The following is a 64,019-nucleotide window of genomic DNA, read 5'->3' as shown; positions in this document are numbered from 1 at the left end:
AGAATTGACTTCATCCAATCTTTGGATTGATTGACAGGGTCAATTGACCTTAATATTTGTGTAGCATATAAATGTCATCTTCATTGACCGATTAAATTTGTTGGGAACAGGGCTATTGTTTTTAATATAAATTGAGCTGGTAGAATTTATCTAATTTTGGTATAATGTAAAACTACTATATTCTTTTGAACAACAAGTTGAGGCTTAGAGGTGTATATAAATGATGAATGGGAAACTTGAGTGCCTTTCCATAATGCCTGTAAAGTATTTCTGAAATAAGTTGGAAATGATGCTTCAGAGCATGTGTAATCATGAATATAGCTTATTCCTGCAACACCTTAAAGCAGTGGTTCCCAAAGTGGGCAGTACTGCCCCCTGGGGGGGGATGCCTTAGGGGGGCGCTGAGAGGCAAGGTGGCTGGAAGGGGGCGCTAAGAGGCGGCAGGGGGGTGCTGGAGGTGAGCGGCAGGGCACAATTCAGGGGTGAGAAAAAATCCTGTCGCGTTCGAGGCGAGGCCCTGCAGGATCATCCCATTGACTTGCATGCTCTTGTGCAAGGATCTCAATGGGCTGATCCTGCAGGGCCTTGCCCTGAATGCAGTGTTGGGAAAGGAGAGCAAAGCCAACATCCCCCTGGCACTGTGTACAGGGCGGCGGGGCCTGTGGGGCCTCACCCCGAACGCAGCGTGGCTTTGCTCTCCTTTTCAAACATCCTGCCACTGCTGCGTTCGGGGCAAGGCCCTGCAGGTCCACCCCATTGAGCCCCTTGCACCAGAGGCACCTGCCCAAGCAAGTCCGAATGGAGTGGTGCATGAAGTCAATGGGGTAAGCCTGAGAGAAGAAAGAGAAAGAGAGAAGAAAGAAGAGAAAGAAAAGGGACAGAAAGAAAAAGGGACAAAGAAAAGGGGGATGGAAAGAAGGGACAGAAAGAAAATGAAATAAAAAAGGAGGGAGGGAGGGAGGAGAAAGATAATGAGATATCTATTCTAGTCCAGTCACCTGCTCCAGCAGTGTTAGAAGGGAGTGTGTGTGTGTGTGTGTGTGTGTGTGTGCTCGTAATTTACCAATACATTTTGGTTTTGCCTTCTTCAGAATTGGCACTATAATTCATTGGGGAAAAGTAATTTTTTAGGGTGGAGATCTGATCAAATGGATCCTGTTTGAAGCCTCAACAAAATGTGAGAGCTTCCTGATAGTCTTGACCATGTTTCGTCCACAAAACCTTTAATTAATAGAAGCCAAAGATGTTTCAATGTGGAAAAGGGCCTCTAAACTAGGCCTCATTTCAATCTGATGCATCAGGTCTCTCTCTCTCCCTCTCTCCCACTCCATCCCCCCTTTCTTTGTCCTTTTTTCTTTCTTTCCCTTTTTCTTCAATCTCTCTTTCTTTTCTCTCTTTCTCTTTCCCTCTCCCAGGCTCACCCCATTGATTTTGTGCACTGCACTGCTCGGACTTGCTTGGACAGGTCCCTCCAGTGCAGTGGGCTTAATGGGGTGGACCTGCGGGGCCGGCACCTAGAACGCAGCAGTGGCGGCACGTTTGAAAAGTAGAGCAAAGCCAGAGGTCGGTAATCACAAAGAATCACAAAAGCTTCTGTGCTGTGCACAAGAAGGGATATACATGTCAATGCAATTCAGCAACATAAAATAAAGAGATACAAATAAAACAAATCAACAAGAACCGGCAAAGCATCTCTGATTAGATTTTATTCACTACTACTTTGCCGATTCTAGTCCAATGACCAACTCCAGCAGGGTTGGAAGGAAGTATGTGTATATATGTGTGTGCATGGCTGTCAAAACTCCAAAAGCAAGTCAAGTAGTTCTGGGGAGGCCAGTCATAAATTAGAACACTTGCTAAGCAACCGGCCATTAAGTGAGGACCACTTGTATTTGGTTTGCCAGTCATCAAACCACGCCCACCCAGTCACATGACCAGCAAGCCATGCCCACCCAGTCATGTGTCCAGCAAACCACACCCTCAGATTAGGTCATGCCCACAGAAATTTGAATCCTGCCCCTGGGTGGGGGGCATTGAAGATGAGTTTGTAGCACCAAGGGGGCGGTGGACTGAAAAAGTTTTGGGAACCACTGCCTTAAAGCAACCATAGAACCCTGGGAATAGAAGTGATTGTTTTGAGTCATTGATAGGTGCTATGATGAAGTGTTGCATAGCTCTGATACACATTTCCTGTAATTTATAATCATTAGGTAATTTGTATTCAGAATGACGTAAAATAGCATTCATGTGCACATAATTAAAAGTTCAGTTTAAGCAACACAAAAGGAAAGACATGCATTCTGTATTGTCTAACCGATGTCTTGTTACTTCGTACTTCCTTAATTTTTTTATTCAGAATGGATGTTATCCTGGCAATTTGACTATATATTAATATGATTCATTGTTCCCAAATTTGATAATTGCCACTTGAAACCATGATGATCAGTGGTTTTCTATGTAAAATATGTAAAATCATAACACTAGAAGGGACCTTGAAGGAAATCTATTTTATTTAATTTATATTTATATCCTGCCTTTATTTTTATAAATAACTCAAGGCAATAAACATACATTACTCCTTCCTCCTCCTGTTTTCTTCACAATAACATCTCTATGAGGTGAGTTGGGCCAAGTGTGAGTTACTGACCCAAATCAGGATCCTTAATCTTTAGTGTGGTTCTATAATCATCTCTGCTTGTTCGAGTATTCCGGGACATAGTCCAAGTGACTCTGGAGATTCACATTAATGATGACCAAATAAGTTTAATCATTTTTTTAACCTTATAAAGGAGGGCAGAAGCACAATAGAAATTACTAAGCTCTACTTTTTTTTTTCTCCCATTACCAACATCATATCTTGCAAGCTTCAGTACTTTTTGAACTTTAGCTTTTCTAAAAGGGTCCTGCAGCTTTTGGATACTATCTTGTATTCGAGTTGTTTTCTTCCTCCTGTTAACCTCTAAATATCCTTTTCAGTGTTTTTGAGAGCTCTGCATAGATCTAGGCTGGTCTCTTAAAGTTCCTTCCCTTTTCCTTGTGAAGATTGTGGTTGCGTTCAGTATAGTACAGTATCTTGTTTCACATTCCATTCAAAACGAGTTCATCAAAATATGCTTTTCTGCAATCCATTATGCAAGCCTGACTCTTCTCCAAAACTCCTCTGGATATCACAAATTCAAGGACAATGTGTTCACTTTCCTCCAAGGTACCATTTCCTTCAGTTCAACCATTTCCTATTACTGGAGGCTGGGGTACAAGATACTAGACTCCCTTGTTCTTTTTAATACTTTCTGGCAAATGATCAGGTTGCAAACTGGGAAGCACCCATCAGTTTGATATAACTTCTTTTTTAAAGCAGTTCTGAGGTTTCTTCATCCCATGAGGGCCCCAAGTGTTTTTTTAGGATGTTCATGTTTTTTTAACATTTGTGTCAGAAGCACATTCAAATTAAAAACCTATAACATTCAACACTGAGCAAGTAAAATATAATATAGGTCATAGAAATATAGCATGTGTAAAAAGTATGTGAAATAAGATTAAAAGTAAATGATATTTACCCAATATTGGGCTACATCAACAGCACTTTCTCTCACTAGTATGAGGTCTTCCTTATGCGTTCAGTTATATCATTTGCTCAGGTGACTATTAATATTCCTCTAGGACAGCTTGGGACCAGTGATTTTTAAAAATTTTTTATCACATTCTTCTGTGTCCTTGCTTGTACCAGAGAGGTCCTCTCCTTCACTGATTGGTATTCCAATAAATTCCTTTTGGAGATTTCTATTTAGTCAAGAAACTTCTATTATTTTTGATCCATTCCAGAATTACAACTTTCTTCTTCAGCCTCCCGCCCCAAAAAACATAAGGGACTACATCTGCAGGAATGCAATCTGGGTATTTGTAGGCAGGAAGAGATAGGGCATTGGTACTTACCTAATACGCCCATTCTCTATGAGCTGTGAAGAGCATTCAGTGATGGGAAGGTGCTTCAGTCCCTTCTAGGAAGGCTGGGCTTAAACTTGAGGACACTTCTCCTCCACGAGACAACTCCTTAGCATCCCCAGTTTTGCGAAGCTGAGGTATTGATACCCTATATGCTTAAGCCTATGTAATAAGCCTGGCCAGAACAGGCCCCCTACCAGACGGAATAAAAGGGAAGGGCTGGATGCTCTTCACAGCTCACAGAGAATGGGTGTATCAGGTAAGTACTAACACCCTTTCTCTCATGAGCTGTTCAGAGCATCCAGTGATGGGACATACCAAAGCTTGGCACTGTCCTAAGGAAGGGACTCTGTCTGGGTTACAGACCTAACCCTCTCTGAAATAACTTGCTGCAAAACTCGCCTACCAAATGAAGCCTCAGCAGAAGCAAATACGTCAATTTTATAATTTCTAATAAATGGAGATGGAGAAGCCCAGGTTGCAGCTCGGCAAATCTCTATTGTAGCTTGGGTCACCCATGCTGCTATGGTGGCTGCATTCCTGGTGGAGTGAGCGGTAATGCCTTGGGGCACTGGAATCGAGTGAGAGTCATACGACTTAGCGATGGTGGCCCTGAGCCATCTACTTATGGTAGAGGGTGAAACCTTGCGCCCCAGGATGTTAGGCTGAAAGGACAAGAAGAGGGCTTCTGTCTTTCTGGAGGGTGCCATGCGCTCTATGTAGATGCATAAGGCCCTTCTTACGTCCAAGCAGTGCCATTGGTGTTCGAGCCTGTGTGATGGACGTGAGCAAAAATTTGGGAGAACCAGCTCTTGAGCTCTATGGAATGCTGAATTAACTTTTGGAATGAAGGAGGGATCTAGTCTGAGAACCACTCTATTAGAATGGAAAATACAGAAATCTTTGCGCACTGATAATGCAGCTAGTTCGGAGATTCTTCGGGCAGATGTAATTGCTATCAGGAAAACTACTTTGTAGGTTAGAAATTGAAGCGTTGTGGTCCTTAGTGGCTTGAAGGGTCCTGTAATAAGGGCCAATAGTACCTTATTTAAGTCCCAAGTTGGATATCGGTGCACTATGGGGGGCCTCAAGTTCTTGGCACCGCACAGAAAACTGCGAATACAAGGTTGATGAGATATGGAGGTAAGATCATCCCAAGATATGACCGAAGCCAGGGCCGCCACCTGTCTCCGCAGAGTATTGGGTGATAACCCTTTGTTTAGGCCCTCCTGTAAAAATTCTAATAACTGCACTACTAATGGGGAAGTGGGGTCAATCTGAATCCTCTGACCCCAACGGCAGAAGCTAGACCAGGTGGCTTCATAGATTCGGTTCGTCGAAGATGTCGAGCCGACTGAATAGTGTGAATATCTTGAGTAGAAAGGTGTTCATCTCTCAGACGTCGCCGTTCAACTTCCATACGGCTAAGTTTAGCCATTGGGGGTCCGGGTGTAGCACTGGGCCTTGAGACAGCGCTATGACCGATGATGGGATCCTCCACAGTGGTACCCTCGAGAGGTCCTTCAGGTCCACGAACCATGCTCGGCTTGGCTAATAAGGAGCCACTAATAGCAGGTCTGCTTTTTCTTCCAGAAACTTCTGAATCAATTTGGGGATCACGGGGAGGGGAGGAAAGGCGTACAGCAGTCCAGTGGGCCAGTGACATCTGAGGGCGTTCATGTCCTCCGCTCCCTGCGATGGGTAACGAGAAATGAATTGGGGAAGCTGTACATTGAGTGGAGAGGCAAACATGTCAACTACCGGTTGGCCCAACCTCTGAGTAGCCTCCAGAAAGATCTTGGGGTCCAAACGCCACTCTGATTGGTCTAACGTGGCTCTGCTGAGCCAATCCGCTTGTACATTCGCTACTCCAGATATGCGCTCTGCCTTTAGAGAGAGAAGATGGATTTCGACCTACAGGAATAGTCTTTCTGCTTCCCTCATTAGTAGATTGGAATGAGTGCCCCCTTGTTTGTTGATATGGGCCTTTGTAGTTATGTTGTCAAGCATGTGTTTGCAATGGAGATGCGGGAGGAATTGTTGGAGTGCCAAGTACGTCACTCTCAGTTCTAGCCAGTTGATATTATGTACCTTCTCTGAATCCATCCAAAGGCCTTGCGCTGTATGTGATTGGAAGTGGGACCCACATCCCACTAGACTGGTGTCTGTTGTAACAATCAACCTGTGTGGATCCTTGAAAGGGCACTCCTTGTTGATTTCGGGTCATGTCCACCATCGTAGAGACCTGAGAACGGTTGATGGAACTTTTACGCAAGTCCTGGCATTGTCTCTCCCAGTGTGTTGGTATGGCAACAGGAACCATTGCAGGGTTCTTGCATGGAACCGGGCCCAAGGGATAATAGAAATACAAGAAATCATTTTTCCGAGCAATTTAGAAAGGAGACATAGTTGTACTTTCTTAAGAGTTCTGATCTGTTGAGCCAAATCTTTAATGCTTTCTTGTCTGTCAGGGGAGAGGAAAACTTTGCCTTCCAGGGTGTCAATGATAGCACCCAGGTGAATGAGTCTAGTAGAGGGTGTTAAATTACTTTTTGACCAATTGATTGAGAACCCATGTTATTGTAGGGTTACAAGTGTAGTTTGAGTGTTCGAATTTGCTTGATTGATGGAAAATGCCAGAATAAGAATGTCATCCAAGTAGCATTGAAGTTGGATGGACCTATCTCTGACTGATGCTGCCAAGACCTTTGTAAAAGTTTTGGGAGCTGAAGCTAGGCCAAATGGGAGAGCAATATATTTGTAATGAACATTGTTATAACAGAGATGAAGGAATTTGAAATGTGAGGGCCAAATTGGGATATGTAAGTAAGCTTCCGTGAGGTCTATGGAGGTAAAGACATCGTTTTTTCTGATGCTGAGTAAGATGGCTTGGAGAGTGGTCATTTTAAATTTTCGGTAAACTAAATAATGGTTTAGACATTTTAAGTCCAGGATTGCCCTCCATCCCCCCAAACTTTTAGGGACCACGAAGAGGTGTGAATAAAAACCAAAACCTTTTTGATTAGGAGGGGCAGGTTGTATGGCCTGGATCTCTAGTAGATGTGCTATGGCTGTGTCCACAAGAAACCCTTTTTCCTGCGTCCCTGGAAATTGGGGACTTCATAAAAAAAATCCGGGGGTGGTGGTAGAGCTGAGCTCCAGTGCCAGACCAAATCGTACTGTGTTCCTGACCCATGCGCCAGTGGTAGAGGAGTCCCATTGGTCAGCAAACATTTTTAGGTGACTGCCAATGGGAATCTCATTGTGGTCGTTACTTGGACCTGCAGAAGGCTTAGATCCTGTTCCTCGAAATTGTCTCCTTGGATGGAGTCCCTTCAATATCTGTCCCCAGGTTCAATTCTGTCTGTTGTCTGAATACAGGCTGTCTTTGAAATCTTGGATAGTAGGGTTGGTAGAAGGGGCGAAAGGAACCCCTACGAAAGGGCTGTGGTGATCTGGACTCTGATCAACGAAAAAGGGAAGAATTTTCTTTTTGGTTCTGGTTTCAATTAGGAGGGGTTCAAGCGCACTGCCAAATAGTTTGTTCTCCAAGATGGGAGCTGAGGCAAGCTGCCACTTGTGCTTGACGTCTGCCTGCCAATGCCTGAGCCAAAGTAACCTTCTAGCCACAATTTGGGAAGCGATGGCCCTAGAGGAAAATTTAACTACATTGAAGGTAGCATCTGCCAAAAACTCTGCAGCGGCAATTAATTTAGCCACATGTTGATGTGCCCTAATGTTTGAGGCTGGAATGGTATCCCTCAGGTGGCGGAGCCATCTGAGAGATGATCTGGTGAAAAAGGAGGTGGCTGTGGCCACTCTGATGGCCCATGCATCTGACACGTGTGCCCAGCGGAAGGCTAGTTCTGCCCTCTTTTCCTCAGGCTTGAGAGCCTCTTCAGCTTCACTTGAGATGGCTTAGGAAGATGCAAGCGCAATGATAAGCTCCGGAGTGTTTAGAAAAGATAAGAACTCGGGTGCCAAATTATAGTATTTTTTATCATGTCCTGGGGGAGTGGGATATGAGGCTGCTGCAGCCCATTGTTTTTGCACTAAATTGGAAAACATGTGGCACAGGGATAACCTCTGCCTCAGTGACTGGTTGAGAGAATATGAGATCCTCTGCTTCCCCTGGAATATTTGGTGGGGGAGGGGTACCCGTATTATCCAGCCGTGCGATGTTCTTGGCTTTAAACCGCAGGGATTTAAATAATTGTGGACGGAATAATCCTGTAAATACGGAGAGGTCAGGTGAGAGGCCTTCATCATCAGACATCCCCCTTTCTTGCGGATCCACCTCTGACAATACCTGGTCAATGGTGTGTACCGACCCCTCCTCCATTTGATCCATTTGATCCCCTTGATCTCCCATATCCTGTGTGTACTGAGGGTCTCTGACAGTGGGCAAAAAATAGTTCTGCAGGGGAGGGTAGTACCTGATGAAGATGTAGATCTGTGATGCCCAGATATCGTTCAGAAAGAAATCCACAAACCGAAGCTGAGGGTGTTCGACCTGCCTGAATAGCTTGTTGGACGCCTGCTGATATGTCCTTCTAGATAGCTAGCTCCATCCACGCCCTCATGTTGGCAGGGATTTCCACTGGAAGTTCCTCCTTCTGTCTGAGGCGGTTGGCATGAATGTTGCCTCTGGGGCCCTCCTTGGGAAGAGAATGTTAGAAAGAGCCTCCTGGGGAGGTTGTATCGATATGCTGCTCCTTCTGGATAAATCCAGAGGGGGGTTGGAGGGTTCTGGGCCTGTGAGGTAGAGGGTATGATGTGTGGTGAAGAGGTGGGCTGTGCAGCTGCTCGTGTACGTTTTTCCACCTGCCTTTCTAATGCCTGATGGCGTCTGCGTGCATCTTTCTCTGCTGCCTTAGAGGTGTTTTTGGCCTCCGTGGACTTATCTCTATTTTTAGCAGTTAGTCTAGATCTGGAGTTGTAGTTGCTGGCCATGGTAATGCCTTTGATAGATTAGCAATGGAAAGAGGCTATGAAATTAGGTGCCTGGAACACCTAGAGGCCTGCTCCTTTAAGGGGCAGGGGATCCTGGAATAAATAGTTCCCCGATGCCTTTAGCAAATGTTGTCTCCTTGTTCTGTTTTGCTTTGTTATCTATCTATCTATCTATCTATCTATCTATCTATCTATCTATCTATCTATCTATCTATCATCTATCATCTATCTATCTATCATCACTTAAAGATTTGTAGAATTTAAGTCAATCAAGTCAATTTTTGAATAAAGTACTTGTAATATCAAATATGGAGACCAGAACACCCCACTCCAGACCCGGCACCTATATGAGGGCACAGAGGTCTGTAAATGATAATTAGATCAGTTTAGCTGCACTTATTGCTTGTGGAATCCAGCAGTTCAAGTCCTCTATCATCCAGTGGACTGGTGGTAGGGACCCCCCCTTCTTGGTCCCCAAGAAGGGAAACCTTGTTGGGTAACTTGCCTCACAGACAGCAACAATTACTCAGCAAATTTAACCATGCAGCCTTTAAAATGGCCGCCTCATAGCAGAATGAACACGAAAGCAGCTATCACCACCCGGCCTGCTGAAAGCAAAACCATTCAGCGGGAAGGTGCAGGGGCTAATTCCCTGCCCTGAGGTGTTCTGCGGGGAAAGCCTGGTAATAAAAAGGGAAAAAGGCTGCACTTTTAAATTGAAGCTTCAAACCGTGAAGGGACAGAGCATTTACTCAGCCGGCTGGGAGATCGGAGAGATAAGCCTCCTTGTTTAGAAGTTTAAGGCAGCGTCTCAGAAATGAGAGGCTTTTAGCCTCAGGGCAGATTGGAAAGATAACCCTCCGCGTTTATGAGGCTTTAGCTTCGGGAGGCTGGAACGTAAAAAAAAAACCCTGAGCGAAATGACTTTTGAAGGTTCCCAGGGGTGGTGGTGGTAGGTAGTGACAGAAATTATGCTTTTACCTGAACTGAGAAATAAATCAGCTAAATCGCCAGTGTTCTGTTCCGACCAGGAAAATAACACAACCTGTCTGAAGAAGGGCTGAGCTAAAACTGGGGACGCTAAGGAGGAGTCTCGTGGAGGAGAAGGAGTGTCCTCAAGTTTAAGCCCAGCCTTCCTAGAAGGGACTGAAGCACCTTCCTATCACTGGATGCTCTGAACAGCTCATGGGAGAAAGGCTACATATCCTTTACAAGTTACAATGATGCTTCCCTCACTTGTTGCTTGGAGCCTTCCCTATCAACTTCCTTAGCTGAACACATGCAAAGTTCTCAAAAGTTATCTTTCTAGCTAAAGATTACCTACTTCTAAGGAAAAGAGAGAGAAAAGAAAGAGCATTTCCCTGTGTCTTCCTCTTGACTTGTTCTGCTCAAATTCCTTTTTCCTTGCTTGTTGAACTTGTTTTTCTGGAACTGGGTTGTTACATATCCCCTGGAGCTGCAGCAGGTAGGTTAGCAAGAACAGGACTCTTAACAAGGCATAGTGGTCATTCACTCTGGAAATGAGCGGCAATCGCTCAGCCAATACTTGGGAAATCATCTGCAGCAGCAAACGGTCCAACACTCTCCCACTCCTGTCTCATTCAACTCCCTTTACTCTCCTTCCATTTCAATAAGGAAACCATTAAACTATGAATATTAACTAATACTATAATAACTGTATTAACTATGCTCTGTTTCAGTATGGTCCTACCCCCAAAACAATCGTGTTTGATGTATGCCTCAGGTATTCTGTTGGTTTTTAGTAGGACAGTTTATCTTCTAGGATGAGACTTAATTGGTTCCTGGAGCAATCTACATTTTCCAAATAGCACCGCACTTAAGCATCATTGTTCTGTGACTTATACTCTTATTTTGCCAGATGTAGAAAGAAAGAGGAGCAAAGCAAGCAAGACAAGGTCCAAGCTCTTGCATATATTGGGTTGGAGAAGGGAAGGAAGGAAGAAAATTTTCCTTTAAAAAAAAAGTTTACCCAATTCAAGTATTTCTATGGTGTTACAAATCTATGGATCGCATACAATATACCCACTCAAATTCCAGTTGATAGGTTACATTGCAAATCATCATAATCTTTTACCCACCCCATAATCCCTTGTGGGGTGGAGTCTGAGCAACTGAATAGAGCTGGCAGAGTATTAAATGGCCAGATGTCCTTCAGGTCACCAATGCGGAACTTTGATCAGCAGGTATATTCTCATTGTGCCGAAAGAGAAAAATATCTGCCTCTACCAAGGATCAAACTCACAGCCTGACTGTGAGGCGAGAACTCCACCTCTAGGCCACCACACCACTCCCATAGATTACATTGCAAATAGTAAACTATATTCATCCTGGATTTGGCTTGTTAGGTAAGTCAACCAAGTTGCAAAAAACAGCCAAAGCTTGCTATTTTTAATACTATGAATTTCATCTAGAAACCTACTTTACAAAGTAACTCCAATTTAGAACAAAGAAAACATTTTATTTTAAAAATATTTAACTGTCTAATACATTACACTTCAACAATATTTATAGTAAAGGATCTTACAAGAAACAGCTTTGATATATTAGTATAAGAAATATTCCTTATCCACATAGGGACTTTCTCTGTAGTGTAAAAACACCATATAGCTGAAATGACATTTGCATATAAAAGCTACCAGTGATGCTAGTGCTTAATTTGCACAGTGATTTTTTTTTTAAAAAAGTCAACACAAAAAAAAAACAATACCCAAAATATACAACTAATGCAAGCTATACACAGCTAACAAAAATGATAGGAACACCATTGCAAATTCATCTCCACTTGGTCAGAAAGTACACACGGGAGAAGTATGACTGTTCTCTGATATGGCTTATCAACTTAAAACACCAAAACAATTCAGCAAGCTTCACAGATTGGAGAACTCCACCTATAATGCACTTTGATATATTCCGTTGTCAAAGCTTATGGGCAGCATCTATAAGGGCCATGGTAAGTCACTAAAATCAACTGGGCCACCAAGCCCGGCGTCTGCTTCCAAAAGGCTCATGATAACTGCCATCGCTGCCTCATCATTGCTGGGGCTGCTGGATCCTTGGTCATTGTCTATCATATCAATGCCTATATGTGAGTTTTCCCCTGAAAAGAGAACAGAAAAATTAAATGTTACCATTAATTCTATTTCTAAGCTAATGATCATACTTTGAAAAGTATACAGTGTGGTTGAGAGCAATGTTAAGAGTAACTGCATATATTATGAACTCTCTTATTTGATAGCTGACTTTATCTCTGTCAAATGTACAATAAAATGAAACGTCCATATAGTATTATGTAATCGATCACATTATTGTATAAATAATTAAAATTGGGATAAAATACTGCTAGCTAATGTTTAGACTGTCTTAAGAATTTTTCTGGAAGATGAGATAGATTGAAATTGAAAAAAAAATTAACCTATTTTTATTAAATATCATTATAAAATATCAATATAAAATATTCTAAATAGGAATATTTAAGATATTAATCTTATGTTTTTCAACAGTAACTTGGAAAATGACTAGTATGCTACCAAAGTTGTAGGATTTCTTTTAAGAAATAATGTTGGAGCTAAACTAAAAAGATCTTTGAACAAAATGATCCTCCAAAACTCCAGGGCTTTATTAAATACAACATCACATTTTACAATATGCTCATATTTTAATTTTATATATCTTTCCTTAGAAATTCTATTCATTCCATGGCAGGATTCACCCTTAAGGATTTCGCCCAGCTATACATTTTAATCTTCTGTCTTTCATGAATTGGCCTACCAAGAATGGCGTTGTTGTCAGAATATGGATAGACCGGATTGTCTTGTATCTGGCCAGGCAATATACTGGCAGGAGGAATGTCTTGTGTTCCACCATTCAAAATCTGAAAAAAAAAAAATGAAAACAAAATAAAAGGCTTTATATTCAGCCTATTTTACACATTTGATCTTGCTGGAAGCTATAAAAGTCTAGCATAAACTTAACTCCAACGAAATCTATAAATGGTAATGTCAGTATATTTCTATACATAAAATTTAATCTACATTATATAGCCATGCAACTTCCTCAATAATTTGCTTTGTACGTTTACCCCGTCAACTTAGTGACAAAGAAATCCTTCTCAGACACAATACGTATCTTCCTATGTTACTTTCATTACTGCTATAATTATAATCATTCTAGAGATTTTTAACTTGGGAACCAAATGTTGGTGAATCTTAGCTACACCCTGTGCTTCCCAGTAAGAACCATTTCATGTGAAAAATCCCATGTGATTATTTTCCTTATCAAAAACTGTCATTAATAACCTGCATGACTAAGACACACAGTTTGGCAGTTTGAATCTCACCAACTCAAGGTGGACTTAGTCTTCCATCCCTCCGAGGTGGGTAAAATGGGGACCCAGATTGTTGGGGGCAAGAGGCTGACTCTATAAACTGCTTAGAGAGGGCTGTAAAGCACTGTGAAGCTGTGTATCAGTCTAAGTACTATTGCTATTTAATATCTAATATCCCTTCCCCTTTTGAAATAATTCAAGAAATTCAGGTTAAAAAAAATCTACATCTACATTGAGTGATATCGATGTCATGAGACATGCCAGTTGCTGCTCTCAAGGCACAAAATAAAAAGTAACAAAATAGCAGTATGCTGAAAAAGCTTGGTCTCTGTTTTAGAACTGCATGGATATGTATTAAGATATTGTTTTAATCACAATATTAAAAGACTGTCATTTAATAATATTAATGTTTTTTAAATTATTATTTATTTTTCATATTACTGCAGGTAGCCCTTGACTTTAAACCATTCATGTAGTGACCGAAGTTACAACGGCACTGAAAAAAGTGACTTATGAGCATTTTTCACACTTAACGACTGTTGCAGCATCTCCATAGTCATGGGATCAAAATTCAGACACTTGGCAACTGACTCATTTATGAAGGTTGCAGTGTCCTGGGGTCTTGTGATTACCTTTTGTGACCTGCCAAGCAAAATCAACAGGGAAGCCAGATTCAGCCATGTTACTAATTTAACAACTGCAGTGATTCACTTTACAACTGTGGCAAGAAAAGTCGTAAAATGGAGCAAAACTCACTTCTTAACAACTGTCATGCTTAGCAACAGAAATGTTGGGCTCAGTTGTGGTCATAAGTAGAGGGACTACCTATATTTTATAGTTTTGGGTTTTTTTTATTGTATACTGCCCAGAGTCACATTTGGTGAAATGGGTGATCATAGAAATAAAAAATAAATAAAATGCAATTAGGTGATGGAAAGTGGTACACTTTGCTATATTTTGCCCTTCCTTTTTTTTTACTTTAGATTTCATTTAATGCAGGGATACATTGAAATATATTAGTAAATTTTCGATGATAAAATACAAGTAGCTTTATAGTCACACATAATCACACAGCAGTGAGCAATAACTGAAAAACTTATTTTTACAATGTTAGGCACTCTAGTTCATAGGCATCTTGTACACTATAAATATCTATATCTGGTTCCATTGAACATTTAATAAGAAATTGATAGATCCACAGCTCCAGTTTTCTGGATCTCTGCCACAGAGATCTTTAATGATACCTACAAAGAAAATATTGTAAGATGATCAATAATTACACATTGTTTCTACTCAGAGCCAGGATACCATTAACCAAAATGTACTTAGGATCCTACCTCAAGTGTATTTAATAAGCTCTTCAAATTTGTGCATGAGTACTTGTCATTATAAATCAGTTTAATGGTTCTTAAATTTGTATTATTGAAGCATTGGTCAATAAGGAAACATTATTTCTATAGTAAGCATTTATCAGTACAGGTAATTTTATAATATGAAAGCAGTTTTGATTCTTTTGAATGATGATCAAATTTCTGCTATAGGTTGAATTCTGAAGCTTTCAGTGTTTAAACTTAATAGATCGATTTATATAGATATATATGGGTTCATATTTTGTGTATTTAAAAATCCTTTAAACAACTTTTTAAAATGGCACTTAGAATTATTATATTATCATGCCAATCTATCATCTATTTCAGGGGCTGTCAAACTTGTGGCCCATGGGCCAGATGTGTCATGCGCTAGCCACACCCACACCCGGTTTAGCAAAGGAGAAAAAGTCGTGATACGTCACGTGACGCTGTCATGACAATGCCAGTTTGACACCCCTGATCTATTTCAACAGATCGTAAATGCCGCAATACATTCACTTTACAGATTTGTTACAACAGTTTGAATTAATTTATATGGTGAAGTCTGACAACATAGCTTTAAAAAAAAACTCTTTAAAATTTTCCCATCTCACCTTTTTTCCTCCTGGCGATGACGTGTCAGGGGGAGGTGTGCTGGTCATGTTCAATGGGCTAGAGCCACAACTTGAAGGGGAAGATCCACGTATCCTGTTACACAAATGACAGCCAAATTACAAAAGGTATAAAAAAAGAAAGTCATTTTTTTTAGGAGGACATATTATCAACCACCTCAACATTATAATCTGAAACCCTGTATGTGTGCTAAGTTTTGGAGTTTAAACACATTTAAGAAATTCTTTTTAGTAAATTATATTTATAAAATATTCCAGTAAATCCTAATCTCAGTTCCTAGGCTGCATGGTCCTTCCTCACATTCATAGTCACAGCATTCTTGTCAGGTTTTAGGATTAAGTTTTTGATTTTTATCTCCTAAGGAATATGGCTCCAATTTGCTATTGTACTGTATATGCCTAGATATGGCAAAAGGGAAATAAAATTGGCAAAGAAACTACATTTCCACAAGTTCAGTCTATTTTGCTTATCTGCGATTACTATGACTATGAGCCACAGTGGCGCACTGATTAGAATGCAGTACTGCAGGCTACTTCTGTGGCCTGCCAGCTGCCTGCGATTTGGCAGTTCAAATCTCACCAGGCTCAAGGTTGATTCATCCTTCATCCGAGATTTGTAAAACGAGGACTTGGATTGTTTGGAGCAATATGCTGACCCTGTAAACCGCTTAGGGAGGGCTGTAAAGCACTGTGAAGCAGTATATAAGTCTAAGTGCTATGGCTATTTGGAAGACTATATGCTGACTATTGTTCATTGTAATCTTGGGAACTAAGTTAGGTTATTTTATTAAACTTCTTTCACAATTACCATGTACTTATTGTGGATAAACCATGCTAAAATACTTCACTATACAAAGAAACATACAAACAGTTATGCCTTGAAAGAAAACAACTGACCAGCCTATTTAAAAATCAATTTATTGGATTTATAACCCATGTTTCTGTGAAAAGAAGATATTAAAAATAGGAATGAAATAGAACTTTCCCTAACAAATTGAGAAACATATACTTAATAATCTTAAAATATGAGCTTTTCCTTACCTATGGATCTCCATTATTTCTTCAGCAATCATTCTTCCAATTTTACCAGCACCAGCTCTTGTTCCACCTGGAATACCAGGAACTGTGGGAAGGGCCCTTTTTGGACCACCTTAAAAAGATGTAAATGCAATTAAATAAAAGGGAAAGAAAAAAGACACACAAATTAATATATACCTGCAATTTACACATTTATTCTGAATCTAGGTAGTCCTTGACTTACGTCCATAATCAAGTTCAAAATTTCCACTGCTAAACAAGATGTCAGGTGAATTTTGCCCCATTTTACGAACTTTCTTGCCACAGTTAATTGTTAAGTGAATTTGGGTTCCCCATTGACTTTGTCGGATCACAAAAGATGATCAAATGACCCCAGGACATGGCAGCCATCATAAATGCATGCCAGTTGCCAAGCGTTTGAATTTTGATCACATAACCACCGGGATGCAGCAATGGTTATAAATGTGAAAAACAATCATAAATCACTCTTCTCAATGCTATTGTAACTTTGAACAGTCACTAAACAAATAGTTGTAAGTTGAGGATTACCTGCACTTGCACCTCTACACTTCACATACCCTTTGCAATTGTAGTAATTCTATTATAATTTCTTTTTTGTTTCCTTTGCTTCCAGTCTCATCTTAACTAAACATTAATTTCAATGCAGTAAAGTTGCTCTAACATTACACAAAGAGCAAGGCACTGTATGCTTTAATGCCTAAAATGTGATTTTAATATATTTCACGGTCACTGGCATGATCCTATCAATCTTGATTCTTGAGAGCTGTTGAATGCATTTTTATGTATGATCTTTTTCATCATAGGAGAAATCTCTTTCAAAACTCAGATTATGTTTTTCCAGGGATAAAAGTCCTTCTACCTGTTGAAAAGAAGTAATTCTTTACTTCCTGCTGCAACTCTTAGGTTAACGGTATTCAATTTTCATTAAATGGCAAAGAAATGAAATATTTCTTTTTTTTTAAGCTACCACTTTTTGTAGGTAACCCCTGGTGTACTTATGAGAGGTTAAGTGCCCATTAAAAAAGTAGCCCTGCTACATGGGATTTAAAAGACTGCCCTGGGATATAAAGTCATTTAATGGGCTTTTTTAGCCATTTACTGCATTTCACAATATGTTTATATGGTATTGCAAGCCTCTCATAGGAGGAAATCACTGAAGATGGAGAACTTTCAGCAGCTCTGTTATCAAGATAGATACATTGTATGAGAAATGCAAGCTTATTGACCACAATTACGTTCAAAAATCTCCTTCAAAACACAATTTTCTTGGCTATCTTCTCATATACCTACATACTAGGTACACTCTTTAAATTCTTCAGCAACTCCAAATAGCTCGGTTACATTTGGGAAAAATGTCTGCTCCTCTTTCAATATGATGTTGTAGAGGCTACTTCACTTGATTCGAAATCATCATATAACCCAACATATATATTTAAACACGCCCAGCCATTTTATATAAGCAAGTACAAAATGGGCAATGTTAAGTTTTGGAATACTATGATTCAGTTGCCTGAAACAGCAGATAATCCATAATTACTAGTAAAAACGTGCTTTGAATCTCAAGTTTTTGTTACTGTATCAACAAGCTGCTAACTTAAGACAGTACTTCCTGGGAGGCTACAGAACTGAACTCTTGGGTCAGATTGAGAAACCATTTTTGGAAATAATCTGAATCACTATGTATTAGACTTAACCAATAACACAGGAATATAGAATATAACTATTAACAATATTAATACAAAGGCAGCCACTTGGACAGATGCTTAAAACATCTCTAGGTTCCTAGCTAACTTCTTACACTGAAGCTTCCTTGGTTATTAAAGAAACAATAGTTATCGGTCCACTAAAGGATCTTAGCATAGAAAGGGAAAAAGAGAGAACTATTTCCACTATCTGCTGTTAGTATACTGTTGAAGGTTACTGTTAGAACGAAATCTCCTACAATAGGTTTTTGCATATTCACAAACGATTCTGGGCCAGGGAGATGTTTCAAGTTCTTTTTCCAGAGAATCTAGAATATTGCTGAATCCAGAGAGAGAAAATCTGCTAATCTATATCTCTGTTTATGTGTAGGCAAGAACAGCATGTATGTTTTTCCTTCTGTCAAAAGTCTGTAGCGAAGTTTGGTCTAGTGGTTAAGGCACCACCCTAAAAACTGGGAGACTAAGTTCTCATTCTGCCTTAGACATGAAAACCAGCTGGCGGCTTTGGGCCAATCATTGTCTCTCAGACCAGCCCACCACATAACGCTGTTGGTGTGGGGAAAATAGGAGGAGGAGGAAGTCTTATGTATGTTCATCTCCTTGAGTTATTTATTAAAAATAATAAAACTAGAATGTAAATATGGAGCCTAAATAATGGTTCTATCCATCATGCATTTAATTTCATTATGTGCTAAAGAAAAAGGATACTTGTATAATATAAGACATGAGCATGAGGATTCTGTATAATATAAGATAGCATGAGGATTTTGTATAAGTTAGCATGGAGATTTTGGTGGAAAACACTCATAACCCTGACATTATACTCCAAATAATTTGTTATGTTTATTTTTAGATTAGGGATTAATTTGGACTGTCATCCTCATTGATCGATGTTCTTGACATTTCTTTGCTCTTTAAATTTTCACCTCCTTGACATTTCTTCAGCTTGAATGTGATGTAGAAGGAACATGCAGTTACAGACTTGAAACACATACCAAGTGCATTTCAAATTGCACTGAATTCAATGAAACAAATCCAAAGAAGTTTGTTACAGTTTTCCAGTTACCTTCCCCTGCTTGGAGTACGCTATCCATGCTGTGAGGTGAAGCTGCTAGTTGTGGAAAAGACGTATCTTCACCATCAAGCATATTAGCACTGGGAATTCAGAAGAAACATAAATGTATCATTTTATGTTACTAATTATTTAGCATAGCAAAATACTTATTTTTTTCTGTCAACTTCATTACCTTGCAACATATCAATTGTTGCAATTCTTATCAAATTTAACTAACACTTGATGTATCCCTTCCTCGATACATGGAAAGCAGAGTCAATTGTATTTTTTTCCACAAGAAAAGAAAAATACTTACGAAACCACTGTGTTCGTTGAGACAATATATTCTACTTCTTTGGTCCAAGGGTTCATGAAACTGAACCAACAACTCCTCAGTGTAATAAAAGATCCATCTTTGACTTTAAACTTGTAACAATTAGTACTAATTTTCTCTCTTGACTGTAAAACTGAAAAAAAGACAAAAAGGATCAGGCTTGTACAATTTTCTTGTGTGTAGTATGTGCATGTACAATGATAATGTTAATTTTTTTCCAAGGTCCCTAGATCATTTTTCTTGATCTAGGGAAAAAATCTGAACCATTTGGCTACTTCACAGATAACATTTTACCTTGTCGATGACATTCTGCAAGATGTCCTATATCATCTTGATGAAAATATTCGTAACACGATGTGCCTAGAAGCTCCTGTGGTAAATATGCCAAAATTGCAGTTGCCCTAAAACAGACAAATGCTTCAGTGTTTCTAATTAATTACGTAGAAATTAGTGTAAAAGTAGAAAGAAAACCAATTTTCTATTTTCTGGTATTTTTAAGAGACACATAATTACAGAAATCAGGATGCGACTTCTTCAAAACTTGATATGTTAGACAATGTTGATAAATTAGGCTGTTACTGTTATGCTATCGTCCAAAGGTCCCCAAACGTGGCAACTTTAAGACTTGTGGCAACTTTAAGACTTAAAGTCCACAAGTCTTAAAGTTGCCACGTTTGGAGACCTCTGCTATAGTCCACAAGGAAATCAACAATTCTTTAATATACCCAATTTGTTATGACCCAACATGAAGTCATACATTATTATGAGTTATCCCTGAAGAAAATCAAACTGCAAGTAGAAGATAAAAATCCAAATACAACTAACTTCTCACTATTTTTGAAATGAAAACTCAAAATTGGGAGTTCAATTATATAGAACTCAAAGTCTTCTCTATAAACAAATACAAATGATGGTGCTTACAGCTCAAAATGAGAACCATTTCAGACAACACAAAAAACAGTTAAAAACTGAGCTACACAAACACATACACAAGCATAAAATGTGCCCTCACACAGATGTGATGGAATATATACACAACTTAAAATATATTGAAATATGTAACTGTGGATTGGGGTTTGGTTATTGATAAATTTAAAATTATCAAGATAATCCATGCAACATAATATAAAAGTGTGTGTGTGTGTGTGTGTGTGTGTATAAAATACATGTGTGTGTATTACTAAGTATTATATACTTAATAGTGCTTTGTACATATGCCTGAAATGTGTTTCCCCATCTTTAATTTGCATGCTATATTTTGCTATTAGTAATAATGCCTTCTTTGTTGCCATTATATTGGACATTTTTATAAGCAAATATTATTTTGGCAAGAATATTCTATGACTAAAACTTTAGATACCAATTTTTAGCAACTATATTTCAGAACATTCCAATAAATGTTACCAAGTATTTTTAACCTGTCATCCTAAAAAAAGAGAATTACTTATACAATTATATAAATTTTAAATAAACATTTGTCTGCCATTAAACTTGCACAATATTGGTGGTATAATATACCACCACCCAATATACATATGAACACTATGATAAATGTCGATATATTTCTTTTTTTAAAAAAAAATCACATATAAGATTTATATAGTTGAAAATATTAATAACCTAAAGTTCACCCAATTCTGCAGTATACATAAATTTTAAAATATAAAATAGAATAGAATACCTTTATTGTCATTGCATTCCACAAATACAATGAAATTTGAAAGCTACTCCAGCACAGTGCCCCAAACACATCACAATCACACTACAGAGTTTTAAAATAACAACAACAACAACAACAACAACAACAATAATAATAATAATAATAATAATAATAAATGCACTGTTTGATTCAAGACAATTACTGCCTTGGAAAAGAAACCGTTTCTCAATCTATTAGTCCTCATTTTAAGACATCTATAACGCCTCCCTGATGGTAACAGACTGAAATATGAATGTCCAGGATGGGAATGGTCTGTGGGGATTTTTAGTGTTCTAGAGAGGAGTCTGGTCTTCACAATCTCTTCCAAAGAAGAAAGAGAGCAACCAATGATTTTTTGTGCTGTGTTTATAACTCTCTGGAGCATCTTCTTATCCACTGCAGAGCATGCAGCATACCACACCGTTACACAGTATGCCAAAATGCTCTTGATGGTAGACCGGTAAAAAGTAACTAGCAACTTCTCACCCAAGCCACTTTTTTTCAGCAACCTCAGAAAGTGCAGGTGCTGTTGGGCCTTCTTTCCAGTGGCCATAGTGTGGACTGACCAAGTAAGGTTGTCGGAAATATGAGTTCCTAGAAATTTAAAACTATGAACTCTTTCCACACAGTCTCCATTGATATATAGTGAGAGAGGCTCTGCTTTGCATCATAGTACAATGCAACATAGTACAAGGAATTCCTACACAACACATGAGTTATGAGAGGAAGGGCTCCAAAATGAACCAACATTCATGTTTATGTCATTTCATGGTAAAAGCAAGAATTTTATGACAACATTTAAAAGAGTTTTAAACTTAAACTAGTATTTTATACACAGAAATTTATCCTAAGATGTATCTTTATTATGTTATGACAATACACCAAAATCATTCATAGCAAAGACATAAAACAGTTATATCCCATTATACAACTATAGATGTGGAAATGCCAGCATGAAAAAAGCATATGCCTAGAGCACTTGTAATTGGATCCCATCTTGAAAAACCTGACTAAGAAAAATTGGCTTTTCATTTCCTCACACATAACCAATCACTATAATCTGGTAGAATTAATCTGCCACTTTATCATTCAACAAGGAGTCATTAGGAAGATTTTCTAATTTGCTGATTTGATCTAGGAGCATTTTGCTTGACTGGAGAAAGCTAAGCATGGCTTCTACTTGCCCTCCATATTCTAAAAGCTGAGAAAAGTTCAAAAAGTATTAGGGTAGAAAGGTCTGTCTAGCAACAACTAAGCAGAAAATACCAATAATCTGTAAGCATTCTCTGAGCAGTGAATTGTGCACATATGCCAAAACCCAAGTAACTGGTTTAGCTAGGCTGACTACACTGATTTTAACTGGAATTCCTTGGTTATGAGAATGTTACTTTCATTTGTTCTCCTTTACCTCAATAAAACTTTTATTTATTTTGGATTGGTTTAAACACTGGAATTTCATTGATTTAATAAAAAATGCTCATTAAAAGCTTCCTCATGAGAAATGCAAAGTAGTTACTCATAGCTATCCCTTGTGTTTTGTATTTTCTGGATTTTGGGTGGGACAATCCAAAGCATCTTTCTCTCTACTTTTGCATTGGAAAGAGAAGTTCTTAGAGAAAGAGCCCAGAATTTCAGCCTGACTGATGACAACCTACTGTAATTAATTATTGGAGACCTTTGAAATAAGTGTTCTTGTCAATGAGATTTTAAATCACCTTCCCTCCCAATATATATACACACACCTTTCTTCAAAATAACCTCAGCTTCTGCCAATCTAGAGTTAGGTTGCATATACTGACATACAATATTTTTTATTTTGCTTTTTATTAACATATACATAAAATACCAGTTCCATTGCTCTCAGCAATACATCTGGCATTGGCTTAATACAACTATTAGTTGGCTTAATACAACTGTTGAAAAATAATTATAGCTGATGCAATAAATTCAGTATCCCCCTGCATTTTGATTAATTTCCTTTGCTTTTCCCTTTAGAAAAGTAAAATAAGCTCATTAATAGAACCTTTTACTCTTTCCTACATAATTATAGAGCAACAGATATCAAAGGAAGCATTTTTAAAAATCTATCAAGAGTATTTTTACAATCTAATTGAGGACTGTGTACTTGTATCTCTAGGCAGAGACCTCTCATGATTCCTGTGATTAGGCCTGTGTCAGCTGATGCTGAACTGTGAAATGATATCCTCACATTTGCTTCTTGTACTATGTTGAGAGTTGGGCAGGGGAAGGTAATTCAAAGTTCACTTCAGCACAGAAAGGAAATAATGTGAATTGTGCCAGTATTTCCATTCAGACGTTACCACTGTCATCATTCAACCAATTGTCAATATTCTTAAGCATTTTTTTTCAAGTTTGCATTTTATCTTACAAAGAGTGAACAAATTAGGATACTCAATTCATATATATTTATAAGTGCTGAACTGTTTTACAATTTGCTCATCATCATACAAACATTACTGTTTCTTCAAACAAGCCACCTACGGACGTCTCAAAAGGATAAGAACTGTTATCTTCAAAGCAAGACTTAAATGCTGTTCTTACCTCTGATCTACAAATACAAATTTGCCATCAATTGCATGTCGAGAAACATATTCTGTTGGTTTAACCCTGATTTCTCCATTTAATGGTTGAGGAACTACGTGAGGATGCAAACGTCCAATTGCAACAAGACAACTTAAGTTACAGCCTTCATTATCAGGCTCGTTGTCTTCATCTAGTCCCATCTTTGTTGGTGGCCAGCTTTTTAAATATCCTGTGCTGTGGATAGTACAAAAGCTTTTGCGATCTGCTACAAAACAAAATAAGGTTAAATAAATGAGGAAACAAATACACTCACAGATTGGAATCAAGAGAAACTGCATGTTGTAAACCAATAACTGGAGGCAGAGATAGGGGTCTATAGGAAGAGAGCAATGGTAAAACTAGTTCAGATAGTTGCCAAAAGCCAACACTAACTCGAAGAAAGAAAGATACAAACAAAATAAAATTTAATCAGCACTGCCCTTACATTTGATTTGGTGGCCACAGACGTGCTATATTGTTCTGAAGCCAGGAATAAACCATGATAGTTGACAGATTGCCCTAGGAAATCAATTGCTAAAATTGAACGGGGAGGACTTCTTGACTGTGTCCAGAATCACAGTGTCATATACTGTTATCAGGCATTCTCAGCATACTGCCTTCACTTTGGAATGCCTTCTCTACATGATTTGTGAGCTACCAACAGCAATATTTTTAGATGCCTGTTGAAAACCTATCTCTTCATCATTCTCTATAATGAAGATGTAGCAAATGGGTTTTGTAGTCCACATATTTTTAAATTGAATCCTATTTTTATATCATTTTCACCTGCTTTGCATTTTGTGTTTTAAATGACATTTTACTTAAAAAACAAACTACAAGTTATATCTATTCTTTAATTCAGTATGTGAGTTTAAACTGAGATAACTTTAAGTTTTATTCATAAACCTAATGTTTTTTAAACCATATCAGCAAGGAAAACTTGTTATCCTGCCATTCAAATAAACATTACAGAGTTATATTCTATTTTTTAATTTTTAGTAAGTTGGTATTTTATTCTTAATACATATCATTTGAAAGATGTTTTCCTAGGACACTAAAGAAAACATTTTTCCCCAACAGCTTTTCTTCATTCAATATGCAGGCTTGCATAAACCACAACAAGAAGTTTATTCCCATTTTTATATAACGCCAAATAATTTTGATTTTACTGGATTCAGTGGTCTGAAGATTAGTTGTCTGAGACTGTAAAAAAATAGCTTTTTATCCTACTTTATATACAACTTTCATCACCTAATGCTACTTAAATCTTTATAATACCTTTCTTTTTAGAGCAGGTAGAAGGAAAGTCTTTGTCTTCTACTTTCACTGAGGGTCTGTTGCATTTCATCCTACAAAAGAATGATCGTCTTGCTCCAGAACAGAGCCGTGATGGTCCAGGTGTAATATCCGTTTTGACTGGAAGTCCAGCTACATGAAGAGAAAAAGCATTAATTCCAAACTGTTGAGTATGTCTGATCCAAGCTTTGTTTTTCAAGTCTACAAACTTTTCTTATGTTTAGTCTGAGTTAGGTGTTACATTTTAATGGGAAACAAAAACAAAAAAATCCCAACAACCTATTGATCCCTGTCCTAGCCCGATTGATCTTCAACATAGTACCAATAAATGCAGTGACTAGATGAAGAGGTTCATTCTCCAATTTACAGAGGAGATAATTGGAAAGACCAAGGAGAAAAGAAAAAAGTAGATTTGAAATTCAGAAATGGAATTCATTAGAAAGAAAATTAAGGTTATGTATAAATAAAGAGTACCAGAATAAGTATCTAGGTCAGTGGTTCCCAAAGTGGGCGGTACCGCCACCTGGGGGCGGTGGGATGCCTTAGGGGGGCGCTAAGAGGCAAGGGGGCTGGCAGGGGGACGCTAAGAGTCAAGGGGGGGTGTTCAAGGGCACAGTTCAATGCAATATGCTTTCAGGTGAATGACAAATAGAGATGGCAACAAAAATTATCAATATTATGGAAAAGTCATCTGCTGATTGAATGAAAATGAAAGTGAGTGGATATGCTAAGATTGAATAAGCATATCTTTGAAACTTTCTTGAAATATCTGAATGGCTGTCAGTTTTAATACATTAAATTATAAGTAAATCTAAAGTACTGTCATCTTGTAGGACCTATAAAATGTTCCTTGTCTGCAGCTGGGCTACTCTATGGAACAGTGTACTCAAATCCACATGGTCTCACCTGGTCAAACTTTTGAACTATGAAAAAACTTGAAATCTCTTTCAGCAGGTCCTGATGTAGGATAAAGCCACCCACTTCCTAGTGCTTTTTTGTCTGTTTCCTTTTTTTTATCCTTGGGAATTTGTTACCTTCCCCCTGTATGGAATGTATTCTAGTTCTTAGTTTGTTGTCTCTATTGTTTTTAATTGCTGTTTTTAACTTCAATGTTTAAGCAACCTGGGGGGAGGGGCATGGCCAGTTCGTCGTTTATGTCAGGGAGCACCTGTGGTGGCCCAAGCGCTCTTTCAGTGAAAATGGGCTCCCGAGCTCTGTTTTCGGCTGCAACGGCCTCCTGCAACACTCTGCCAGTGACAATGGAGCTCGGGAGGGCCTCCTGCAGCTCTCCTGAGCTCCGTTTCTGCTGGCAGAGGCACTGTGGGCTGGTCTTTGCTGTTTCCAGGATAGCCTTGCAGGCCAGATCTAAGCGCCCACAGGCCTCAGGTTTGATACCCCTGAGCTATATCAACTTTACATCTGATAACTAATAACAACTTTAAAACTATAGGTATCATAATATAATATTGATATATTAAATGACCATCTACAGTCTTTTAAAATTAGAAAACAAAACCTTTTTTTTTAAAAAAAAAGCTATTTACTGTTATAAAGCATTTTATTCTGTGCTATTCCCAAATAAAATAAAAATGAAATAAACATTGGATAAACTCCCCAAGTACTCACTTTTTGCATCTATGAGCCTTTCCCGTGGGGCAGTATCTGAAGAAGAGAGTTGCTCCTTAACTTTGGCAATATCTTTAGGATGTAGGTAATCAAACAGGCTTTGGCCAATCAGATCATTCTATCAATAGAAAATACATACAACTAGCAAAGTCATTATAATTGCCTATGATGTTTTCAGCAAAGAAAAGCATTGGTTTCATTAAGTTTATTGATATTCAAAGTGGTGGGAAAATAAAATAGGATTGCTTAGTATTTCCAAGAATAGGCTGATTTATTTACCTGATTTTTATTCTTTCAATTTTGAGGGCCATAGTGATGAAAAGAAACAAAATATATCAAGAAGAAAAGACAGCTGACCAAAAACAGTTATCAACAAAAAAAACCCCAAAGCCAACAAACTAATAACCAACCACAGGGAATCATCTGGAAGAATAACCCTGTCTTATGTTTGCTAAAAGTCTTTTCAACCATAAAATAGAGACAATTGTGATTCTTTAAGCACACAGTTGATTATATGCATCATTAGAGTGATATTCCAGATGTTGCTAAACTGTAAGTTTCAACATTTCTCCAGATAGATAGATAGATAGATAGATAGATAGATAGATAGGCAGGTGATATAGAACCTTCCATCTCACTCATAGAGTAACTAGTTCAACAGTATTTTCGATTTCCAATTTTTTCAAATATTTTATTTCTGCTTCGTCTATTTTGTTTCTCCCAAATCATTCAATAGGCAAAAATAATAATAATACCTGACTATAATTGAGGATTTTGAAGACCGATTCTGAAACAAAGAGGATCTTCCCTCTGTCACAACCCACAACGAAGAGAAAGCCATCTGCTGCCTAACGGTATGCAAAAAATAATTGTTATGTCTTATTTACATATTTTTGAAATTAATTATAACTGTGCAACTCAATTACACTGTGTTTTCTCTGAAGAGAACAAGATTAACGCATAATAAAATGCTAAAGTAGATCATCGCACTTTTTTACTGTCTCAGCAGCGCTAAAAACAAAAAAGCAGTATCACATGTCATAGCTAAATATCTAATTAAAAATGTATAATCCAGTGACCTTTAAATATATTGATTTAAAAATGAAAGAGCAAAAATAGTTTTTCTGTCTTTTTTAAGGCTCCCATGGGGAAATATTTTTGTTATTGTCTTTATAAGAAGAAGATTAAGCAATTCATTCTTTCTGCTCTTTCTGTTATAAAGCTTTGCAGATTAGAAGCTGCCAGAAGTAGTTCCAATGTGTGTTTGGAAAAGCCACAGAAACACAGAAGGCAAAATGCCTGATTTTAATTGCTGGCAGGATCTGTTTACAGAGAGGGGGAAAAAGTATGTTTTAGAAGGTGGTTACTTTAATTCACATTACTTTTGTGAACTGTCAATTCTCCATGTTTTGGAACACATTATATACCAGGATCACAGAATGAAAGCACAACAATGCAACTATGCTTCAAATAAACCTAAAGTCTGTTCTCTGTGGACCTGCTAAGGGATTTACTGATTTTTTTCCAACCTAGCCCTTTCCATATTTGTTATATGTTAGTGGCCCATCAATACCAGTCATCAAAGTTGTTGAGCTCGCTGGCTAAAGAATATGGTAGTTCAACAGATCACCTTTAACTGATATCTTATTAGGAAGATCTGATCAAGCTTCCATTACAGAATAAAAGGTGCTTACCCCTTTAGAAAGCAAAGACAGCAATATTGATCATATGAAAACAAAATTACAAGTTTATATATTATGACTGTAAATTAAGCCTGGAATTAGGGTTGCAAGTTATACTGGCCGTTAAGTGAATCACCACGATGACAGCCTGATTTATGACTTTTGCTGCAGCTGTTGAATGAATCATCACGGTCATTATGCAAATATGTTGTCCACAATGGCTGTTTTTTGCTGGAAATTGGAGATAAATACCAGTTTCCAGTTTAAAAAAAAACATTATAAATCATGGTCACATGACAAGATCCTGCAAACATCGATAAATGCAGGCTAGCTGCCAAGTGCCCAAAATACGATCATATGACTGCGGGGGTGGGAGCATGGCCATCAGAACTTTGAATCCAGTTTGTTTCTGGAGAAATCCACCGTAACTTCGAACAGTCACTAAACAACTGATCATAAGTAAAGGATTACCTATAAAATGCAATCAATGCATTATTGCTGTTAGGCAAATTCAAAGGTCCAAAATGATCTCTGTGTGTTTGGCTGCCTTAACCTTTGAGGATGGCTGCTGTGCACCTCTGTTTATGATGTTTTTTTAAAAAAGCAAACTGTATTAACACTAACATGCTAAAACAAGAGCATTATAGATGTTACAGTAATGTGGGACTTTAAATTAGTAGCCAATAAAGTAAATGGGAAACAGAACATTGACACAGACTTTGAAAAAGGTTTCAAAGAGGTCTTTTGGAACTAGGGCAAGTGCAGCATCCATTCTACTACTCACCAAAATAATTAGATTGCTTGTTAATGAGGAGAGGAGAGGAGAGGTACTGCATCTATTCTAAAGCACTCATTTCAAATAATTTGAAAATGTGTATAGCACAGCAGGGATTAAAAAGTATCATATAATTCAGAATCTGTTAAATTTAACTGACACGACACTTCAAGTAGGATTGCTTTGCTTGCCCCACATCCTTTGAAAACAAACTCTAAATAATTTGCCCTGAAAAGACAACCAATAAAAAGGGGACCAAAGTTTTTGCTTAGAACATCCACCTGTTACTTTGAAAGAAACTGCAGTTAGTGTGTCTGATAAAAGAAAACCTTCTCTTTCACCGCCCCTTACACACATTCATGTATCTGAAGCTTATACATACCCTAAGAATTAAATGCTTCAATTCATCATCTGAAAGAAAAGTAGGTTTGTAGTTTGCCTCAGTGTATGGATTTGTAGCACCTTAAGACAAAAGAAAAATAGTTTAAGTAAACAATCTATTGTATTATGTGGAACATGTGTTAAATACCCATGTGTGCAGCTATTTTCAGTATCTTAACTATTTTCAGTATCCTTTGTTTGAAATTCTAAAATAAATTTGATGTTTACTTCAGAAATCACCAAGCTACATTTTAATGTTTATTTTGAAATCAGTGCATACAATACTACTATGATCAACTGTCATATTTATTTTGTACCTTTCAGCAATAGGAAACTATTACAAGCTAATCTGAAACTAAAAAAAAAAACCCAGCAGCTAAGAATGTTTTCTCAGTCACATACTCTTGCTATCTTCAGGCATACCACCATTCTCCCACTAGATTTTTACAAGAGGGAAAACTAATGCTGACTCTCCTTACTGTTGTCTGCACGATCAATCCGCATACAGACAGGAATACAACTTGCCTCGTGGAGTAACTCTGGACCAATCTGGAACTGAACACACTCAAAACCGTAGAAATGGTGGTAGACTTTAGAAGAAACCCTCCCATACTACCACCTCTTACAATACTAGACAACACAGTATCAACAGTAGAGACCTTCAAATTTCTAGGTTCTACTATATAACATGACCTAAAATGGACACCTAACATCAAAAACATCAAAAAAGCACATCAAAGAATGTTCTTTCTGCGCCAGCTCAGAAAGCTCAAACTGCCCAAGGAGCTGCTGATACAGTTCTACAGAGGAATTACTGAGTCTATCATCTGCACCTCTGTAACTGTCTGGTTTGGTTCTGCAACCCAACAGGACAGACACAGATTTCAGAGAGTAATTAGGACTGCAGAAAAAACAATTACTACCAACCTGCTGTCAATCAAGGGCCTGTATACTGCACGAGTCAAAAAGAGGGCTGTGAAAATATTTACAGACCCCTCACATCCTGGACATAAACTGTGTCAACTCCTTCCCTCAAAACGACGCTATAGAGCACTGCACACCAGAACTAGACACAAAAACATTTTTTCCCCGAAAGCCATCACTCTGCTAAACAAATAATTCCCTCAACACTGTTCAGCTATTTACAAAGTGTGCACTACTATTACTGTTAATCTTCTCATCACTCCTCATCACCCATCCCCTCCCACTTGTGATTGTAGGACTATAACTTTGTCGCCTGTATCCTTACGATTTATATTGACTGTTTCCTAGTATGATTTGATTGTTGATTGTACCCTATGACTATCATTAAGTGTTGTATGTTATGACTCTTGATTCTTAACAAATGTATCTTTTCTTTATACTGAGTATTTACACCAAGACAAATTCCTTGTGTGTCCAACCACACTTGGCCAATAAAGTATTCTATTCTACTCTACTCTACTCTACTCTACTCTACTCTACTCTACTCTACTCTACTCTACTCTACTCTATTCTATTCTATTTTATTCTATAAGTGTTCCTGAAATACCATCCAAAGTGCCTTGATTACACAAAAGCACTAAAAAAATTTTCAATACTAAAACCCATATATGGAATCATTCTATGCAAACATTTAATTCAAACTTACCTCGTAAAGTCTTCATGTGCTGAACCGCCATTCTCAGAACAGTAAGTTTATCTAGCTTTCTGGACATAGCGTTGCATGTTGGCACTAAGGAAGCCAATTCATCAATAAAGCTGTTCATCTTATCACGTCGCCGTTTTTCAATCTGACTGTGAGCCTCTCTAAGAACCATGAAATAAAAATCATGACATTTTCAGTACTCAGTGTTATAATTCAAGTCTTATCTACAGTATTTGTAGGACATGGTTATGAATATTTGCAGTTTTTTATACATAAATATTTAATTTATCTGGAGTTGAGCAGCTAATACACAGTTAATAAACACATAAATTGCATTGGACTCAAAAGTTTCATCAAGTCTGAAACAAATTATGTAGTGAAAAATAAGCCTTGGATAACTCTGGTTTCCCACAGCATTCTCAACTAATCATGAGCAGATATTATATACTGCAAGAGGAACATTAATGTCTAATTGTGACCACGATTATTTCTATAAATCACATTTTAAACTATGACTTATTTTCCATGATTAATTTAGATCTTTTTTTTTAGATTAGAAAAATTCTTTTAAAACTGCTGTCTAATGATTGGACATAATTAAGGGGGCTATTTTTAAAATAGATTTCCAATGAAAGCTATTTTAAGAGCTGATGATTGAAGACTGTTGTGCCCAATAAATAAATGCAAATAGAGTGTTTTCTTTTCAAACATAGTAATATAATCTCATATTGTCTACAAATATAAATTAGTACCAATAAATGTAAAAACTTTGTAAAAAAGAACAAGCATGAAACTCCATTTAGGAATGCATCTAAAAGATCTGCATTTATCATAACTGATAACTATAAAATTGTTATTACCTTACCTTGCATTTTTTATTCTGCCCTGTTGGTCTGTATATTCCAACCTAGTGGAAAGCAAAGTGACAGAAGTTAATTTGACAGCAGCTCTCTATTTATAATGCAGCAGAAGAAAGAAGGCATCAAATAAAGTGATACCCAAAGCCTCACTGAATACGTAGCACTAGATGCAATGTCACTGATATTATTTCAGATTCAGAAGGATGTAAAGTCCTACACTTAGGCAAGAAAAACCAAAAGTACACATACAGACTGGGTGAAACCAGGCTCAATAGCAGTAACCATGAGAGGGATCTTGGAGTCTTAGTGGACAACCAGCTAAATATGAGACAGCAATGTGCAGCAGCAGCCAAAAAAACTAATGCAATCCTAAATTGTATTAACAGAGGAATACAATCAAGATCAAGGGAGGTACTATAAAGCCTTAGTAAGACCACACCTAGAGCTACTGCATCCAGCTTTCTTCACCACATTACAAAAAAGATGTTGAGACTCTAGAAAAAGTACAGAGAAGAGCAACCAGGATGATTAGGGGACTGGAGACTAAAACATATGAAGAACAGTTACAGGAACTGGGCTTGGCTAGTCTAGTAAAGAGAAGGACCAGGGGAGACATGATAGCGGTCTTCCAATATCTGAGGGGCTGCCACAGAGAGGAAGGGGTCAAGCTATTTTCTAAAGCGCCTGTAGGCCAGACAAGGAATAATGGATGGAAACTGAACAAGGAGAGATTCAACCTGGAAATAAGGAGAAACTTTCTGACAGTGAGAACAATCAACCAATGAAACAGCTTGCCCTCGGAAGTTGTGGGAGCACTATCACTTGAGACTTTCAAGAAGAGATTGGACTGCCATTTGTCAGAAATGGTGTAGGGTCTCCTGTTTGGGCGGGGGTTTGGACTAGATGACCCACAAGGTCCCTTCCAACTCTGATTATCTGTTATCTGTTATATTTTTTTCACCAACATTACCATCTCTTTCTCACTGGGTATTCTATTAGAATCTGACACTCTAGTAATATTAATCTGGTCCTTTGAACATTCCTAGATTCCCAGAGATCCTAACTATAATCCACATGGAGCAAAACCATCCTTTTATCTCCTACTTCAGAATAACTAAAACATTATACTTTCGGAAAAGGTCTTTTTTTTGGGGGGGGGGGAAGCTTTTCCAAAATTCAATCAATTTGTTAATGGTGAACAAACAAATACCTTCCGTGTTGATCATCCTTATCTGTATCCATGCCTTCGCTATAAAATCAAAACAAAAGAAAAATGAACATGACACTAAATGAAGTTAAAAATTGTAACTTTTTATACCATGTTGGTAAAACACAAACATTCATATCATTGGAATCAAATGTTATGATACTGTGAATATATAAATTGTACTGGGAAATAAACTGTTGGGATGCCATGTATAGCCTTTTATTCCCAAAATAGCTAAACTTGTCCATACAGTTTAATACTCTGATGCATTCTTTTTATTAATTAAAACAAGGGAAAGCCAAGTTTAGCAATACCAGAGGAAATATATGGTTTTTTGTTTGTTTGAATAGTAAATTTTATAGATGTTTATCTTTCTCTCTTGTCAATATTCAGGCACCGGGATATTAAGCAGCACAAATAACAAGCTTTTGGACTCGTGCTGGAGCCCATCTCAGGGAACTTCTCTCACACCAGAAATGTATGCTTTAGGCTATTCTATGCATAGTATCTATATAGTGCCTGGCTGTATGCGGCTTTTCATTAGTTGATTGAGGTGTTGATGCATGTTGATTTTATCATTTATTATAATAGTCATTTTAATATAAAAATTGTTTGGAAATGCTGAATTGTTTATTCTTTTCAATTCATTGCTGCTCACCAACCCCCCAAGATTCCAACAACATAAAAATGATTTTTATAAACTTGCTTCTTTGAAATACCTTATTAAATTATATTTCCTCTGCAACACTTCAAAGTATCATTTGGAATATGGCTTTAAAGACTAAATATAGTCCTCAGTCTAGCCCAAGTATTAGAAAATTGGGGGAGGGGGAAGCTAAAAAGCCCAATAATTCTTTTTTTGTTTTTGTTTTAAATAGCATGACTTTGGAAAATAGAATGGGGGGGTCAAATGGATGAAAGGAAGTTAGAACAGAAATTAAATACATGGATAAATGTTCTGCTCTCAACAGTGTCTACCCACAATAATTTATTATAATTTATTAACCTCTTTTGTTTAATACTAAGTCTTTTAAAAAACAATTCAGAACATAAGAAAAACAGAAAAACCTGTTTCCTAGAGATTTCCTAGATATTGATAGAACAAATGTGAATGAAACACTGGAGGTTACATTAAAACTTACAGGGATGTGTGCAATTCCCCAAGTTACAGGTCCAGCATTTTTTAAGCTAGGAAAGGATTTAGAAACTATTAGGAGCACAAAGCTAACAATTGAACTACAATCTACATTTGCTTAAACTGAAACTTTTTCTTTTCTTTGCACATGCTCCCAAGAGTTCACTTTTTTAAAGTATTGCATCAGGATTATAAAATTTAGTGTACTGAATCTATTTCATATTGTTATTATTTGAAGCACTTTTAAATAGTCAATTCTATAACAAGATTCCCCCATTTAAATATATATAATATATTTAATATATACACATTTTTTATACTTACTCAAAAGAAAACCCATCGAGCCTGAAAAGAGATAAATTGTACACTGTATTATTAATAAAAATGACTATCTGCATACTGTCCATTTATTTTAATTTCCACTGTTAGCTGAGAAACTGCACCCTGAAGACATTTATTAAGAAATCCTACTGGATCCATGTGCATACCTAATGTGTGTGTGTGTGTGTGTGTGTGTGTGTGTGTGTGTGTGTGTGTGTGTTATATATATATATATATATATATATATATATATATATATATATATATATATGAATGCAATGCCCCTTGTAGTCATTGCATTATGAAAATACTAATTTTTGCTACATTTGTTTCAACTGTGAAAAGAGTACAATTGGAATTGTGATGATACCTTCAATGTTACTTTTAACAGTCTTCACCTGTCCAGACAAGTCTCCAAGAATCAGACGTGGCTGAATGTTATATTTATTATTATATAATGAATGCATATATAAAATAAAGTATCTGATATATTTTCATATTTTTTGTTCTTTAATAAAGGCATTTGAGATTGGGACCTCTTATACAAGGTCTGCAAAGCAAACTACTTATACATGACCAGTGGTGGAATTCAATTTTTTTACTACTGGTTCTGTAGGCGTGGCTTATTTGGTGGGTGTGGCTTGGTGGTCATGTGACCGGGTGGGCATGGCTTGGTGGTCATGTGACTGGGTGGGTGTGGCCAACTCAATGTCACTCACATCAAGGGGTGCCTCACCTGGCCCCTCCCCTCCCAGCCATTCCTTGTCACCCAGCCTCAACTTATCTATAATTCTGTAAAAATGTTGTTCACCTTTTTTGACTTATTATCTGCATACTACAGATGTACTTTCATGGACCACTGAAAGGAGGAAATGGCTCACATCTTTACTCAAGAGTGTGATAGGCAACAGGCTTTTAAGGGGCTGCCACAAAGAAGGGAGGGCAATATATTTTCAAAGAAGCAGAATGCAAACAAGAATCAATGGATGGAAACTAAACAGAGAGAAGCAACCTAAAACTAAGGAGAAACTTCCTGTGAGTGAGAACAATTAACCAGTGGAACTGATTGTCTCCAAAAGTTCTGGGTGCTCAATCACTAGAAGTTTTTAAGAAAAGACTGGACAGCCATTTCTCTGAAATGGTATAGGGTTCTCTCCAAGGTCCCTTCTAAGTATTACTCTGACACCTTTCCCAGGATTCCTCCTCAGTTTGGCATCCTCAGTTTTCTTGCCTGAGCTGGGGGTTGGACTAGAAGACCTCCAAGGTCCCTTTCAACTCTTGTTAACACATGTGTATTTTATGCTCTGGACTATTGACCTTGAATGCATGTGAACCCTGAAAAATATGTGGTAGCCCTGGGCAAAAAAAAGGCAGAAAAATCACTCTAAGTGTAGGGACAGTGTAAAATATTAACACATGATAAATAATGGAACAATTAAAAATAATAGCACAGTTTTATCTCTTTCTCTCTTCCTATTTTTCTTTCTTTCTTTCTTTCTTTATCTCCCTTCCTCTTTCCTTCCTTCCTTCCTTCCTTCCTTCCTTCCTTCCTTCCTTCCTCCCCCTCCCTCCCTCCCTCCCTCCCTCCCTCCCTCCCTATCTCTCATCACACACACACACACACACACACACACACACACACACAGAGCACTTAACAGACAAGGCTGGAGTAGATTCCCCCACCCCCTCTGTCAGCCAGTACTCCTTCTCACTCCAGCACTTTAACTCACAAGGGAAAAGCGATACTTGCAGCGTCCATGGGGAATCCTTGGAGAAGTTTTTAAAAAGGACCTGCTTCCAAAATGCATTTCTTTTACATTGCAAAAGTGCTCCAAGGTTCGATTCACCCCCACACCCTCTGTCAAACTGCACTCCTTCCCACTCCAGACACTTTAACTCACATGGGGAAAGTGATACTTTCAGGGTCCATGCCTTTCTTCCTTCCCCCGGGAAGAAAGAGGACGTGGGGAACGGAAAGCTAGGAGAGTGATTGCAAGTGAGTGACTGGGCGACCGGATTGAGGGTGTGGCCAGCCAGGGATCGCCACCGGTTCAGCGACCCATGCCAAATAACCGCTACTGGTTCACCCGAGGTGCGAACCGGTTGAATACCACCTCTGTACATGACCATATATTTACTTTGTATATTTTGGATTATGCTAGCACTTTGTACAGCTTGAAGAAGACCTTTGCTGAAAGTAAGGTGCAAATTTCTGAAACAGAAGTGCAGTACCAAGCCAAGGCATAGCTGAAGTGTGATATGGGTTGGAAACACTTACTGGTAATCAGTAGAACTTCCTTTCCTTTTTCTATTACAATCCATTCCTGAAGAGTTAAGAGAACTAGAGATCAAATCAGTGGGACCAGGTGACATAAAATCACTGATCGTAGAGGTAATGTCCATCCTTTGGTCAGCCATTGGATTGCCTGGAATTATAAAGAGGGAAAACACTGAAGGATTACATTAAAATGTCAGTTGTTTGTATAGTTATATATGCTCAGTTGATTTATTACTTCATCCTTTAGTATTCCTGGGCATCAAACAGGAAAGTAACCTGCTTCCCAAACCTGGGTAAATTACCCAAAATGGGGTAAAAGTGTTTTTTCTTTGGGTAATGACACACAAAAACATTACCCAATCAAAACAGGGACATATAAATTGATTTGAAGTGTTTTACCTATATTGTGTAAAAAGGTCTCTCTGATAAGCAGTTTGGGGTAACAAAGGAAAAAAATGGGGAAGCTCCGTACTAGAAGGAACAGTTAAGAAAAAGTCCCATGCTATATCATGCTCTCCTATTTGCTTTTGGAGGGACTCACAAACAAGAGACTATTTATGTCTCAAAGGTTCTAACTATGGACATTTGATTATATCTGCTAATGATCTCTTTTTTAACACTGTAATGGCTGATCCAGGGGCCATTCATAATTCGAAACAGACCTTGGGAAGCACATATATCAGTTAAGTCAAAATCAAATTCTCATGCCCTTGGGACAAATGCTAAATACTGGTGTACTTTATAAAAAAACAACAACAGGTGAATCTGGTAAGTGCTGCGTTATTCTTTCGATGCAATATTTTAGCTGTCACAAAATTATTTGCTAATGTTATTCCTATCATAATACAGTATTATGTGATCCAGGATGGAGACAAGGCTAAAGGTTACAGACTAGAAATCAACTGATTGTGCGTTCTAATTCTGCTTTAGTCACGGAAGCCAGCTGGATGACATTGGGCCGGTCCTTTTCTCTAACCCTAGGAAGAATCCTACAAAAGAAAGATTTTTGAAAAATGTTGCCAAGAAAATGATTTTGTCTATGGAGCTGCCAAGAGTTAAATCTGACTGAAACATAAATATAAATAATTAGGTAAACAAAAATATCTGTTGATAAACTGAAGCTAGGGTAACAATATTATGGTATGAAACAGTTCAGGATTTTAGTGCCTTATGAATTTACCGCAGTTGAAGTAGCATAACATGCTCATATACCTAAGAAGTGTGCCTAAAGCTCTTGGGTTACTCACTGAGTAATTATTTGATGTCTCTAATTAAGAAAGAAAAGACAAAACAACAACACACACAAAAAAACTTTTAAAGTTCTAAATAAATTTAAATGGAGAAAAAGTGGGGCAATACAATTAATTTAAATTAGTTTCAGCTAACATCTTAAAATGGGGACATTTAGAATTCTCCTTTTTGTGAAAGAAAAGATGATTACATAGCAGCGGTTAAGTTTGTGGCTTTGCTTACCTGTAAGCTTGATCTCTTTAATCCTAGAATCACTTTGCAAAGATGTGCTGTTCTACCGTTGCCAACGGCAAAGCAACCCAGTTACCTTAACTGTCCTTTCATTTCCTCCAGTCTTGCTCGTCAACACTTTCAAGGTGCCTCTGTCCTAAGAAAACAAATACCATGCTGTCAATTTACTACCACCATATCACTGGATACAATCTTTGACCTTTAAACAAACTAACAAACTAGAATTTTTCTCCATAAATTAAAGCAATCCATATGATCAAAAGTACAACAAGACTTTGGTCCAATTAAACGAAGCCTCAGTTAAGACTCCCATTGCATGTGAGTTTCACAGATCCATGTTAAATTAGAGTTACTTACATATTGGTTGCTTTTGCTGACTTGAAACTATGCCAATAAATCTACTAGCTCACTACTAATCTCTAGCTGGGCACTTTCCACAGCCAGAAAAAGAAAGAAAAGAAATAGAACTATCACGCTTACAAAACCTGTTCACGAAGGAGATTTTATTTTGCAATACAGAGGAGAGCCTGGGCATAGGACAACCTTTCTCAAATTTAGATTGGCATTTGTAGGCTCTTTTCTGCTGGTATTGGGCTCACATGACATAACTCACTGCATGGAATTAAAGGTGTAATATACAGAGCTGAGGTCTTTTCTATTAATACAAAGAGGTTTTCCTCTCTATTGCTTCCCACACTTAATCTGCCCCAAGGAAAAGACTATTCTTCTGGACAGACTGCAGAAGAAATTCCCTTCTTCCTGACCATCGACAGAGGAAAATAATCCAAGATAACCAAGTGTTTCATAAAGTAGATGCATATATTCAAACAATCAGATATATATGCTTAGACTCATACTGAAAAGCAACAAACCCAGGACTTTTTCCTAAAAGATGCTTTCAAGAGCTGGTTTTTTTTTTCATATCCTAGTGTGTTTAGTGTGTTTGATATGCATCGTGTATCTTGATGACACACAATCAATAAATATATTTGATATACATACAAACTATATGAAATGCTGACTGCATCTTACTGTAGAACAAAATTGCACAGTGTCAGATGAACTTATTTTTATTATCTTAGATCTGTACAAACATGGGATATTTATATACTTGTATATTTAATGGATTTATAAGTCCACCCAAATGAAACAACATGACTCCAGGTGGCCCACAACAAAAATAAACAATAAACAGAAGATATAGTAAAATCTTTGCTAGGAAATCCCTGTTTTTCCTTCCTCCAGTTTTGTTGAGAACGGTTTTAAAAAGATAAAGGCATGATTACTAAAATTTCCAAATTAAATGTTTCCCATTACTACCTGGGAAATGCCAAAAACACTTACATGAATAATTTTTAGAGGTAACCTTGGGCATCATTTTTAAAGAGATTAGCATTCCGTGCCTTGCATAATGCATATTTTAAAGGCATACACCCAGGCAGCTCAGTAACTTCATATGAATATTGCAAACCTGCAATGCTAACTGCATTCCATATTTACATACTGATACAAAATCTAAAGAACATTCCATTAAAATATGATCTAGCCTTGCGGCCAACACTATTTTCCACTACTTATACTACATTTAAACATCAGTTAATTCTAACCCTTCATTAGATTTTATCATATTGGATTTTAAAATAAGTATGATTGCTGCCAAGAAATACAAATTGAGCCTGTAAGCCTGACATTCTTACTTAAGCTTTACCACTTGTTTACTTGATACACCAATAAAGTAATGTATATATGCTGAATTGAATCCAATTTTTTTGTTCCGGGAAAGAAAAAAAAGGGCTCCAATCTGCTTAAATAAGCCTAACCCAGAAGAACTTTTAAACCATTATTTTCAAATATTGAACAGGAAGAACAATTTATTCCTATTTCCTTTTCCCCTTCAGGACCCTTAAATGTATTATTCTATCAAGTTGCTCAGTACAGGTAGTCAGAGTTAATGAACCCTTATTCACTACCAGTTCAAAATTATGACAGCATTGAACGAATGGTAGTTATGTGCAGGCTCCAAAGTTATAGCAATTGTAGCATCCCCACGGTTATGATCCAAAGTCAAGCTCTTGGCAACATGCCCCCACCTACGACCATACAGGCACTTGGATTCTCCCCACTTGTTTATCTCTCCCTCCGATCTTTGCCCTTTTGGCCGCCCTGGACTCTGCCAACTTTGCTGGCCCAGCTACCCTGCACGCCACTGGCCCTGCTCACGGGAAGAAGGTTAGCCATGGGAAGAAGAAGCAAAGAATGGTTAGGGGCAGCAAGGTTGGCAGAATCACTGGAGTGTAGGGCGGCAGGGAGTAGAGCACACGGCCAGCCATATGGCAGAGCAAACAGAGTGCAGGGCAGTCAAAGGGACAGATATGGGGAGGAGATAGGCAGGTTGAAGGGTTGAAAGAGGCAATTTCTACTGAGGAGGAAACATTTGAAGTGGAAGCAGTTCCTACTGAGGCTTGAAGTTGGGAGGGAATCAAGCCAGAAATAGCTTGGACTGGGATGGGTTCTCTCCTAATGGTGGAGTGGGATTCAGTTAATGAGACCAACTAGGACTGCTGGGATTGCAGCCACTAAGCAACATGAACACTTGATGTCATATTTTACGGCCACATTACTTAGCGAAAAAAATTCTGGTCCCAATTACTGATGTTAAAGAAGGATTACCTATACTCTCAAATAGAGTTCATGTGTAAGGCTGGCTGCAGAAGAAAGATTGCATCAATGAAAATCACCCTCCTTCATCCCCACTGTGTAAGAATGTCCAGCCTGCAGAGCTTACAGGCTCACATTTTTATTATTTAACAAATTTAACTCAAATATCAACTCACATAATCTCATTTTCCCTCTAAAAATTCCTTACAAACCTCAAGTATGCATAATGGATCTTAGCTACAATTTCAACATTTCATGTAAATTCTCACACAGCACATTCTCACAGTTCCAAGGTTCCACAGTTCCTTCTTTCCACCATTGTGCTAAAGTGATCCATGACATATATTGAGTGCATTGAGCTTTGGCCAAGGCCACACCACAAATGATCAGAGATTTGAATCTTTTTTCCTACAACTCCCAGAATTCCTAGTCATCACTGCAGGGAAAAACTATACCAACATTTAACTATTTTATTGCCACTCAAACTGAAATACCATATTTTTCAAAATCCAGTTTCAGGTAATCTCAAAATGTATTCTTTTCATGATTTGTAACTCGATAAGTTGTTTATAATCTCTGCTGTGGTTTATTTTAAATGAGGCAACAGCTGTCCGTTTTATTGTACTGTAATGAGATGAGATGCTGTGAATAGATTTATTCCCCTTGTTTACTGAAGCAGTATAAAAATACTCTAAAAATGAGGCAACATTTGCCTGCTGTAACAGATTGCAAAAATATCCTTAACTTTCCTCATGTTGTGACCAATGCTTGTTGCCAAGATACTTCCAAGGACATTCTCACACAAGAACACTGTTATTCTCTCCTTAAGTGCTTCTTCTTAAATGTTACCTTTTTTTGAGAGAGAAATAGATAAATAAAAGGCCAAGGCATATATATGCTGTCTTCCTCCTCCTTCCTTCCCCACATAGAAGGCAGTCAGTGGTTTGATTTGAAGCTTCTCCTTAGAGACGGCCTCTTTTCACAGAATCAGCTTAATCATGCAGCAAATCAGATCATAAGCGCCACAAGCATCAAAACTAGAGCCGCCCAGGGTTCAATTCAAGATGGGTGGCTATGTAAATGTGTTAAATAAATGAATAAAATAAACATCCCACTGGGCAAATCAAGGTCAGAACCACAACCATAGAAAGCCTGCCAAGACCTCTTCTGAGTAGTAGAATTTCAACAGGCGACATGTAGACCTCCCCTTCTGCCTACGAGAACATTCATTGTTGGCATCCAACAAGACCAAATTCTCAAGCCCCACTAACCATGAAAACAGTTATTTGTTAAATACTGTACCAGCAATGTCTGCGGGACAGCCTTTCAGAGAAGTAATTCAGCAGCAATGCTGAATTTCACTGTACGTACTGACATGAAGATGAAAAGTTGCATATATACAATGCAGATTTTTGTTTTCAACATGTTTGAAAATGTTGCCTAAGTGGAAAATGGTTAAGAAAAAATTTCCCAGGTCAGAGACCAGATACATGATGGACTGTCATGTATCATATTGTAAAGGCAGTTCTCACATAACCACAGTAATTGGGACTAAAATTTTTGTCGCTAAGCGATGTGGACATCAAGCATAGTCACATGATCTTAGTGACAGCAATCCTGGAGCAGTCACCCCTTGCCATCAACTTTAAGTGAAAATTGTGGATCATTAACTGAAGACCTCACTGACTATGACTTGCAACTTCCTGCTGTCTTCCCATAAGCAAAGTCAAAGGGGAAACAGCTGGAAGATTTAAATCCTGGGCAGCACCTGGGTGTGTTGTGGTACAATGCAAGTGTATAAAGGTTAGGTGCTACTATACCAGCATGCACTACAAAGATCCTTACTAGAACCCTGCAAACTCAAGGAGGATTCCTTGGGGGGGGGGGGAAGCAGCAGGAGTAACTTGCAAGCTTCCTTCTGGCTTCCTCATTGACTCTGCTTATGGGAAGCTGTCAGGGAATGTTGCAAATCGCAACCCCAGGATTGTGGGATGTTGCAATCATCATGTGGGAGCCAGATGCCAAGTGCCCAGATTGCAGTCACATGACTGCGAGGGAGGTGTGATGGATAGAACTTTAAGGACTTATCGTAGGTACCACTCATTCAGCACAATCGCAATTCTGAACAGTCACTGAATGAATGGCTATTAATTGAGGGCTACCTGTATAGGAAACAGCAAGTAGGACTGAAAGATAATGGTCTCTCCTACTAATTTCCAATTTACTATTCAAATGTGTAGCCAGAATCAAAGGCTTTTGTCAAAATAAGGAAAGCAGCAGCCACAGGGGCTTCAACCCTCCTGGACGTGTGTGCAACATTATGAAAAACATACAAAAAAGGAAGAACATTTGCATTGTGATGCCATTTTTGTCACAAATGCCCTCTCCTCGCTTCTGTATATATAGCATTTGGCCACCATGAATAACAGATATTCCACTACTATTGTTTAGGGAGGTACTATACAAACAGACTGCTATTATTTTCACTTCAAAACGGTTTTTGAAATGATATTTTCCCCTCCAATATGGCTGTTTTAAAACAATTCAATTCAAACGAAAGACACTAAGCAGGGTGGAAAGAAATATGTTCTTCCACAGTGAGGGTAAAACTAGTAGAAATCATTGGAGCAAGCCTGTATACAATGAGAAATTATCATGTAATTTCTACCTTCTATGAAAAAATTCCCATATCGTACAGAAACTTTGAAGAAAAATCATATTATGATCTAACATATGCAAACTTCCAGCCATAGATGATAGATGGATGGATGCAAGCAAAACATTTGGAAGAAAATTAGTAAATGTCAGCCTTATTGGCTGCAAGTCATTTCTTAACATTTTTCCTGCATTAAATTTAACACATATATACTTAAATTTTTTCGAGAAGGTAAAATTATTGAAGTATCCAAATAAAATAAGAAAAAGAAAAGGAATGAAAATAGAAATAAAAACATATAATTATGCCTGCCACTCTTCTATTGGATAATTATCTTATTCTTTTCCCCATCCTCTTTGGCCCTTTTTAATCTCCAAATCCAGAAACCATCAATTCAGTCTTTTCTTCTTTGGAAAAAAAAATCTCCATATAGGGTTTCCAGATTTTCTAAAAAGCCTCTTTTTCCCCCCGACCAGACTGGTCAGTTTCTCCATTTCTGCAGGTTTAGTTAATTTTATAATCCTCCACTGTAGAAATTTGATTACCTTTCTATCTTTTGGCATACAATGATTTTGCCCACATTATTTGGAATATTTTGTATTTTATTAATTATATTTCAACATGTAAGAATTGACAGTAATACTTTTTACTTAAAATATTTTACTGACATTTCTGACTCTTCTTCTTGTGCTTCATTCTGGTTATCTTTATTTCTTTGTGCAGCAGTACAGATTTATGGAGGCTATCTAAAACCCAGTCAAGAAACAGGGAACACAAGCTGATACATTCAGTCCAAATTTGGAAGAACAGAAATATTTGAAGCAGACAATACCACTTATTTAGTGGCCAAGGATGATTACATGCTCTATTAATCCCAAAAGAAGACAGTTCTGAATTTAAGTCAATCCTCTCTCCAAAGGAAGATTAAGGGTTTAAAATACATACAAAAATCCCGTGTACTGTCTAGTTTTACTTCTTTGCCATCTAAAACTACCAATCTCCACTGAAACCAATTCTAGAGTCCCCCAACCCCTAAATAATAAATGGATAGATGATGGGTAGATGACTGATTGATAGACATACTCTAACAAGTCCATGGACTGGACCACAGTATATATTCTGGTAAATATATAATGCTGTTGGGAATAGTTATTTAGCCTAGTTTTCTCCAGATAACTGGTAAGAACTGAGGGAAAATTTTTGTAGCACTAAGTTGTTTCTGTTTTCAACAAGGAAAAGTTGTTGGAGACTTCTGCGTTAGACTGCAACACAAGAAACTTGTGTAATCTGTGTAATTTAATAAGTCTTATTCTAATTTTAGAAACTCTTACTCTGAGGTAAATATGTTCAACGCTTCTAATTCAGTTCAGACAATGTGCTAAGCTTATTTTCTTCTCCTTTTCCTTTTGAGAGAAAGAAACACAGTGGCTTTTCTCTCTTCTTCCATCTCAACTTCATCTGTTTATTTGCATCTCCAACCCTTTTGCTGGCTCTCAACAGCATTTTCCAGCAGAAGTAGGAAAATAGCCCATCTCCCAATTTACAAAACTGGGGAAAACTCCATCTTCCTTGTAGGGAAACAGAATGGTAACCCTGGTTCAGTATTTCCCAGTTTTAGATTTCCAAATATTGTTGAATTATAGTAGTTGTGTTCACTAGGAAAACACTATTACCTGAATAAACTGGGAATGACAGATTAAGTCCTGTATATTCTAAGGTGTGTTCATCAAGAGCATTCCTCAAATGGCCAAAATTCTTCAACTAACAGATTTAATTCTAACTGAAAGTCTTCAAACTATTCTGACTTCTTGTCACATTTAATTGAGAACTGGCACATTAAAAACTGGTATATTAAAATGATATACCACACTTTGGGAAAGATATGAACAAGACTAAATGTATGTTGGTGTGGTTAAAGGACACAATCATGAAATGTATGCAAGTCAAGAAGTCTATACTCATATTTGTTTCAGAATTATGAATTATGAACCCAGCACATGCTTATAGCAAAATGTCAAGCTATTATTATTTAATGATCAATTCTAGTTGTACTTTCACAGTTATAGTACAGTATAGCAGCATGATTTGGATGATTTGTTTTCATTCTACCTTACCTATGCAAACCAATACGGAAGTTGGTAGGAGGATTGCTGTTGCCTCTTTCTTAGGCTAGCACATTTATCAATAGCAATAGCACTTGGACTTACGTATCGCTTCAAAGTGCTTTACAGCCCTCTCTAAGCTGTAGTTAACAGAGTTAGCATATTGCCCCCAACAATCTGGGTCCTCATTTTATTGACCTCAGAAGGATGGAAGGCTGAGTCAACCTTGAGCTGCTCAGAATTAAACTGGCAGTGGGCAGAGTCAGCTTGTAATATTGTATTCTAACCACTGCGCCACCACGGCTCATTTAAGAATTCAGAAAAGGTGTAGAAAAGGTGGACTTGTAAAATCAGAAACATATATATCCAATTGCCTTAAATAATGAGTAGATTAAACTATTTTTCTGCTTGACTGTGTTCTTAAGTAAGCAAGGCACATCAGTACCTTCTATGAAAAAAAAATCAGATTGTTCTGTTTCAATCAGTAAATCTTTGCTTGATTGCCCATGGTAAAGAATTCTGCTGTTCAACTAAGACAGCAGTTATTTACAAATTTGTGGCAATGCTACAGATACAGATTGAAGGCATGGCAAACATGCCATTTGATTGCTTTTCCATACATACAAAAATTAATCAATGCTGAACTTCTTCATTTAAACAAGAGAAAAGCCTTCTTTCAGTGGTGCTTGCAGTTATTTTAATGGACGTATCACCTAAATGATAAAGAAACTTCCATGAATGTTAATAAGTTTTCTTTTGAGATAGCCAATACAGTAGGACTGCCTCATGGAATGCTGTCCTGTGAAATACACCTCATGTGATTGATAAGATAAATACTTTGTGCCAGCTTTTGTCACATAAAAATTAGTGAGGAACAAGGTCTAAGACAGAAAGGTCAACAACCCCTATTTAAAGCAGGGGTTCCGAATCCCTGATCCGTGAACCGGAACCAGTCCTCAGCATGCCAGCAATCAGGCCGTGCAAACAAGCAAAGCCCCATCCATGGGATGCAGACAGCATGTGAAACCATGCCCCTTCCAGACCACGGAAAAGTCTCTCTCCACAGAACCGGTCCCTAGTGCCCAAAAGGTTGAAGCCCAATGGTTTAAAGAATATCAATGAAAATGCTCCTATTTACATATTTGTAAGAAGATACTTCAACAACTGCCCCCGTTTAGTAAATATGTTTTCTAAAGTATAGAAAATATTTTTATCTATTGTGTAATTTCTCTTCTGAACATTTGTTCCTAAAACTCAAACATATCAAGGTGAATATCCATAATGAATATGCACCATGTAGATAACAATCAACATTTTTTTCTTTAGATAATATTTCATCAACAAAAAATGTTACATTTAATTTGGCTTGATAAATGAGCAAATGCAAAAAAAACAAAAAAACAACAACAAACCATGCAAATTCCCTCTATTTCTTCTTTTAAACGCTTAACAAAACTAGAGCTTAAAAAGCATAAAGATTTTTACTTCATTCCAGATTATTTATAGTTTTCCTAATTAGAACATGGACTTGTTGCATTAAGTAAACTGGGCGTTGGTAGAAGTTACCCTGAATGTCCTTTCTATCTATGCTGCGAGAGAGCCCAGGGTGGGTTGACTCCTTTTTATGACGTCATTTAGCTGAGTCTGTACTAAGATATAAAAGCCAGCCCCCAGAAGAGACCCCAGCTTTGGTGAAGATACTTGACAGACTGAAAGGTGTCTCTGAAAGCACAAAATAAATACAGAAATATGACTTACCCTCTCTGGACGAATCAAGGGAGGGGCTGGGCTCTCTCGCAGCACAGATAGAAAGGGCGTTCAGGGTAACTTCCACCAACGCCCATTCTCCTCCATGCTGCATCGAGAGCCCAGGATGGGACATACCAAAGCTTGCATGTCCACGGGCGGGTCCTCGTCCGGCTCATCGCACCGACTGTTGAACCACTCGTTGAAGCACCCATCTGCCGAAGGCTGAAGTTGCCAAGGCAAAGGCATCCAGACGGTAGTATCTGATGAAAGGAGATGGAGATGTCTATGTGGCCGTACGACAGATCTCCTCCAAGGGTGCTTGGGTCGCCCAGGCAGCCGAAGTGGCCGCATTTCTGGTAGAGTGCGCCATCAGACCTCGAGGAACTGGAAGGGCCGCAGCTTTGTAGGCCTGCTCAATGTAAGATCTGACCCACCTGCTAATAGTAGGAGAAGGGGTCTTGTGCCCCAAGTAAGAAGGGAAAAGATAACAAACATGGCTTCTGACTTCCTGAAGGAAGAAATGCACTTAATGTATATTCTAAGAGCCCTTCCAATGTCTAGTGTGTGCCACTGCTGCTCTAAGTCATGGTGCAGGAGGGGGCAGAAGCCAGACAACATAATGTCCTGGGGCCTGTGGAACAGGTGTTAACCTTTGGAAGAATGAGGGGTCCAGACTGAGGACAACCCTATCATTGAGAAAGGAACAAGGTCCTGTCTGATGGAAAGAGCAGCGAGCTCAGAAACCCGCCTGGCTGAAGTGATGGAAATAGGGAACACTACCTTCAGAGTCAGGAAATGGAGATACAATGTCCTAAGGGGTTCAAAGGGGGGCTTCGTAAGGGCATTAAGGACCTCATGAAGATCCCAGGAACCTGTGAACCACCGGAGGTGCAGGCTGGAAGTCCCCTTTCAAAAAAACTTCCTGACTGAAGGGTGATGGGATAAGGAAGGAAGCGAACCCCATGAAAGAACCAAGGAGTGGGCCTCAACCTTCCTGCATAAGGTGTTGGGGACCAAACCTTTCTACAGATCATGCTGAAGGAATCTAAGAACCTCTGCCAACTGGGCTGAAGCAGGAGAGAGAGACCCTCCCTAAGACACCCTCGGGAAGGGTCTTCCAGGTGGCATCATAGATGCACCTTGTAGAAGGTTTGAGAGATGCCAGGATAGTGATGATGACCCTTTCAGGAAGATCAGCCACTCCTAGCTGCTGCCGCTCAAGTGCCACATGGTTAGCATGAGCCACAGGGGCTCCGGGTGGATCAGAATCCCATGATGAAGGGAAGTTAGATGGGCTGGGATCCTCCAAGGAGAAGCCCCCAATAGGTTGACCAGGTCCGCAAGCCAGGGTGTCCTTGGCCAATAGGGTGTCAGGAGGAGGAGCTCCGCTCGTTCCTCCAACATCTTCCGAATTACTGCCGGAATGATGGGAAGCAGGGGAAAGGCATACTTTTGGGCCATCTGCACCAAAGAGCATTGGTCCCCTTTGCTCCCCGGCAAGGAAACCTGGTGAAGAATCTGGTGACCTGGGTGATTTGAGGAGTGGAGAAGAGATCCTCCTCCAGCGTTCTGAATCTGAGGGAAAGGTCCCTGAATAGAGAAGGAGGAACAGACCATTCTGCCTGGTCAACTAGGCTCCTGCTGAGCCAGTTGGCTTGGGAGTTGTCGATCCTGGAGATGTGGTCCGCCAAGATTGACAACAGGTGTTTCTCTGCCCATAACACCAACCGTAGTGCCTCTCCATGAGGGCTCTGGACCTCATCCCCCCTTGCTGATTGACATGAGCTATGGTGGCCATGTTGTCCATAAGGACTAGAATATGAGAGCCGGTCACTGAGTGCCTGAAATGCTTGAGAGCTAGAAAAATGGCTCTGAGCTTTAGCCAATTTATAGGAAGGGCAAGCTCTGACCTGGACCAAGGTCCTGAGCTATCTGGCGCTGAAGATGGGAACCCCAATCCAGGAGGCTGGCATTGGTGGTTATCACTAGCCTGTCTGGGACCCTGAACGGGAGTCCCTTCCAGATTAATGGGGAACGCCACCAATGAGAGATCTCTGGATTTGTGGCGGGAGCAGGACCTTGAAGGATGAGAGGCTGGTTCCTGTCCGTTGGTTGGGAAGCAGGAACCATTGGAGTGGACTGGAGGGGAAAAATCCGTATTAAGCCCCTTAGGGTATAAATTGGCCCCTGGGCTTACAATATGGCCGCTCACCTCGTGGTGGAAGGCTTCAATCCAAGATGGCTGCTGACTATGGGAAACAGGCTCTGAGATCAAAGAATCGCTCCTTAGGCTATAAAGAGCCCCGAGCGAAGTCAGCAAAGGAAAGGGCAGCCTCTGGCCAAACGATCAGCTGGCTGATGCTGTTATCTGTTTGCCGATCGCTTTTTATGACCACTCAAACCGCAGGGGTGGGGGAGGTCTACAGACGCTGCCCAACTTGCCTGAACAGTGCTCTGGCAACGCTGCTCCCAACGTTGCAGGAGAGAGAGAGAGCCCTGTTCTCCTGGAAGAGCAGCTGTCCAGATCCTGGAAGCTGCTGAAGCGAGGAAAAAAGGTACTGAAGATTGCTGGTGAGTGCTATATACAGAACCTCAGCTGGCTGATGCTGTTATCGGTTTGCCGATCGCTTTTTACGACCGCTCAAACCGCAGGCATGGGGGAGGTCTACAGACGCTGCCCAACTTGCCTGAACAGCGCTCTGGCAACACTGCTCCCAACATTGCAGGAGAGAGAGAGAGCCCTGCTCTCCTGGAAGAGCAGCTGCCCTGGGAGCTGCTTGAAGCGAGGAAAAAAGGTACTGAAGATCGCTGGTGAATGCTAACTAACAGAACGCTTTCAGAGACACAGCTATTGACTGAAAGGAGCTGAGTCAAAAGCTGGGGTATCTTCTGGGGGTTGGTGTTTATATCTTATTACAGACTCAGCTAAATGATGTCATAGGAAGGAGTCAACCCATCCTGGGCTCTCGATGCAGCATGGAGGAGAATGCCATGTACCCAGTGCTATTTTTTTATTTATTTCCAAGGCATCAGAAACATATTTTAGGTCCCTTATTGGCAATAATTGTGATTTTCTTTTACAGCTCTACCTGTGCAAGATAATATCTCAATAGCTATATTAAAAAGCTCTTTTGGGACAATCTAGTAGTATGGATGACCACCAATTAAACAGAAAAGAGGCAATCCTATACTAATCCCCTAAAATTGTTCCAAAAGTTGGGACACTTTCCACAGCAGTTTTTAGGAAAGCAGAAAGAAGAGGAAGAAAGTGTACATAAACTGGATTTAGTTCAAACTATGTAAGTTCCCTTTTAAGAGCTGGGCTTTAATAATCAAACTTCAAAAGAAATCTAGAAGTCTAATAATACTGCCCAATTGACCAATCACTTCCTAAAGGGCAGCTCTAACAAATTCTGGAATATTAACAACAAACCTAAACAAGATATATTGAGTAATGTCTAACTTGAGATTGAGTGATCTAAAGTTTTAAAAATTATGTATGTACAGAAACAAGATGGTCAATTGTCCAGACATAATCCAAACCTCTGGAGTACCAGTTGTTTTGGCTTTCCCCGTTTATCTACATTCCAACATTTATTGTCTTTAAAAATGCTGCAATATATAGGTATGAATCACGACTCTTTGTAAACATCAAAACAGTAGCCCATTTTCATTTGCTAGAAAACTTCCCAAAATAAAGGGCGTGTAAAAAATAATTTCTTTCAAACATAAAAGTTTGCAAAAACCCTGAGCACAAAACCATTGAGTGGGTTCACCCATTTGGAAGTGGTTTGAGCCAGAAATCTGACACTTCAAATAGTTCAAAAGTTTTGTGCACTCCTAATTTGAAATATGACTATTTAAAAATTAATGCAACAGTTGACAGTGATAATAATTGCAAATGTTCTATTGCTCAATATTTTGCTACAGTATATAACTTCTAAAAGTACCAAATCTGTTTATTCAAATATACAATCCTTCATGCTGCTTTCAATTCTGGCCTGGAAGAGTTTCCATCGTATATTTTGAGGCATGATAGGAAGTTACAATTATCAAAGGAGCCAAAAGTGTGGCAGAAAACAAGATTGCAAAACTATGCTCATTTATTTTGAAAAAAGACCCACATATTGAAGTTTGCTTTTGAGCAGACACAGAATTGCTGCCTTATGTAACAATATTTTTATGTGGGCTTATATTAAAGTCAGTAACCTGTTAGCCAGTTTTAATTTCCCTTTCTTGAAAGTTTTTAACAAAACCAGATACATAATAATATCCTTTTCTCTTGTAAGAATTTTTTGAAAATCCTTTGTCCAAATATTTATAAACTTACCATCACAATCAAGCCCAACATTTATGTTGTTAAGTGAGACATTTGTTAAGTGAATTTTTCCCATTTGACAACCTTTCTTGCTACATTTGTTAAGTTAATCACTGCAGTTGATAAGTCAGGAACCCACGGTTATTGAGTGAATCTGGCTTCCCTGCTGGCTTTGCTCGTCAGAAGGTTGCCAAAAGGGACAACATGACACTGGGACATTGCAGTGTCATAAATATGAACCAGTTGCCAAGCATCTGAATTTTAATCACATGATCGTGGGGATGTTGCAAAGGTCATAACGCTGAAAAATGGCCATAGGTCACTTTTTTCAGGGCCGTTGTAACTCTTGTATACTCTGTATACTCTTGGCAAAAACCAATGGCCAGGAATCTTTCTTTGCTAGATGACTGAGTGGATGGTTCAATCCACATAGCAACCACAACTGTGATAATTATCCAAACCTATACCTCTGATAAGACTACCTGTTAACTGCCATATATTGTAGTATACAATCGAATGACATCGAAACAAACAAGAGATAAGATATGGCCAGTTAATCATTATTGCTACTTACTATCTTCAAAAGTGGTATAAGACATTGCTTTGCTGTACACACATTATCAAGCTATGCATAATAATTATGGCATAAAAATCGCAAAACAGCTTAGAATAGCGATAATTTAAACAAACAGTAGAAAGGAATGTACAGCAAATTCCAGATCCAGCACTCTACGCAAAATTATATGCATATAAATATATAAAATGTTAATAGTTTAAATGTTAATGGCTCAACACAGGCACAATTTTTTTATCATTCTTTTTTTCTCCACCATTCTGGAACCTTGAAAATACTACAGTTACTACTAAGATTCCTGAGACAAGTTTTTTGAGGGGGGGGGAGGGAAGAAATATCACTGTCAAGTTTGCTGCAATTTCTTCCTCAGCCTTTTTGTTTGTTTTTAACTGCCCTATTTACATGTTTCTTTATAAAAACAGCAACATCTCCACTTGGCTCTCACTCAGATTGGTTTTTAAAATAGATCTACTATTTTGCCTCAAATGTTCCAAAGCCTATGAATTCAGCTCAGCTTAAACTGCTCTTTTATTTGCCTTATTTGTTGCTTCTTTGTAACAATCCTCAATTTTGTTTGACCTAAACCCTAATCAGCATGCTTCCTCATATCTAACTTTCTACAGCTGTTTCTTCCTTATGCTCATATCTTTCCTGTGCTACTTTCTAAATACCTTGCTGAAGAAACACCACAATAAATACAAAATAAATAACACTATAGCAGAGACTGCCATAACAGCACCAAAATAAATCAACAAGGAGAAAGTGCTGTACATTTCCTATTTCAGCAGGTTGTCATAAACATTCCAGGTTTCACACATAATCTACATTCCATGTGATAAATTACTTATAAACACAAATTATCAGGACTCTCCATAAAAGAAAAAGAGATAAAAGCAAAGCTGTACTACAACAAACTGCAGTATATCCGCACTTCCAACAGCTAGGCTGTTATGTAGATCAGACATTACAATTGATAATGGCCTTAACATCTTTATTTTTAGTGGCTTAAGCAAAACAAGAATGGTATTTTTTAAAAGAGAAAAATATTTATTGCATACAGATTATGCTTATGAAGTAGTCAATAAAATAGCAAATAACCTGTAACAAATCTCAATAATAATTCATAAGTACCTCACAGCAACTGCTTGTTCTTCCAAAACAAAACAAAAATCAAGGAATTATTGTTTCTACTTTTTCAACTCTATTTGAGCACTCCACACACATAAAGTACACTTCAATACATGGAAAAAAAATGCTGTTGCTTTTAAATGTTTTGATAAATAATAAAGAATTTGATTTAGAATATATTAGACCCATTTAATGAAGCTTCCCAAATCATCTTTCTAAACCCAGTAGGATTCATAATACAGGCAAATCTTTTTTATCCATTACATTAAAGCACATTCCTAATTTTACTTTGGGGAATAAATAAAACCTTGGGGCAGTCTCTGTCTTTCAGCCCTTACTAGGGCATGGTATTGTTGTGAAAATGTAACATGGCAAATTCCACACATCTACTTTCCTCTAATGAAGGATATAAATCAAGTGGACATCACTGAATGTTTGTCTTTAAAGGCAAACCTGAATATATATTGATATTAAATAAGTAATTCCTGGATGATGTGTAAAAAAAAAAGCTCTGAACCAAAAGCACATGGAAGAGAAAGCTAGGCAAAGTATTTTATTTTTCTGCCACATTAGATATGGTGCTTTGTTTGATCTTTCCTTCAAAGAGCTCAAAGCTCTATTTTAAGCTAAATAATGATCGTTTTCCATTGCCAGAATTTCACCTGCCTTCTACTGCAGCCTTGTCACATGATACATTTTAAGTAATTGGAACTAAATTTCTTATTACTATATTGCAAGCCAGGATAAACAGTGTTCTTATTACTCTCAGTGGGAATAATGAGACTTGTAGTAATCTTCAAAAATAGTCATAAGATCTACTTGAGGTCAGTTCCAATTCCAGTTGACCTGAATATTTTCTTCCAAGTAGACAGTCTGACTTGTATCATGTATTTAAGTTTTATCTATGAATAAGCTTCACTGAATTGTGACAGAAGTTACAAGAACTGTTTAGAACTGTTAATGCCATTCATTGGTAATATTGTTTGCTTTAGGATAAGTGTAATGGCATAGTTTCAACTAAAAATCAACTAGAACACTACAGCATGGCATCAAACCAATATCACAAGTTGTTCCAGCTTGTACAGCTGACTTTGAAATATCTTAGGGCTGTTAATACCAAGCTTCTCAAATAGCACGAGGTTGTAAAGTTTATAATGTTCATGTATGGCACCTAAAACTTATTAAGGTTGTATGTGAAAAAAAGATGAACTGGAAGTGGTTTGTTTCAATGCAAAAAAAACCAAAAACCCACCCCTTGGCTACGGTCAGGTCACAAAATCAATAATACACAACTGCTCATTTTGCAAATCTTTTTCTCCAGGTGTATAATCTAAATAAAACAGAAAGTTATTCTTTGAATATTATCTCACCTTTTTGAAATGGCATGGAGTGTCATAATATTAAACTGGGGCAGGGATGGGATCCGACTGGTGTAACTACCAGTTCTGTCTATTAGCATTGCGCGCACATGTGCGAGTCGCACGAGGTCGCGCAAATTGTGCGAGTGCAATTTACAACCTGCTGAGCTGCCCGGATAGCTGAGCAGCGCTCCATGCAAGTGCGCAGCAGTTGGAAAAGCCCTTGTTTCCTGCTTTTTCAACTGCAGCTGTGTCGCACAAAGCAGCTGCAGTTGAAAAAGCAGGAAATAAAGGTAAGAGCCCGGGCGGGTGTGTGGGCCACAACAGCAGCAGACATAGAACCGGTTCTATGTCTGCTGCTCTTCAGAGCTACCAGTTCTGCGGAGGTGGACAGAACCGGTAGAAACCCACCCCTGAACTGTGGGGGAAATCAGGAAAAAGAAATGGCAAAAGCTTTGTCAACACATTTATGTAAATCAAATTAAAACATTATCAAGACTAATGCTCTTGCAGTCAACTGCTCTTGCAGTTCTCTGTGACCAAGATATAAAAAACTACACTGTAGTGTAGGCAATCACTATCCAACAATATTTAAGAGATAAATACTGAAGAAGGAAGCAGAGCTGGAATTCTTGACAATGAGAAACAACTAGCTTTTAGAATTCTGTACATAAAAAAGAGGTGTGTGTCAGTGACAGCTTAATCATACCAAGTATGTACCTACAGACATTTAACTTCAGGGGGTGTGAAAAATTACTGGTTTTTTCCCCATTTACCTCAGTAACTTACCTCAGTAGATTTTCCTCTTATTTGTGAACGTGGAGGAGGTATTTTTTTAATCTTTTCAAATATGTCCATTTATATATTGTATTCTCTTTAGTTCCAAGCAGAACTCTGAACTATGCCAGGGGCTACTTTATATTGTTCTCTATAGTGTATTGTGTAATAGGATAAGGTCACTAATGCAGTACATTTTTCCTATTTTCTTCAGATAATAGCTCATAACCTATTGGTTGTTAGCAGAATAGATGAAATACTGTCAAAATATATAATACATTCAAGTAAAGATAATTCTTTTCAGACAAACTTCCCATCACATTCAGCAATCTGATATATTTGTATTCAAAAGTAGAATTTATTTTTACTTAAGTAGGCACCAGGAATGTAGCCTTAATGACTACTATATATAATCTGCCACTTCTGTTATTTGAAAAGACCTAACAGATTGGCCCACCCCAGGCAACAGATGGACCATTCTGGGTCCCAGAGACAGCTTGGGGTTTTTATCAGACTGTTTGGCTGAGACCTTGGGTTCAGCCTGGCATAGGCATGTGACTGACACCCTGGATCAGACTGCTCCTGTGCAGCCTCTTTCTGCACAACAATTCAAGGGTCTGCCTTCGTTTTCTGAGGAGTTCCAGGAGATGAAATGCTAGAAGTGATGTTTGAGTACTGTTTGAGAAAGTCAAAGAGAGTATCTGACAAACAAAAGTGGGAGTTTACATCCTGGTGATAAGGGCACTGAAAAGTTGCTATTCCTCCACCCTGTTGCATCTCCTGATAGCTGTCCAATGGCCTTGCTTAGATAAGCTGTTCAGGGAATGCATGGAATTATCTGCAAAGCCATACTAAGGAATATTCCTGCAACTTGGCAGACAAAATCTCTGAGAGTTAGATTCCGACAAGGCAAGTCCAAGGGACAATCTTGTTATGCTATTTGGACTGAAGTTGATTCTGTTGTATCCAAGAAATTGGACAATGTTTTTCTGTTTGTTAGTTCAGCCACCTGTTTGTTAGATGACAGCTCTCCTGGGTTATTAAAGCAATCTGGGAGATGACCACACAGTGGGTTCATGTGGTGGTTTCAGCCTCTTTGAGAAAGGGGATATTCTTATCAGACCTGAATGAAGCAATGGTACATCTCCTCTTCAAGAGGTCATCACTGGAGCCTTTCCTTTTCAACAATTATTAGCCAGTTTCCATTCTTCCCTTCTTGAGGAAGGTTATAGGAAAGCTGGCTGGATGACAGTTTCAGAGGTTCTTGGAGGAAACAGATTATCTGGACCAATTCAATCTGATTTCAGGCCAGGATCCAGCACAGAGATAGCGCTGTTCACACTTGTTGAAGACTTTTGGCAGAGCAGCATGCATTAATTGATGCATCCTTCCTAGTGCTTCTTGATCTTGGAGTGGCTTTCAATACTGTTGTCCTAGCTGTAGGGCTTAGGAATGAGAGGCACTGCATTCCAGTGATTCACATTCTTCCTCTGTGGTTGGTGGTGTGGGGAGAAGAGATCACGCATATGGCCTCTTATGTGGAATGCTTCAAGTCTCAACACTCTCCCCTCTCCTGTTCAATGTCTATATAAAACCACTGGATGAGATCATCCACTAGTGTGGAATTCTGTATTATCAGTGTACTGATGATACCTAGCTCTACACCATAACCCTGAGCCTCACAGATGAATCTGTCAATGTACTGGCCCAGTATCTGGAGGCTGTTTGGGTCTGGGTGGAGCAAAGTAGATCTCAGCTCTATCCTAACATGACTGAGTTAATGTTGCTGTTGGACCCCTCAGGGTTTGGAATGTGATTACTGATGGTCTTGGATGGGACTGTACTTCCCTTTTCATAACTAGTGGGCAACTTGGGAGTCCTTCTGGACTTGCAGTTACTGCTTAAAAACAGTTTTGAGAATGTCTAGTGAAATATATTAGTTGCATTCTAATCCCATTGTATTTCATTCAAAAAATCCTTAGCTGTCATACGTAGTTTGGGCTCAACATACTTCTATCCTTCTCATACAGTTAACAAAAAATTGACCAAAACAATCTTAAACCTAGATTACTTTAATGTGTAATTTCAACAATCATCCCTTTCCAAATCATGAACATTTTATGAAGCAATGTAAAATTTTAGCTAAGCTAAAAGTTTGATAGTTTAAGTAATTACATTATATTTATTTGCTATATCACATTCTGGCTTATAAACCCAGAGTTTGAGCAGGTATTCAGATTAATTAAATATGTTGTTTGGAAGTAATACAGCTATAACAAACAATATGTTAGTCATAATGTCAAGGTTATTATTTTTTTTGACACACTTCCTTGCAAGTAATTAACCCTAATTTTAGTACAGATGCCTCTCTAATGATGAGTTTATACCAGAAACCTATGGATCAAAAATGTAATATGAGATTCAGTATCAAGGTGAAATGCCTCAAAACACCATTTTAATTGCAGAAATGTATTTTCCTAGCACTGAGATCAAAATACCTTGTTACTTTGAAAATGTTCTTAATCTGAACAAGCATATTCAGTATCCTATTATGTGAGAAGTGGGTGCATAGTTCATCCTCAGGTGCTTACTGGGTATTGTCAGTGAGAACAGTAATGAAACCAATGCACTTGGCCCCACAACTATAATACTTTTGAAATACAAGGGAGGGGGGAGTGTTTCTCTTTAAAAAATAGCCACCCACTAATTACTTGTCATATGGCTGGCATTTTAAAACTATATTTTGTGGGTCATTATAATAAGAGTTGTGTACAAAATTAAATTTCAATTAAATTCACTGGGAAATTAATTGTGTATAGAGTTACAATAATGGTATTCTTGTCTGATATCTATCATGCTATATATTAAAGCTGTGTGTTTAACCTTTAACTGAACAAAATGGTACCTCATGGGACAAGAAGTTTTGAACCAAGGTACCTCAAATGGGCTAACTTATAGAATGCATCCATGACTCTTACAGAAATGAAATTGGCCAAATATTATAAAACATTTCCTGTGGTTCACTCCTGATGTTGACTGTACTTTACAGTGCAATATGGGCTATTTTTAAGGCAGATGCATCTCTGAATATTTCCCTGGTTTTTAAAGAACTTCTCTAGTGAAGATAATATATTAGAACCTCTGCCGTTGTTGAAATAATCGAGGAATCTAGCAAGGAAATATTTGTGAAACAGTGGCTCCATTGGCCCAATGGGTCAAGGATTTTCTGGTATGGTATAAAGCAAAAGCTAAAGAAACCAAGTTATTGATAACTACTGAATCGCTCCCATTAAAAAGAAATTCCACCAAGCTCTCTCCATTATGTGGACCCAGGATATCATATCACTCATTAAAATGATTTTTGCGCTTAGAAAGGACTTTGCTTATAAATAAAATTGAATTCCTAACCACATGTTGAGGTGTATTTGCATTTGCGGCTCCTCCTAAAATTCTTTGTCTGAGCAACTAGGGAGCAAGATGGACAAGGGTGTATTTTGTGATGTTTCCAAAACTCACATTATTATACATTTTGCCCCAGAAGTGAAACTTGAGTATGAGATATCAAAAGAATTTCCTGGACTGGAATTTTATTCTAGTCCCACAATGCTGGTGAGTGTGGGGTGTGCTCCCTATTTATATACAATGCCAGTGTTCATGGGAGTATGGCTTTCTCCTTGGCATTTCTTGTTTAATGTACTGTTTGTCCAATGTTAATTTCCACTTATCTGGGGGTTGGTTGCTGGAGAGAATGTATTTTGGTCTTTTTGTTTCCTTCTTAGCATATGGTTTCTTTTGAATGGTGTGTAAAATTTATTCATCTTTATGTATCTATTGATGATTGGTGGCAAGGAAGGACAAGCTACTATATATAAACAGGGAACAAATCAACACTTACTAGCAGTGATGATGCTACCTAGTTGGCAAGCAAACAACCAAGCTTAGAAAACACCTCTGAGACTTCACAATGAAGACACTATTTACAGTTGCCCTGAGTATTTATGTATGTGGAAGAAAATTCATCTAAAAGAACTCTGACAAAAAAGAACAGAGAGAGAGAGATGCGAGAAAACTCTTAGAATGTGAGAAAGAATATTTCAAAACAAGGTAAACAAAGAGTAAATGGATGTTTCCATGTTATCACTTTAAAAAGAGATACTTAAGAACTGGGTTTTTTTTTCCAAACTAGTAATGTTACTTAGTTGGGTATGAAACACCTGCAAGCAACCACACTCAGGAGAGCACCAAATACTCCAAAGTTCAAACAATTCAGACACCAAGATTAGATTTCAAATTATTATCTTAACCTTTAAAAGCTCATCTTGTCAATAAATTTCAAGAAGCAATGCTTAATAAGGAAGTAAGTGTCATTAAACACAGGAATTCCTCCAAATACAATAAAAGAATACATTGTTAGGCTTATGATAGACATTTTATAAACAGTAATGCAACAATTTTTCCATTCTAGATATTTTAATGCCCTCAAGTTTTTTTTAAAAAATATTTTAACAGCATGTTTGGGGCTTTACTTTTTAAAACCAGGTTCATTCAGGCTTTATTTTAGCATGAGGCTGAAATGAGGTAAACTTATGCTCAGTGATTCTGTGAAATATATATAATTATGCATCAAGATCTGCATTAAAGAAATGATGGAATATTGCCTGATAAGATGTATCAAGTTTTTTTTTAAAATGTGGTTGTGATAGACACACACTATAAGCAAGAACCACATGTAAAACATACCCGCCCTTCTTCATTAAACTGTTAAAATATCTAGTTCTGAGCAACATTTTATCAATCATAACATCATGAGATATAAAACTAAACCACAGAAGACTCCATTAACACATAGCTGACATCTCTTTTCACAGGAAAAAAAAAATTAAAGCATCACAATCCAGAAAAGTGACTCATGTGTCCAATTACCAGAAAGTTATGTCCAGATGAAAATCAGCAGGATTTCACTCCCAATATCGTAAACCGGTTTCCTTCCTAGGGAAACGGAGCCCTTTCAATCTTTCTTTTCCTTCCTTCCCCTCTCCCTTTCTCTTCCACTCTCCGCATATCTGCCTTACGAATTAACTCGCAACGTTTGCCGTAATTTCCACACAGAAACATTAAAAGTGAAAAGGTCAACCACAGCTTTCCTAGAAAAGCAAAAGAAAAGAGGGACAAGCGAGTAAAACGCGGGGGCTGGGGGGGTGGGGGCAAGTTCCGACGTTAAGTTCCACTCCAGGTACATCGGACCGGATTTTGGTTTGAAAGAAACCCCGTACCGAAAGAAAAAGAAAGAAAGAAAGAAAGAAAGAAAGAAAGAAAGAAAGAAAGAAAGAAAGAAAGAAAGAAAGAAAGAAAGAAACCCAACAACCCGGCAGGGGAACTGCCACTGCAAGGCTACGGGTTTTTTAAGGACAACCCTATGTAAATAAACGCTTGTTTCCTGCTCTCCAATCAAGAGGAAAAGCATCTAATTTCACTTCCACATCTCCCCGGAGCAAATGCCCCGCGATGGAAGCCAGAGGGAAAAGGGACCATTCGTTTTCTGCCCATTCCCCTCCCGAGGGGGCGCCCCGATAATGCCCCCGTCGTTCCCAAGACAGGGGAAGCCACGGGAAACACCACCTCCGCCCCCGCGCCCCCCCAAAAGTCTCGCCGCACCTGAAACCTTTCCTGAAAACTTCCCGTGCCCTCGGTTCTCCCCTCCGTAGGATGGCACCCCAATCCCACCCACCCGCTAAGCCCCATAAACAATGTGCCCATTACAAACCAGCGCTCGCTCGCTCGCTCGCTCGCTTCCTCCGCCCACCTGTCCAGGGAGAGAAGACCGAAGCGGAATGCAATGCAGCCGGCGCGCGGGAACGACCTCGGCACAAGTCCCCCCCACTCCGCTCCGCTCCCCAACCTGCCAGGGAACCTCGTTCCCAAAGAGGAATCCCCTTGGTCGTGCGCGGGCATCAAAGGGGAATCTCCTCCACCGCCTCGCCTCCAACGCCGCCGCCCCGACCCTTTCCTGCCAGCCCGACTGCAGGTAGCAGCAGCCCTCGGCGCCACCTCCCAGTCCTCACCGTGCTTAGAAGAAAGAGGAGGGGGTCTCGCCCGTGGCCTCCACTCGCAGCGGCTCGCCGGCGGTAGCCAAAGCAAACGACGGCCGGCACCAGCAACCCCTATACCTGACCTACTTTCCGCCTGGCTTGCCGCTGAACGTCGCACCACTAACCTACTTTCCAGCCAATGGCTTCTCCCCCCGCATCAAGCCCCTGCCCGCCTCTTGCCCAATCGCGGGACGGGGTTTGCGCCTGCCGCCCAATACGCCTCCGAAAGAGGATGCTTAGGTCCCGCCTTCGACCCGGACGACCAATCCGAACCGTGCGGCTGAAGAGTAAACGAGTCAGAACGAGGATAACACTCTGCTCGTGCCCGCCCGCTCGCTTAAACGATTGTAACTTGCGAGAGAAGGGAGGGTGGGGGCAGCGAGCGAGCGGACGGTCGCGCGGGTGTGCATGCGCACTCGCTCGCTCGCGCGCTCCCTCCCTCCCGCCCTAAGAGGAATTGTGTGGCTGCTTGGAATGGCTAAGACCCGGATGTAAACCTCCTGTTAAGCCGAACGGGATCCCCGTTCGCCGAGTATTGTTGGGTTACGTACGTCTGCATGTATTTGCTCCTTGCGGAGTGCGGTCCGATAACCCGCTGCTTCCCTTTCCACCCAACCTTCGTTTCCCCTCGCTTTTTATGCATTGCCTCGTAGGGCAACTACTTTCTGTCCCCAAATAACGTTTACCTGTTTCAGATCCTAACACCTCCGTTGTTAAATGCGGGTAGCAGCGCCCAATTGCTCGTCTGATCTCGGAAAGCAAGCAGTGTCGGATCTGGCTAGTAACTGGATGGGAAACCACCAGGAAATCCTAGGCTAGACTGGGTAGTGAAACTTGTTCCAGAAGAACGCAAGAAAGAAAGGAAACAATTGGCATTGCTACCAACAGTTGCACATTTTAGACTCCGGGAATAGACTGTGTAACTCGAAAGAGATTAGGGTTTTTTCCCCAAAAGCTTTGGGGAAGATAATGATAGGAAAAAATCAGTGGAATTTAGAGCTGCTCTGAATACCAGGAGACCAGCAAATGGTTACTGACTCATCTGTTTTTTAACTACAAAACCAACAGAAAGTTATCCTCCCAAATCATATTTCTGAAACAAAAACATCTTGAATATTAAGCATTCTTTAATATATTTTGCATCAACCGCTGGTTAGTTGATCTCAGTGCCCTAGTTAAAAAAAAAAGGCCTCTGGACCAAAAGTCTTCCTATCTCTGAATTAAGGAATCCTTGAGAAACCCAAGTTTTACAGTCATTTATGTGAAGCTGCCTCCTGCTCATTCATTTGGTTTTCTTCACAAGTACTGGTGACACTCAAAAAATTAGAATATTGTGCAAAAGTTCATTTATTTCAGTAATGCAACTTAAAAGGTGAACAGTCTGTGTGTGGTGGCTCTTGATGCACTGACCCCAGCCTCAGTCCACTCCTTGTGAAAGTCCCCAACATTTTTGATGGCCTTTTCCTGACAATCCTCTCCAGGCTGCGATCATGTCTGCTGCTTGTGCACCTTTTTCTTCCACACTTTTCCCTTCCACATAACTTTCTATTATTATTTGGGAACATCCAACTTCTTTTGCAATTCCCTTTTGAGGCTTTCCCTCCTTATGGAGGGTGTCAGTGATCGTTTTCTGCACAACTGTCAGGTCAGCAGTCTTTCCCATGATTGTGATTCCTACTGAATCAGACTGAGAGACCATTTAAAGGCTCAGGAACCCTTTGCAGGTGTTATGGCTTAATTAGCTGATTAGAGTGGGACACTTTGAGCCTAGAATATTGAACCTTTTCACAATATTCTAATTTTCTGAGATTGTGGATTTGGGGTTTTCATGAGCTGTAATCCATAATCATCTCAATTATGACACATCACACCTTGAACTATCTTGCTTTGCATGTAATGAGTCTATCTCATACATTAGGTTCACCTTTTAAGTTGCATTATTGAAATAAATGAACTTTTGCATGATATTCAAATTTTTCGAGTTTCACCTGTATGTGCTCTGTACCCGATTTCTGTACTGATTAATCCTACCTAGGCCTACAATAAGAAACATATACAGAGGGAAAAAGTTACTTAGGAAGGCTGACACTTAAAGTGGCTTCCTTCATTGCTGATCTCCAGTGCAGAGAAGTTTCCATCTGCCATCAGCTGACTGCCATTCAACTGTTCCTAGCAAAGAATAAGCCTCACCAGTCTCAAAAAAAAGTGGGGGTGGGGGTGGGATAGTGCCTAGCCCAGCTTTGTAATAACACAGGCAAAAGAATGCTTTAATTTGGAGGAAAAAGGG

General features: G+C 38.8%; 1 protein-coding gene across 3 annotated transcripts; it reads right to left on the bottom strand.

Moving 5' to 3' along the window:
- Positions 1-11,353: 11,353 nt before the first annotated feature.
- Positions 11,354-62,085, bottom strand: BMAL1 (basic helix-loop-helix ARNT like 1). Of its 3 annotated transcripts, none has more exons than XM_087921115.1 (19): positions 61,706-62,085; positions 38,315-38,459; positions 36,842-36,989; positions 34,567-34,587; positions 33,111-33,149; positions 31,906-31,947; positions 31,044-31,201; positions 29,415-29,494; positions 27,331-27,423; positions 26,576-26,693; positions 24,932-25,081; positions 23,633-23,879; positions 19,666-19,772; positions 19,354-19,504; positions 19,050-19,138; positions 16,263-16,371; positions 15,204-15,297; positions 12,685-12,787; positions 11,354-12,013 (listed from the first exon to the last, which is right to left on the bottom strand). In XM_087921115.1, exons 3-19 carry the CDS (start codon positions 36,979-36,981, stop codon positions 11,853-11,855), a joined length of 1,902 nt encoding a protein of 633 aa, XP_087777241.1. In that variant the 5' UTR covers positions 36,982-36,989; positions 38,315-38,459; positions 61,706-62,085; the 3' UTR covers positions 11,354-11,852. The 3 variants fall into 3 exon arrangements, with proteins under 3 accessions (XP_087777241.1, XP_026561529.1, XP_087777240.1); XM_026705744.2 differs by having other exon boundaries at positions 38,315-38,454; positions 61,706-61,879; XM_087921114.1 differs by having other exon boundaries at positions 23,633-23,876; positions 61,706-61,844.
- Positions 62,086-64,019: the final 1,934 nt, after the last annotated feature.

This window comes from Pseudonaja textilis, chromosome 1 (assembly GCF_049901715.1).
Source record: "Pseudonaja textilis isolate UNSWEBS1 chromosome 1, rPseTex1.2, whole genome shotgun sequence".
Lineage (NCBI taxonomy): Eukaryota > Metazoa > Chordata > Lepidosauria > Squamata > Elapidae > Pseudonaja > Pseudonaja textilis.
The sequence above is the reverse complement of the archived record's forward strand: the minus strand, read 5'-3'. Positions and strand labels throughout refer to the sequence as shown.

What these genes read in the sequence shown, in the direction of transcription:
- BMAL1 (XM_087921115.1), bottom strand. Translation starts at nt 36,981, where the DNA reads ATGGCTGACCAAAGGATGGACATTACCTCTACGATCAGTGATTTTATG. An exon ending in GGCAGAATAAAAAATGCAAG is followed by an intron (nt 31,202 to 31,905) that starts GTAAGGTAATAA and finishes CATGGTTCTTAG; the next exon opens with AGAGGCTCACAGTCAGATTG. An exon ending in AAATCCTCAATTATAGTCAG is followed by an intron (nt 26,694 to 27,330) that starts GTATTATTATTA and finishes TTCTATTGATAG; the next exon opens with AATGATCTGATTGGCCAAAG.